Source organism: Mauremys reevesii, linkage group 15 (assembly GCF_016161935.1).
Source record: "Mauremys reevesii isolate NIE-2019 linkage group 15, ASM1616193v1, whole genome shotgun sequence".
Taxonomy (NCBI): Eukaryota; Metazoa; Chordata; order Testudines; family Geoemydidae; genus Mauremys; species Mauremys reevesii.
In genome coordinates, this window is record NC_052637.1 from 2,977,116 (window position 1) to 3,046,874 (window position 69,759).

A 69,759-nucleotide genomic window follows, 5' to 3' on the forward strand; every position below is an offset into this window, starting at 1 on the left:
GATTAATCCTGTGATTATTTGCACTGTTAAACAATGACATAATAGCATTTCTATGAATATTTTTGGATGTCTGAATTTTCAAATATATTGATTTCAATTACAACGCAGAATACAAAGTGTACAGTGCTCACTTTTAATTACAAATATTTGCACTGTAAAACAACCCCAAAAGAAATAGTATTTTTAACTCACCTATTACAAGTACTGTAGTGCACCCCCTTGTCATGAAAGTTGAACTTTCAAATGTAGAATTACATAAAATATACCTTCATTCAAAAATAAAACAATGTAATATTTCAGAGCCCACAAGTCCACTCAGTCCTACTTCTTGTTCAGCCAATCACTTAGACAAACAAGTTTGTTTACATTTGTGTGAGATAATGCTGAAAGTGCGAAGAGGCATTCTTACAGTACTTTTCTAGCCCAAGTCGCAAGATATTTACATGCCAGATGCGCTAAAGATTTCTATGACCCTTCATGATTCAACCACCATTGCTTAACCTGCCTTTCTCTGGCCTGCTATACCTGCTGCCCATGCTCAGACCAGAGCTGATCATTCTTCAGCTTTTCAGCCACTTCTAGGGTTTGTGCGGGAATTTTTTCATCTGCTCGAAGGGTTGCCAACCATCCTGCACTGGACGTCATTTGCAGCAATGGAATCTGGTCTGGGAGAGTTGGAATTCTTATCTGCCAGGGAAATCCCCTATGGCTGGCATTTTCCATTTGCCTGCTGTGACGTTGCACTCTGTATGATTTTATGAAAGGATGGTGATGAGTGTGAATATGATGTAACTAAAATATGCTTCATGCAAAAAGTCTCTTGTATCATTACAAAGCTTATAATCTATTGAGTGTGGTTGTTCTATTTGTATAAATGTATCACTCTTGTATCTGAAATGAGAAATACGAAATATAACTCTGAGGGCCTATTCTAATTATCCAAAGTGTGGGCCATTAATGCTGGTTTGGAATCTTGATGGCTCCCATCAACCAGGACAATTGACTGTGGATGGCTCTGTTTGCAGGCAGGCCTTCCTGTGAGTCAGGCTGGGAGGAATGAAGGCTTGGGGTCTTACAGTGACATGTGATCATGTCACCTGAACTGGAATCCATCTTTAACCTGGTGTTTTTCCATTGGGAAGGAGGGGTGGGAACCCAGAGGGACGAAGGATTCCCACCTTATGCAAAAGATCTATACCAGTGAGTGGGTGGAACAGAACAAAGGGGGCTGCAGTCATAAGAAATCCCTAGTTACCACCTGATCTGGAACAAGGGCTGTACCAGGGGAAAGGATTGTGCCCAGACTAGGAAGTCATCCAGTCTGTGTTAGAAGCTTACTGAAACATCTGAGGGTGAGATTTTATCTGTAATCACATTCTTACTGTATTAGGTTAGACATGTGTGTTTTGTTTTGGTTTGCTTGGTAAGTCACTTTGTTCTGTCTGTTACTACTTGGAACCACTTAAATCCTACTTTCTGTATTGAATAAAAACATAAGAACATAAGAACGGCCGTACCGGGTCAGACCAAAGCTCTATCTAGCCCAGTATCTGTCTACCGACAGTGGCCAATGCCTGGTGCCCCAGAGGGGGTGAACCTAACAGGCAATGATCAAGTGATCTCTCTCCTGCCATCCATCTCCATCCTCTGACGAACAAAGGCTAGGGACACCATTCTTACCCATCCTGGCTAATAGCCATTTATGGACTTAGCCACCATGAATTTATCCAGTCCCCTTTTAAACATTGTTATAGTCCTAGCCTTCACAACCTCCTCAGGTAAGGAGTTCCACAAGTTGACTGTGCGCTGCGTGAAGAAGAACTTCCTTTTATTTGTTTTAAACCTGCTGCCTATTAATTTCATTTGGTGACCCCTAGTTCTTGTATTATGGGAATAAGTAAATAACTTTTCCTTATCCACTTTCTCGACATCACTCATGATTTTATATACCTCTATCATATCCCCCCTTAGTCTTCTCTTTGGCCTTGTCTACTCTACAGGACTATTTCCAATCTACTTAAGTCGAATTTGTGTATCCATACTAAATACACAAATTCGAACTTCTGAGTCCACATTCATGGGGCCAGCGTCGACTTTGGAAGCGGTGCACTGTGGGAAGCTATCCCACAGTTCCATGATCCCCGCTGCCCATTGGAATGCTGGGTAGAGCTCGCAATGCCTGCTGGGGGAAAAAATGTGTCGAGGGTGGTTTTGGGTTAGTGTCGTCATTGAACCGTCAATCACGCCCTCCCTCTCTTCCTTGAAAGCGCCGGCGGGAAATCTGTTCGCGCCCTTGTCTGTTCGGTTACAGCGCGGACGCCACAGCACTGCAAGCATGGAGCCCGCTGCGATCATCGCTGCACTTATGGCCGTTGTCAACTCCTCGCACCTTATCGTCCACCTCTTCCACAGTCAGCTGCTGAGAAACCGGGCGAGGAGGCTCCGGCAGCGCGGTGAGGAGAGTGGCACAGACCTCTCAGAAACCAGGGTACGCCGGGCAGTGGAGATCATGGTGGCAATGGGTCATGTTCATGGTGTGGAACGGCGATTCTGGGCCCGGGAAACAAGCACAGACTGGTGGGACCGCATAGTGCTGCAGGTCTGGGATGACACAGAGTGGCTGCGAAACTTCAGGATGCGTAAGGGCACTTTCCTTGAACTGTGTGATTTGCTGTCCCCTGCCCTGAAGCGCCAGGACACAAGGATGCGAGCAGCCCTGAGTGTGCAGAAGCGAGTGGCCATAGCCCTCTGGAAACTTGCCACGCCAGACAGCTACCAGTCAATAGCAAACCACTTTGGCGTGGGCAAATCTACCGTGGGGATTGCTGTCATTCAAGTAGCCCACGCAATCGTTGAGCAACTGCTCTCAAAGGTAGTGACTCTCGGAAATGTCCAGGTCATCATAGATGGCTTCGCCGCGATGGGATTCCCAAACTGCGGTGGGGCTATAGATGGGACTCACATCCCTATCCTGGCACCAGCCCACCAGGCCAACGAGTACATTAACCGAAAGGGCTACTTTTCAATGGTGCTGCAAGCTGTGGTGGACCATAGGGGACGTTTTACCAACATCAACGTCGGGTGGGCGGGCCAGGTTCATGACGCGTGTTCAGGAACTCTGGTCTGTTTAGACGCCCCAGGCAGGTACTTTCTTCCCGGACCACAAAATAACGGTTGGGGATGTGCAGATGCCTACAGTGATCCTCGGGGACCCGGCCTACCCGCTAATGCCCTGGCTCATGAAGCCCTATACAGGCGCCTTGGACAGTGAGAAGGAACTCTTCAACTACCGGCTGAGCAAGTGCAGAATGGTGGTGGAGTGTGCTTTCGGACGTCTCAAGGGGAGATGGCGGAGCTTACTGACTCGCCGGACATCAGCGAAAAGAATATCCCCGTAGTTATTGCTGCTTGCTGTGTGCTCCACAATCTCTGTGAGAGCAAGGGCGAGACCTTTTTGGCCGCTTGGGAGGTTGAGGCAAATCGCCTGGCTGCTGTTTACGATCAGCCAGACACCCGTGCCGAGAGAATATCCCAGCGGGAAGCGATGTGCATCAGGGAGGCTTTGAAAGCGAGTTTCGCAGAGCAGGGTAACCTGTGACTGTCCATTTGATTTTAAGAGAGCCTGATCACAAACCAAGTTTCCCCCACTTCCAAAGGACGTTTTAAAACTAAGGACATGTTTCAGTAATTAATAATAAATCTTTCGTTGACTTTGCATTTCTGTTTCTTGGTTGAAACATGGAAGCATTCTGTGCTGGGTAAGATGTGCACTGATGTACAGACCGCTTGTCCAAAAGAGGACGGACAGCCTCCTGCTCCTACATAGGTCTGTGGGGTGGGGGACGGTTTACGGTGGTTGTGCATGTAGGGGGAGGGTTGCAGGAATGGGTGGGTTTGCAGGAAGGGGCGAGGGGTGCCGTCTTTGGATAGGGGTTAACATGACGGCTGTGGGTTTGGGCGTTGGAAGGGGTGAGGGGTGTGGGGGAAGGGTGAGTATCTGCCCCTGGATGAGGGCTCTTTTTGGGGCTCAGGGCACCGGGGAGGATCGTGGCTACGGTCGAAGTGCATGTGAAGGGAAGCCTGCCTTTACATTCGGGGATGGCAGGCACCAGGACCCTGGACAAGCATACACATCAAGGAAAGACCCGGGGCAGCATACACCACACAGACTGTCCCTGGTGCCTAGTGACTGCAGTCTGTGTGTGCCCTGCAGTTGACCCTGCACCCAAGTCTGTACCATGGCACTGTGGGCTATGCACTGCAATTACAATTCCCCCCCCCACACACACCCACAGAAAGTCTTCTGACACGAGAAACGTGACGGAAACAGTGAGTAACACCAAACCGCTTTTAATAATGTAGTACACAGTGGGGGGTTTAAACTTGGAGTTGGGACTGGTTGATGCTGTAAGGAAAGAGCTTGTACAAATTTACAGCGCGAGAGTTGTCTCGAACATTATCGGTCTGCTGCGGTGCAGGGACAGTTCTCACGGCCCCTACCACCCCTCCTTCTTGTAACTTTGGGTGAGGGGGGGACAGGACTTCTTGGCGTTGGAGGGCGGTTGCAGATGCACTGCAGGGGGGCTCTCTCCTCCTGCCTGCGGTCTTGCAGAACATCTACAAGGCGCCGGAGCGTGTCCGTTTGCTCCTCATTAGACCAAGCAGCGTTTGAGTCGCCTGCTGGTCTTCCTGCCGCCACCTATCCTCCCGCTCCATGTGAGTGCGATGCTGCTGACACAGGGTCTCCTCCACTGTCTCTGCTCTGCCGCCTCCGCTCTGGAGCAGGCCATCAGTTCCTGGAACATGTCGTCCCTAGTCTTTTCTTTCGGCGTCTAATCTGAGCCAGCCTCTGCGAGGGGATGCCGGGCAGTCCGGGAAGGAGCCAAGCTGTGTGATGCGAAAAAGTAGGTGATTTCCTTGAACACATACATGTTTGCCAACAGTAAACACAGTCTAGTCAGTTTCAGTTAACAAGACCAAAGAGGGAACCAAGTCTCAGGAGATCTCAGAACTAGTCCGAGATTTCGAATACGCTCATTGGTGGCGCCATTGCACTGGATAGCGCACAAGCGAGGAAAGACAGCTGCATCCTCTTGCACAAAGTCCTGGTAAGCCTTACAGTACATACTGCTTATCAGTTAGTGGTTAGCTGTGCTCTCCTGCTAAAGGCAATGTGCAAAGCAGAAAGGATGAGTTTTGCAGCCCCTCCCGCCAGTGCACGGGAAAGATCACTGTATGCTTTTCCTCTGTGGCCTCCAACACGTGGCTGTTAAGCGAGGGTCATTCTTATGCAAAGTAAAAGTCTACCATTCACAATAGTAACAGTACACTAATTCCCCTAATTAGATGCAGCACTTCCAGAACGACATTACCCTGAGGCGTGTCACTCGGACTCAGAGAGAGCGGATGCTAAGAGAAGCCCTGCACAGACCAGGACCATACGCTGCCATGCTTGTCGAGGCGATGCTTCCCCTTTACCTTAGGATGGCCTGGCGCGGAAGAGTGTGCTTCCACGGAGCACCCAATAAGGCACCTCTCCCAAGGAACCTCCTGCTGAGGCTTTTCCAGCTGCTCTCTGAGAGCTTTTTTTTGAACTGTCCCCAGAGGATTATTGCTCGATTCCTATATGTGTAGACCTACTTTTTGTATAGTTTGATATTTAAAAATTTTAATATAGTATTTCTATTTTTTATATATATACCTGTTTCTTAAAAATAAATGTTTCCTGTTTGTAGCACTTACCGCCTGATCCTTCCCTGATTCCGAGTCCGGTTAATGGGCGGGACGGTTGGTAGGGGATCTCTGTGAGGGTGATGAAGAGATCCTGGCTGTCAGGGAAAGCGGAGTGGGTTCGATGTCGCCTGCGCCGTCCTCAAAAGACCCTTCCTCATCTTCCCCATCGGCGAACATCGAGGAGGAACTGTCCCGGTACACTATTCCGTCCTCGGAGTCCACCGTCACTGGTGGGGCAGTTGTGGCAGACCCACCTAGAATGGCATGCAGTGCCTCGTAGAAGCGGCATGTCTGGGGCTGGGCTCCGGAGCGTCCGTTTGCCGCTCTGACTTTTTGATACCCTTGTCTTAGGTCCTTCACTTTCACGCGGCACTGCATCGCATCCCAGCTGTATCCTTTCTCTTTCATGGCTTTCGAGACCTTCTCGAAGGTCTGCCCGCTTGCTGGAGCGCAGCTCCGAGAGCACAGACTCCTCGCCCCACACAGCGATCAGATCCATGACTTCCCTGTCAGTCCATGCTGGGGACCTCTTTCTATTCTGGGATTGCCCGGACTCCTCTGCTGGAGAGCTCTGCATCGTTGCAGGTGCTGCGGAACTCGCCCCGATGTGCAACCAGACCGTCAGATTCAAACCGCCCAGACAGGAAAATGAATTCAAATTTTCGCAGGTCATTTCCTGTGTGGCTGGCCAGAGAATCCAAGCTCGGACTGCTGTCCAGAGCGTCAACAGAGTGGTGCAGTGTGGGATAGCTCTCGGAGCTACTAAGTTCGATTAGCATCCACACCAAGCCTAATTCAAGCTAGCCATGTCGAATTTAGCGTTACTCCACCTGCCGGGGTGGAGTACCAAATTCGAACTAAAGAGCCCTCTAGTTCGAATTAAATGGCTTCCTGGTGTGGACGGTTGAGCGGTTAGTTCGAATTAACGCTGATAAATTCGAATTAAAGTCCTAGTGTAGACCAGGCCTTTTCCAAGCTGAAGACTCCTAGCCTCTTTAATCTTTCCTCGTATGGGACCCTCTCCAAACCCCTAATCATTTTAGTTGCCCTTTTCTGAACCTTTTCTAGTTCTAGAATAACTTTTTTGAGGTGAGGAGACCACATCTGTACACAGTATTCGAGATGTGGGCGTACCATGGATTTATATAAGGGCAATAATATATTCTCAGTCTCATTTTCTATCCCCTTTTTAATGATTCCTAACATCCTGTTTGCTTTTTTGACCGCCTCTGCACACTGCGTGGACATCGTCAGAGAACTATCCATGATGACTCCAAGATCTTTTTCCTGACTCGTTGTAGCTAAATTAGCCCCCATCATGTTGTATGTATAGTTGGGGTTATTTTTTCCAATGTGCATTACTTTACATTTATCCACATTAAATTTCATTTGCCATTTTGTTGCCCAATCACTTAGTTTTGTGAGATCTTTTTGAAGTTCTTCACAATCTGCTTTGGTCTTAACTATCTTGAGCAGTTTAGTATCGTCTGCAAACTTTGCCACCTTACTGTTTACCCCTTTCTCCAGATCATTTATGAATAAATTGAATAGGATTGGTCCTAGGACTGACCCCTGGGGAACACCACTAGTTACCCCTCTCCATTCTGAGAATTTACCATTAATTCCTACCCTTTGTTCCCTGTCCTTTAACCAGTTCTCAATCCATGAAAGGACCTTCCCTTTTATCCCATGACAGCTTAATTTATGTAAGAGCCTTTGGTGAGGGACCTTGTCAAAGGCTTTCTGGAAATCTAAGTACACTATGTCCACCGGATCCCCCTTGTCCACGTTTGTTGACCCCTTCAAAGAACTCTAATAGATTAGTAAGACACAATTTCCCTTTACAGAAACCATGTTGACTATTGCTCAACAGTTTGTTTTTCTATGTGTCTGACAATTTTATTCTTAACTATTGTTTCAACTAATTTGCCCGGTACCAATGTTAGACTTACCGGTCTGTAATTGCCGGGATCACCCCTAGAGCCCTTTTTAAATATTGGCGTTACATTAGCTAACTTCCAGTCGTTGGGTACCGAAGCCGATTTAAAGGACAGGTTACAAACCTTAGTTAATAGTTTCGCAACTTCACATTTGAGTTCTTTCAGAACTCTTGGGTGAATGCCATCTGGTCCTGGTGACTTGTTAATGTTGAGTATTTCGATCGTCAAGGGGCCCCACTGGTTGTTTAGCAGGCTTCTTGCTTCTGATGTACTTAAAAAACATTTTGTTATTACCTTTAGAGTTTTTGGCTAGTTGTTCTTCAAACTCCTCTTTGGCTTTTCTTATTACACTCTTGCACTTAAGTTGGCAGTGTTTGTGTTCCTTCCTATTTGCCTCATTAGGATTTGACTTCCATCTTTTAAAGGAAGTCTTTTTATCTCTCACTGCTTCTTTTACATGGTTGTTAAGCCACGGTGGCTCTTTTTTAGTTCTTTTACTGTTTTTCTTAATTTGGGGTATACATTGAAGTTGGGCCTCTATTATGGTGTCTTTAAAAAGGGCCCATGCAACTTGCAGGGATTTCACTTTAGTCTCTGTACCTTTTAACTTTTGCCTAACTAACCCCCTCATTTTTGTATAGTTCCCCCTTTTGAAATTAAATGCCACAGTGTTGGGCAGTTGAGGTGTTCTTCCCATCACAGGGATGTTGAATGTTATTGTATTATGGTCACTATTTCCAAGTGGTCCTGCTATAGTTACCTCTTGACCAGCTCCTGCGCTCCACTCAGGATTAAATCTAGAGTTGTCTCTCCCCTTGTGGGTTCCCGTACCAGCTGCTCCATGAAGCAGTCATTTAAAGTATCGAGAAATTTTATCTCTGCATTTCGTCCTGAAGTGAAATGTTCCCAGTCAATATGGGGATAATTGAAATCCCCCACTATTATTGGGTTCTTAATTTTGATAGCCTCTCTAATTTCCCTTAGCATTTCATCATCACTATTACTGTCCTGGTCAGGTGGTCGATAATAGATCCCTAATGTTATATTTTTACTAGAGCATGAAATTTCTATCTATAGAGATTCTATGGAACATGTGGATTTGCTTAAGATTTTTACTTCATTTGAATCTACACTTTCTTTCACATATAGTGCCACTCCTCCCCCTGTACGACCTGTTCTGTCCTTCCGATATATTTTGTACCCCGGAATGATTGTGTCCCATTGATTGCTCTCAGTCCACCAGGTTTCTGTGATGCCTATTATATCTATATCCTCCTTTATCACAAGGCACTCTAGTTCACCCATCTTATTATTTAGACTTCTGGCATTTGTATACAAGCACTTTAAAAACTTGTCCCTGTTTATTAGCCTGCCTTTTTCTGATGTGCCAGATTCTTTTTTATGTGACTGTTTATCATCTGATCCGGCCCTTACATTATCCTCTTTCATTCTCTGCTCCTGACTATAACCTGGAGATTCTCTATCATCAGACTCTCCCCTAAGAAAAGTCTGTGTCCGATCCACACGCTCCTCTGCAGCAGTCGGCTTTCCCCCATCTCCTAGTTTAAAAACTGCTCTACAACCTTCTTAATGTTTAGTGCCAGCAGTCTGGTTCCACTTTGGTTTAGGTGGAGCCCATCTCTCCTGTATAGGCTCCTCCCATCCCAGAAGTTTCCCCGTTCCTAATGAACGTGAACCCCTCCTCCCTACACCATCGTCTCATCCACGCATTGAGACTCTGAAGCTCTGCCTGCCTACCTGGCCCTGCGCGTGGAACTGGGAGCATTTCTGAGAATGCCACCATAGAGGTCCTGGATTTCAGTCTCTTCCCTAGAAGCCTAAATTTGGCTTCCAGGACATCTCTCCTACCCTTCCCTATGTCATTGGTACCTACATGTACCACGACCACCGGCTCCTCCCCAGCACTACACATAAGTCTGTCTAGATGCCTCGAGAGATCTGCAACCTTCGCACCAGGCAGGCAAGTCACCATATGGTTCTCCCGGTCATCACAAACCCAGCTATCTACGTTTCTAATAATCGAATCTCCCATTACAAACACCTGCCTTTTCCTAGAAACTGGAGTTCCCTCCCCCGGAGAGGCAACCTCAGTGCGAGAGGCAACCCCAGCACCATCTGGAAGGAAGGTCCCAAATACGGGATGGTTTCCCTCTGCTCCCATTGACTGCTGTGCCCTGGGCCTTTCATCCTCCTCAACAGCGCAGGGGCTGTCTGACTGGAGGTGGGACAATTCTACAGTGTCCTGGAAAGCCTCATCAACATACCTCTCTGCCTTTTTTAGCTCCTCCAGTTCTGCCACCCTGGCCTCCAAAGTCCGTACATGGTCTCTGAGGGCCAGGAGCTCCTTGCACCGACTGCACACATATGCCACCGCCCACAGGGCAGGTAATCATACATGCAACACTCAGCGCAATAAACTGGATAGCCCCCACCCTGCTGCTGGGCTTCTGCCTGCATTGTCTCCTAGTTAATGGAAGGGTGGTTTACAGAAAGGGGTTTTGAAATGTGGTTCGGTTTATAGGTTTTAGGGGGACCACAGGGAAGGGGTTTAGGGCTGGCGAGGGACTCCCACTCCCTTCCCACTCCCCTTCCAAACTCCCTTGCGAAACTCCCTGTTAGCAAAGCTCTCTGGTCGCTTGTGCGCGGCTTTATAAAGCCCTGGCCTGGCCTGAGTGAATGCCCCGCCCACTGATTAAGGCTCAGCCAATTACCAGAGGCTTCGAGCTTTCAAACCTGCCTCCAACTGCCAGCCAGAGCACACGGTCCCTGAAACAACCAAACAAACAAACAGACTGACAAACACAAGCTCAGCACACAGCAAGTAACCCCCAAACACAAACAAACACACACTACAGACAGTCACTTACCCCACAGATGCTGTATTAGCTCCTCCTTCACCTGGAGAACTCCCTTGCGAAACTCCCTGTTAGCAGCCCCTGTTCGCAAAAAAACCCAACGCTTTTTACTTATTAATCAACCCAGAGTATGTATTGATATCTCGGGGGTGGGGGGTGGGGGTACAGCTGGGCATATCTCTCTATCAGTGTTATAGAGGGTGAACAATGTATGCGTTTACCCTTCATAAGCTTTATATAGGTTAAAATGGATTTATTTGGGGTTTGGACCCCACTGGGAATTGGGCATCTGAGTGTTGAAGACAGGAACACTTCTTAAGTTGCTTTCAGTTAAGTCTGCAGCTTTGGGGCACGTGGTTCAGACCCTGGGTCTGTGGTGGAGGAGACTGGTGTGTCTGGCGGTCCATTGGGGTGGATTAATTAACTCTCCCGCTGGTGCAGTACAGAAAACTGCTCCCTGTAGGAATGTGCGACTTATGGTGAACTGAGCGTGCTCAGGAACATCTGCTGAAGCTACTGCCCTTCACCCTGCCCTAAGTATACGATTGCGCTGAGTGCTTTTTACAGGGGTTAAAAAGAGGCAAAGGGGGCAAATCGGAGGAGGGGGCCGGCCAGGGTCTGGGCAGGGGAGGAAAACTGACTGGTCGGGGGGCAGAGTGGTGGGGGCCCGCCCACAAGGGGAAGGGGACGCTGGCAGCACAGGGCTGGGCTGGACTGTAAACAGCGCCCTCTGCTGGGCTGCGCGGAGCGGGGCTGCTCCCAGCGCACTGTGCCTCATTGCGCCCCACACGCCCTTCCCTCTGGAGACGGACCATCCCGCCCCCTGCACCTTGCCCCATGGGGGCCCATAAATACGTTTGGCACCCGGCCCATGAAAAGTTAATCCGGCCCTGCAGAGTGGGGCTAAGAGTTTTCCTTTTTCCTTTCTGACTGTGTCCTGAATTTTTTAATTAATTGCTGTTTTGTAAATTGTATTTGTTCTGAGCTATAGACACTGGCTAGGGAAGAGACCAGGGAGGCATCCAGAGCGGAGAAATTCCATCACTGTGTCCGTGTCCTGAGCGGTCACAACCAGGTTGGGGGACGAGCCCCTCAGGAAGCCTGGGTCACTTGTGCTCTGGGAGGGGGGCAGTCGGGACACAGACGGGGATAAGGGGCCCAAAGCTGGACATGGAAGCTGATGAAGTCATCCCTGTCGTACTGGAATTCCCCCCTACCACCACCCAGGGGTGCCCCAGTCCATGGCCTGCACCCCGTGGAACCCTGGGGGGGGGGGCAGGGACAGAACTAGGTCAGCAGCCAGAAGTGCTCAAAGATCACGAGTCTGCCCCCCCCCCAGTCAGTTACAGAGATTACCAATTTCGGGGGCTTTTTATTTGCCCTCTGGATTTGCACCTTTCCAGGGACACTGGGAAGAAAGGTCCTGCCACCTAGAGCCTGAGGGCGTGTGGCCACCGCCAGAGCATGTGTCTGACCCGCAGCATCCCTGCAGCAGAGCCAGGGCCTGGGCAGGAGGTCTGGGATGGGAGAGGGACAGACTGTGAACTGCCCGGGCATCCCACAGACGCTGTTTGTGCTTCCCCCAGGCCCGCAGAGTGGGGCGAAGTGTTTTCCTTTCACCTTTCCCCTTGTTTCCTGATTTCTTTTATTAGCTGCTGTTTAGTAAATTGCATTTGTTCTGGGGTATAGACAACAGGGCCGCCCAGAGGGGGGGGCAAGAGGGGCAATTTGCTCCAGGCCCCGGGACCCACAGGGGCCCCCACGAGAGTTTTTCAGGGCCCCTGGATTGGGGTCCTTCACTCGCTCCGGGGGGTCCGGAAAACTCTCGCGGGGCAGGGCGCAGGAGCTTCTTCTGCTCCTGGTCTTCGCCGGCGGGGGGTCCTTGTGCTCTGGGGCGGAAGGACCCCCCGCTGGCGAATTACCACCGAAGACGGAGCAGGACCCGCCGCCGAAGCGCAGCTCGGTCTTCGGCGGTAATTCGGCAGCGGGGGGGCCCTTCCGTTCCGGGACCCGCCGCCGAAGTGCCCTGAAGACCCGCGGCTGGGGGCCCCCTCCGCCGAATTACCGCCGAAGACCGGGCTGCGCTTCAGTGGCGGGTCCCGCTTCGGCGGTAATTCGGCGGCGGGAGGGTCCCCGCCGCGGGTCTTCGGGGCACTTCGGCGGCGGGTCCCGGAACGGAAGGGCCCCCCGCCGCCGAAGACCCCGGGCCCCCGGAATCCTCTGGGCGGCCCTAATAGACAATGGTCAGGGAAGTGCCCTGGAGTGGGGACGCTCTAGCCCGTGTCCTGAGTGGTCTCAACCAGGGAGGGGGACGAGCCCCACAGGAAGCCTGGGCCCAGCCTTGTCGGGGATACAAGGACTTTGCCACACAGCAGACTGGAAGGGGAGCCCTCTTGAGGCAGGCTCTGGGTGAAGGGAGAGGGAGCGAGGACTCAGATCCTTCTGTTATTCGATTCCACCTGGGGGGTGTTTAAGTCAGGAAAGTTCCCCCCAATAGCGGGGCCATTTCCCCGCTTACCTCTGCGCATCTTTACTGGTTTCTCCTAAAGTTAATTAAGTATTTTAGGAAAAATGTGACACCCATTCCCCCCGCTAGATGGAAGAGGGTCCCTCCCTTCTGTCCTGAGAGCCTGGGAGCGGAACAGGAGCCGGACCCAGAGGGAGAAGCGCAGATGGCTGGGTTTCTCGCTAGGACCCAGGAGCGGCCGGGAGGCGGCTCTGGGGGGAGCGATCGCTCGGGTCCGTCCCGGCAGCAGGAAGTGACTCGCAGCCGCTTGGAGGAAGGTAGGAGAGACCCTCCCCCCCGCCTTTCCGATTCGCTGCCCGGGGCCCGGGAAAGCTGCCGGCAGCCCCGGTGGGTGCGGGGCGGGGGCGGGATCACGTTACGCTCCATCCCCCCCCGTCCTCCTCCCCCATCCGCTGCTTTGTTTCCCTGCGCCTGGTGGCGGGGGGGAGCAGAGGCGCTGGCTCTAGGCTGGTGGGGCCCTACCGCCCCACCCCCCGGCTTGAAGCGGTTTCCAGCCTATCCAGGTTTACAGTCTGGTTCAGTGGCTCTCAGCGCCCCCCACTGTACAGATTGTTTCACCCCCCTGCCTGGGACTAGGAGCCGGGGATAAGAACGGGGAACAGCTGGTGGGGGGTGAACCTAGGGCTGGGGGAGGCAAGCCCCTCCCCCCCAGTGTAGGGGCAGGACCCCAGCCCCTGAGTACCCCCAATATCCCCTCCCCCACCTGCTGAGCACGGAGCCCAGGGAGGTTGCACGGCCCCAGCCAGAACCTCTGGGGCAGCCTAAGGAGAAGCCTGACCCGCTCCCCACAGGGGCCCTGCACCCACCTCCGCACTCAGCTGTGACTCTCAGCCGGCCTGGAAAACAGAAGGTTTATTGGTCGCTGGGAACACAGGGTAGAACAGAGCTTGTTAGCACAGAAATCAGGAGCTCTCAGCAAAGTCCGTCTGGGGGGGAATCCAGAGTCTGGAGCCCTGGACTCTTCTCTTGTGAGTCCCAAACCATGAGGAAACTGAGGCGCACACACTATTCGGAGAAAATATTAAGAACATTCCTGCTTCATCCTACCCCTCTGAGACCAGCCCAGGGGCACTTTCTCCAGTGGCTGGAACCCCTCTAACCACACCAGCCCCTGAGCCTGCAGGTGATGGAGAGACCTGGGGAAAGGGCTGGAGCCGGGCAGGGAAATGACTCTGCACAAAGGGCCCCTTGGAGGGACCTACTGGTGTCACAGGGGGTTCAATGCTGGGGGAGGGGCTGGGTCTGTGTTGTGATAAAGTGACTGAGGGTTTTCCCAGCGCGGCAGAGCCCAGAGCGTCTGTCTGCAGGGAGAGGGGGTGTGACATGGTCTGAAGCCCCTTCTGTAACCTCCCCCATCACCCCTCTCGACCCGACAGGCTGAGGAATCGCGTCCACGTTTCGCTCCAGATCGTCCCGTCTTCCAGAGGACAGAGAAGGGAAATGGCTGTGATGGAGACAGCTCAGGTAGGGGATTTGCAGGGAGCTGTGGGGGGATGGGGAGGATTTGTTGTAGAGGGGAAGGGGCGGGAAACACACAGTGTGAGGCAGGGAGGGGACAGGGTGTGATAAACCGGCTGGAACATGATCAACCTGGGCCTGCTTTTATGAACAGGCTCATTGAAGGGGACAGGGGCACTTTCTCACCCAGGAAACACCCCCACTGGCCAGAGACTTCTGTGAAATACGATGGGGGGCGGGGGAGTTGTTGGGATTCCTGTCCCCAGCTCAGAGCTCTGCTTCCCGTATCAGCCTGTGGCTGGCAGGCATGTGGGAAATGAGAAGACCCTGCCCTGCTCCGTGTGCTGGGGGGACAAGGAGCTCTCACCTTCTCCCACCCCCTAAAGTCTCCTGGCTGCTCTGAGCAGGGTAGGGGTGGGATTCTGCTTTTCTGGCCCTCCTCCCCCACGACTAGTGGGTTTGTGGCTGGGGCAGCAGGTGCTGAGTGGGGGATTCTTGTTGTTTCAGATGCCGGTGACCTTCGAGGAGGTGGCTGTGTATTTCACCCAGGGGCAGGGGGCTCTGCTGGACCCCGCTCAGAGAGCCCTCTACAGGGACGTCATGCAGGAGAACTACGAGACGGTGACCTCGCTGGGTAAGGGATTCCCGGCCCCTCGGTTATTAGAAACCGTGGAGTCTGCGTGTCTGTCACTAGTCAGGTTCTTCCCTGCTCAGTTAGATTGGAGACGACTGGGCTCCGTAATGCACAGCTGCCGTGTGAGAGAGACTTGCAACTCCATATACTCTCGAAATGAGACCAGGATATACAAAGCCATCCCCACCCGACCCCCTAGCTTTCCAATCGGGGAAGCCGTGTATTGTCCTGTCTGTGGTGTTTCTCATTCACACACAGAATCCCTGTTCACCTCCCTCCTTGGGAACAGCTCCAGCCATTCGGCGGGCTCTGGGCTCCGCTGGTTTAGAAATAGCCAGGGGTTTAACTCCAGAGCTGGGGGTGTGTCAGCAAGGCCCCCAGAGAGCACAGATCCTACATACTCCTAGTGAGGGTGTCACAATTCCCCCCACCTCCCCCAGACATCTGCCTCCCCCAAAGGGGCTCAGTGACCATGTTCCCGTCCTCTGGGATTCCCTGTTCCCCCAGCACAGCACAGGGACAGGTTCCACCCACGGAATGTCCATTCTGACAGATGCTCTTTCAATCCTCCACACACCCTGATCTGGTCTGATTTCACCACCTGCACAGGATTCCCTCTTCCCAAACCTGATCTAATCAGCCGTCTGGAACGAGGGGAAGAGCCGTGGGTGCCCGATCTACAGCCCTGCGAGGAAAGAGAGATCTCAAGAGGTGCCCACACAGGTGAGGACTGACACAGAAACCATCTGGGGAATGAAGGAAAAAGTTGAGAATCCCAAAAATATGGTATCTGTAAGTGCCCTGCGTTCTTCCTCATCTCACCCAGGGCAGGGCTGCAGTCAGCAGATATCACTGACGTTGCTTTCCACGTGTCCTGTTACCTACTGGTGTTTCCTTCCCAATGTTCCTTCTTTTTGAATTTTTGGGTGGGATGTGGAGGTAGAATCCAGTTGCTCCATCTGTGCAGCTTTAGAATGTTGGGTTTTCCCTCGGTGCTCTTCCTCTTCCTTTCTCCTGGGCACAATGACTCCTGTCTGGATTGTCTCTCTCCCAGCAGGTAACGAGCCAGTGAGTGAGAAAAAGGAGAGGAATCAACAGCAGGAAGTTCCTGGGCACGGAGAACCACAGGAGACCTTTGTGGGAAGAGCTGCAGGGAATTTTTCCCAGTGGTTGGAACAGGGAGAAGCCTGGGGAAATTGGCAGAGGTCAGAGAGGCTGCTGAGAAACTACTCAAGGGAGCAAATGGATGAATTTATTATCTGTGGGGAAGGATACAGGGATCCCACAGCCCAGCAGACAACCCCTAGGGAAGACAAACACCATGAATGCCTTGGTTATGGAAACGAATTCGTTCTGGGACCACAGTTTGTTTCACCTCAGACAATTCATACTGGAGAGAAATCACTTCAGTGCTTGGACCATGGGAGAAGCCACACGGGACAGAAACCCTATCAGTGCCTTAAGGGCAGGAACTCTTTGAATTGGAAGTCAGCACTGACTACACATCAGATAAGTCACACAGGAGAGAAACCCCATAAGTGCTTGGACTGTGGGAAAAGTTTCATACATAGGTCAGACCTTGCTAATCATCAGGCAATCCACACAGAAGAGAGATCCCATAAGTGCTTAGACTGTGGGAAAAGTTTCATACAGAGGTCAGACCTTTTAAAACATCAGGCAATCCACACAGGAGAGAGACCCCATAAGTGCTTAGACTGTGGAAAAAATTTTATATGGAAGTCAGCTCTTGTTAAACATCAAGCAGTCCACACAGGAGAGAGATCCCATAAGTGTTTAGACTGTGGGAAAAGTTTCAAACACAGGTCAAATCTTATAACACATCAGAAGATCCACACAGGAGAGAGACCCCACAAGTGCTTGGACTGTGGGACAAGTTTCATACAGAGGTCAGACCTTGTTAAACATCAGGTAATCCACACAGGAAAGAGACCCCACAAGTGTTTAGACTGTGGGAAGAGTTTCATAAGGAGATCAACCCTTCTTAATCATCAGGCAATCCACACAGGAGAGAGACCCCATAAGTGCTTAGACTGTGGGAAAAGTTTCATACGGCAGTCAGCCCTTGTTAGACATAAAATAGTCCACACAGGAGAGAGACCCCATCAGTGCTCAGACTGTGGGAAAAGATTCATGCAGAGTTCAACCCTTGTTAAACATCAGGCAATCCATACAAGGGGAAGACCATAAGTGCTTGGACTCTGGGAAAGTTTCAGAATCAGATCGGCCCTTCTAAACATCAGGCAAAACACATGTAGTGTTTAGACTATGGAAAAACATTTCAAATAGATGTCAGCCCTTCTTTTACATCAGAGAATCCACGCAGGGAGACACCCTGTAACTGCTTAGCCTTTGGAAAGAGTTTTATACACAATCAAACATTGTTAAACATCCAGCAATCCACATTGGAGAGAGACCCCATAAGTGCTTAGACTGTGGGAAACATTTCAGAAACTGATCAGTCCTTGTTTTACATCAAAGAATCCACACAAGAGCAAGACTCCATAAATACTGGACTGTGACAAAAGTTTCAGACAGTGATCAGACGTCATTAAACGTTGGAGAATTCACACACTATCTAAACTTCTGAGACACCTGGCCAGAAAGAGTTAAGAACCTTGCAGGCTATTTGGCCTAGATTCAACATTTAAAGACATGTTAGAAAAATTTGTAAATGATGTTTGGGGCCATTGCAAGTTATATAGACTAGAACTTTGAATGTGAACTTGTATTGTTAAAATCTTGGAAGAAGATTGTAGTGTGGTTGATTAATTGCAATTAACTCAAAAAAATAATGATGTGTATTTAAACTCAGAAATAAAGCAATTAAAAACTTTAGAGCCTAGAAGTCCACTCAGTGCTATTTCTTTTTCTGCTAATCACGAAGACAAGTAAGTTTGTTTACATTTACGGGAGATAATGCTGCCTGTTTCTAATTTATGATGTCACCTGAAAGTCTGGCACGTTTAGCTGGCAGTGCAGATATTTATGTGGAAGATATACTAAACATGCCTATGTACCTTCATGCTTCGGCATTCCAGTGGACATGCTGACAATGTTCTTTAAAAAAAATAATTCATTAGATAAATTTGTGATTGAACTTCTTGGAGGACAATTGTATGTCCCCTGTTCTGTTTTACACATATTCTGCCAAATATTTCCTATTATAAAAGTTGCGGATAATGACCTAGCACCTGTTAATTTTAAGGACACTTTCACTGCTGATTTGAGAAAACGCAAAGAATGTAACAATCTGAGATTTCTAAAGATAGTTACAGCTTTCGGCCAAAGGTTTAAGAATCTGAAGTACCTTCCAAAATCTGAGAGGGACGAGGTGTGGAGCATGTTTTCAAAGTCTTAAAAGAGCAACACTGCAATGCGGATGCTACAGAACTCGAACCACAAAAAAAGAAAATCAACCTTCTGCTGGTGGCATCTGACTCAGTTGGTGGAAATGAACACGCGTCGGTCCACTCTGCTTCGGATCATTATCTATTAGAACCCATCATTGTCCTCTGGAATGGTGGTTCCAGCAGGAAGGGACACATGACTCTTTAGTGCATCTGGCACATAATTATTTTGCGACCCCGGCTGCAATAGTGCCCCGAGAATGCCTGTTCTCACTTTCAGGTGACATTGTAAACAAGAAGCGGGCAATTTTGTAACCGCACTTGTTTTTCTGAGTGATTGGCTGTACAAGAAGTAGGACTGAGTGGAGTTGTAGGATCTAAAGTTTTACATTGTTTTATATTTGAATGCGGGTATTTTTGTACATAATTTGTAAGTTCAACTTTCATGATAAAAAGATTGCAGTACAGTACTTGCAGTAGGTGAATTGAAAAATACTATTCTTCTTCGAGTGATTGCTCCTATGCATTCCAGTTAGGTGTGCGCGCCGTGCGTGCACGGCTCTTCGGAACATTTTTACCCTAGCAACTCCGGCGGGCTGGTTGGGCGTCCCCTGGAGTGGCGCCGCTATGGCGCCGAATATATACCCCAGCCGGCCCGTCCGCTTCTCAGTTCCTTCTTACCGCCCGTGACGGCCAGTTGGAACTGTGGAGTGCTCTCTGTCCTCCACAACCCTAGCGTTCACCTCTTTTGTATGTATATAGTTGTTTGATTACTTAGTGTAGATAGTTGAATAAGTTAGTTAGTATAGTGTAGGATAAGGGAATAAGGGGGGTTTACCCCTCTTTTTCCGCAACCGGTGCGGGCTCATGCCCAAGGCACCGGGCTTTAAGCCCTGCGCGTCCTGCCAGCGGCACATGCCGGTCGGAGATCCGCACGACTCCGGCACCGGGGCTTCTCGACCTCCGCAAGCGGCACCGGCGACCCGGCACCATTCCCTCTCACCATCGAGGAAGCGTAAGCTGGCGAAGGCAGCTGCACAGACCCATCCTCAGGGTCGCATAGCCCAGCCACCACCACCACCTCCGGTACCGGCTGTGGCCGTGCACAGGCCGTGCACCGTGCCGTTGACTCCGGCGCCGCAAGGGCCGTCGAGTCCGGTACCAACCTGCTCCCCGGTGCCGACCGCGGTCGAGCTGCAGCTGCCATCTGCGCCCGAGACATTCTCGACGGCGAGGGAGCTCATAGAGCTCACAGAGGCACCGAGCCTCCGGCCCCCGGCACCGCCAGTGCGGGCCGTCGTGTCAGCGGGTAAGCCGGCTATGATGTGGCCCCCTGCCCCGGACGGACGGAATAGGCGGCGCTCCAGGTCCCGGTCTCGCTCCCGGTCCCGAAGATGATCACCGTTGCGCCGCTCGAGGTCCCGGCACCGCTCCCCATCGCGGTACTGGTCGCCTTCTCGTCGCCGGTCGCAGTCCTGGTACCGCTCAACATCGCGGTACCGGTCGCACTCCCGGAGACGCTCCCGGTCCCGAGCGCCTTCCCGTCGGCACCGACGAAGGTCCGATTCCCGGCACCGTTCCTGGCACCGTGACTCCCGGAGCCGCTCCCGGCACCGGTCGAGCTCCCGGCACCGCAGCGGTCGATGGTCTCATTCGCCATCTCGGTACCACGACGACCAGCACCGATCCTCGGCACCGTCCGGGGACAGATTGCCACCCTCGACGATGCAGTCCATCAGCACCTCCGCACCGCCGTGGCCATCTCGGCACTCGTCGGTCGCTTCGGGGGCAGGCAGCAACGGTCATCTTCCGGCTGCCCCGCAAGGTCAAGCCCAGGGTGCGCAGCAGTGGGGCTTCTGGGTCCCCTGGGGCCAGTACGAGACTCAAGGGATGTCTTTCCCTCTGAGGGCCCCTGCCTCTGAACGTAGGGTACCGGAGGCCACAATAAGCAGACCGCCCCCTTCACCACCAGGTTCGGCTCAGTTACCACCTGATCCCCAGAGGCATCCTCGGCCCGACTCAGCCGCCCACCCCTTAGAAGAACCACCCGCGGAGGCTGTGGTTCAAGGACTATCCTCGTCGTCGTCACCAGACGAGGCGGTGGCCGGGGCATCTGCGACTGACCCTCCACCGATTGCCTTGCGGGCCCACCAGGACCTTCTTCGCCGGGTGGTGAAGGCTATCGACCTCCCCGTGGCGGAGGTCACGGAAGACGAAGACCCGGTGACGAATGTGATTGGAGCGGAGGCTCCAGTGCGGGAGGCCTTGCCGTTCATCCGCACCATTCAGAAAAACGCCACTACCATCTGGCAGTCACCGGCGTCCGTCCCTCCCACCGCCCGCGGGGTCGAAAGGAAGTACTCTGTCCCCCCCACAGGGTATGAATACTTGTACACTCATCCTGCCCCAGACTCGTTGGTCGTCCAGTCGGTCAACGACAGGGAGAGGCATGGCCAGCCCGCCCCGGCGCCGAAGTCCAGGGAGGCGAGGCGTATGGATCTGTTGGGCCGCAAGGTCTACTCTGCAGGCGGTCTCCAGCTTCGGATCGCCAACCAGATGGCCCTCCTCGCCAGGTACACCTTTGACATCATGGTGTCCCTGGCGAAATTCGCAGAGCTGATCCCAACAGCCTCCCGCCAAGAGTTCTCGGCGTTGTTGGAAGAAGGGAAAAAGTCGTCCAGGTCCTCCATCCAGGCCGCTCTCAACTCCGCAGACTCGGGTGCAAGAACCCTGGCCTCAGGAGTGACGATGAGGCGCTTCTCCTGGTTACAGTCTTCCACACTGCCGCCCGAGGTGCAGTACACCCTGCAGGACCTGCCCTTCGATACTCAGGGTCTGTTTTCTTAAAAAACTGATTCCAGAATCCAGACCCTCAAGGACGGTCGCATAGCCATCCGAACCCTGGGGCAACCAAACCCATCTGCCTTCCAAGGCCCCCTAGGGCCCCAAACAGGCGTTTTGATGGGACGCCCGAGGACGGCCCATCAGTCTCTGTACCGGATCCTACCCATTTATTTTACAACCGCCTTTCCCATTTCTTTTTGGCGTGGTCCCAAATAACAACGGACAACTGGGTGCTTCAAACGATCCAGTCTGGTTACCGCCTTCAATTTGTTTTGCCCCCCCTTCGCACCCACCTACCCCATCCCTCTTCAGGGACCCCTCTCACGAGCAATTCCTCCTACAAGAGGTCGGGACTCTGTTGAGCTTGGGGGCCATAGAGGAGGTGCCTCACGACATGCGGGGCAGGGGGTTCTATTCCCAATACTTTCTCATCCCCAAGGCGAAAGGAGGTCTACGTCCAATACTGGACCTCCGGGAGCTCAACAGGTACCTGCTCAAGCTCAAGTTTCGCATGGTCACCCTGGGGACCATCATTCCCTCCCTGGATCCGGGAGACTGGTTTGCCACCCTCGACATGAAGGACGCGTACTTCCATGTTGCGATTTACCCTCCCCATCGACGCTACCTGCGTTTTGTAGTCAACAACGCGCACTACCAGTTCGCAGTCCTGCCATTCGGCCTATCCACCGCACCGAGGGTTTTTACCAAGTGCATGGCAGTGGTTGCTGCAGCCCTCCGCCGTCGTCATATACACGTTTACCCGTATCGCGACGATTGGCTGGTTCGCGGAACGTCCCAGCGGCTGGTAACGGACCAGATAACAGAAATCCTGTCTCTATTTTGACATCTCGGTCTTCTTATCAATACCGAGAAGTCCACCTTAACTCCGTCGCAGCGGGTGGAGTTCATTGGAGCGACTCTCGACTCCAATTTGGCCAGGGCCTGCCTCCCGCGGTCTCGGCACCAGACGATGGTCTCCATCATCCGAGACCTCCTCACCTTTCCCACGACCATGGTTCGGTCCTGCCTCCGCCTCCGTCACTCTGACCACGGATGCCTCAGCGCTGGGGTGGGGGGCTCACCTGGGCGACCTTCACACCCAAGGTCTTTGGTCGCCCCAAGAGCTTGCTCTTCACATCAACATCCGGGAGCTGCGAGCGATCCGTTTGGCGTGTCACACCTTCCGCACCCGCCTGCAAGGCCGCTGCGTCGCAGTGCTCATGGACAACACGACGACGATGTTCTACGTGAACAAGCAGGGCGGAGCCCGCTCCTCTCTCCTCTGCAAGGAAGCGATGCTCCTGTGGGACTTCTGTGTGACCCACTCGATTCACCTAGAAGCGTCCTTTCTCCCAGGAGTGCAGAACACGCTAGCGGACCACCTCAGCAGGTCTTTCCTCACCCACGAGTGGTCCCTTCGACCGGACGTGGTACACATGATTTTCCAACAGTGGGGCTTTCCCCAGGTAGACCTGTTTGCCTCCAAGGAGAACAGGAAGTGCCACCAGTTCTGTTCCTACCAGGGTCGCTCTCCGGGCTCCCTGTCGGATGCCTTCCTGTACTCCTGGATGGATCACCTCCTTTATGCCTTCCCTCCGTTCCCGCTCGTCCATCGGGTGCTGCTCAAACTTCGGAGGGACCGAGCCTGCCTAATACTCATCGCTCCGGCCTGGCCGAGGCTGCATTGGTACACCCTGCTGCTTGAGCTCTCCGTTCGGGAGCCCATTCCCCTCCCATAATGGCCGGACCTCATCACGCAGGTCTTCGGCAGACTCCACCACCCGGACCTGCAGTCCCTCCATCTCACAGCTTGGTACCTGCGTGGCTGACCCACGCGGAGAGAGACTGTTCCGCGGCAGTACAGCAAGTCCTGCTTGAAAGCAGAAAGCCTTCCACCCGCTCCACTTACCTCGCGAAGTGGAAGCGCTTTGCCCTCTGGTGTGATCAACGAGGCCTCAATCCCTTTGTAGTCCCTCTCTCTACAATCCTGGACTACCTCTGGTACCTTAAGGAGCAAGGTCTCGCGGTCTCCTCCTTGAAGGTACACCTGGCAGCTGTGTCTGCCTTTCGCCCACCCATAGAAGGCCGATCCATCTTCTCGTGCCGTATGGTTTCCCGCTTCCTGAAGGGCCTGGACCGGTTGTATCCGCCCACAAGGTGTCCTACCCTGACCTGGGATTTAAACCTGGTTCTGGCCAAGCTTATGGGAGCCCCCTTCGAGCCTTTGGCCACGTGCTCCCTCCTCTACCTTTCATGGAAGACGGCCTTCCTCGTCGCTGTAACTTCAGCGAGACGAGTGTCCGAGCTTCGTGCCCTAACGGTTGGTCCACCTTATACCGTCTTCCATGCAGACAAGGTACAGCTTCGCCCGCACCCGGCCTTCCTCCCGAAAGTCGTCTTGGCCTTCCATGTCAATCAGGAGATCTTCCTCCCGGTCTTCTTCCCGAAGCCGCACGACTCAGCTCGGGAGCAACAGCTTCACACCCTGGACGTCCGCAGGGCCCTCGCTTTTTATATCGAGTGGACGAAGCCCTTCCGGCGTTCGACCCAGCTGTTTGTAGCGGTTGCCGATCGCATGAAAGGCGAGCCGGTCTCCTCACAGCGGATTTCCTCCTGGGTAACGGCGTGTATCCGGACGTGCTACGAGCTTGCTCGCGTGCCACCATGCTGCCTCACCGCCCACTCGATGAGGGTGCAAGCCTCGTCGGCCGCCTTCCTGGCCCATGTCCCCATCCAGGACATCTGTAGAGCGGCCACCTGGTCTTCTGTCCACACCTTCGCTTCCCACTACGCGTTGGTGCAGCAATCCAGAGACGATGCAGCCTTCGGCTCAGCAGTCTTACACTCTGCCACGTCTCACTCCAACCCCACCGCCTAGGTAAGGCTTGGGAATCACCTAACTGTAATGCATAGGAGCAATCACTCGAAGAAGAAAAGACGGTTACTCACCGTAGTAACTGTTGTTCTTCGAGATGTGTTGCTCCTATCCATTCCAGACCCGCCTTCCTTCCCCACTGTCGGAGTAGCCGGCAAGAAGGAACTGAGGAGCGGACGGGCCGGCTGGGGTATATATTCGGCGCCATAGCGACGCCACTCCAGGGGGCGCCCAGCCGGCCCGCCGGAGTTGCTAGGGTAAAAATTTTCCGAAGAGCCGTGCACGCGCGGTGCGCACACCTAACTGGAATGGATAGGAGCAACACATCTCGAAGAACAACAGTTACTACGGTGAGTAACCGTCTTTTTCTTTCATTTTTTATGGTGCAAGTATTTGTAATAAAAAAATAGAAAGTGCTCACTGTATACTTTGTATTCTGTGTTGCAGTTGAAATCAGTATATTTGTAAATGTATACAACATCCAAAATATTGAAATAAATGGTATTCTATTATTCTTTAACAGCAAGATTAATCACAATTAATTTTTCTGATCACTCGACAGCCCTAGAAGATAGTAATTGTAGTAGTCTCGGATGGGAATTTACAGGTATAAATATGGGGTGTTTTTCATGGAACTCTGGGTTGAGTCCTGCAAGGACTCGGCACATCGGATCGCGACCGACAGAGCCCAGCTCCTCACTCGTGCTCAATCTAACTGCCAATTAGATTGACTCTAGCTACGAGAGAGTGGGGACTATAAGACCATCTGTGGGACCCGTGTGTGTGTATATGTGAATGAATGTGCCAGTTTTTATGCTGTATTTTCAATAAATGTGGCCTGTTGCCTTTTCCCCTGAAAAAGGGAGCGAGGACTCAGATCCTTCTGCTATTCGATTCCACCGGGGGGTGTTTAAGCAGGGGCGGCCCTAGGCACCAGCAAAACAAGCTGGTGCCTAGGGCGGCAACATCTAGGGGGCGTCCCCTGCGGCTGCGGGGGGCAGCGGGCTGGGCCGGCGGACCTGCCGCAGTCATGCCTGCGGGAGGTCCACCGGAGCCCCGGGACGACTGGACCTGCTGCAGGCATGACTGCGGAGGGGGCGCTCGTCCCGCGGCTCGGCTGGACCTCCCGCAGGCATGACTGCGGCAGCTAAAGCGGAGCCGCCGGACCCGCGAGCCGCCGAGGTCCAGCCGAGCCACGCGGGACCAGCAGTCATGCCCGCGGGAGGTCCGCTGCTCCCACGGCTCCGGGGCGCCTCCCGCGCATGACTGCTTGGGGCGGCCAAAAAGCTAGAGCCGCCCCTGGGTTTAAGTCAGGAAAGTTCCCCCCAATAGCGGGGCCATTTCCCCGCTTACCTCTGCGCATCTTTACTGGTTCCCCCTAAAGTTCATTAAGTATTTTAGAAAAATGTGTCACCCATTCCCCCCGCTAGATGGAAGAGGGTCCCTCCCTTCTGTCCTGAGAGCCTGGGAGCGGAACAGGAGCCGGACCCAGAGGGAGAAGCGCAGATCGGTGGATTTCTCGCTAGGACCCAGGAGCGGCCGGGAGGCGGCTCTGGGGGGAGCGATCGCTCGGGTCCGTCCCGGCAGCAGGAAGTGACTCGCAGCCGCTTGGAGGAAGGTAGGAGAGACCCCGCCTCGATTCGCTGCCCTGGGCCCGGGAAAGCTGCCGCCAGCCCCGGTGGGTGCGGGGCGGGGGCGGGATCACGTTACCCTCCATCCCCCCCCGTCCTCCTCCCCCATCTGCTGCTTTGTTTCCCTGCCCCTGGCTGCGCTGGTGCGGACGGAGGCTGCAGCTCAGGGAGATCCGGGGAGGGGCGGCAGAAGGTGGGCAGGGGCCAAACTGGGAGCCGGGGAAGGAGCGGAGCCCAGGGCAGGGGCACAATCAGGGCGGGGGTGGGGGCAGCAGAGGCGCTGGCTCTAGACTGGTGGGGCCCTGCTGCGCCCCCCCCCCTCCCCCCGCCTTACAGGGGTTTCCATCCTAGGACCTAGGGATAAGAACGGGGAATAGCTGGTGGGGGGTGAAGCTAGGGCTGGGGGAGGCAAGCCCCTCCCCCACGCCCCCAATATCCCCCCACCTGCTGAGCACGTGGCCCCAGCTTCCCCATCCCCGGAGCCCAGGAGGGGCACACGGCCCCAACCAGAACCGCGGGGGCAGCCTAAGGAGAAGCCTGACCTGCTCCCCACAGGGGCCCTGCACCCACCTCCGAACTCAGCTGTGACTCTCAGCCGGCCTGGAAAACAGAAGGTTTATTGGTCGCTGGGAACACAGCGTAGAACAGAGCTTGTTAGCACAGAAATCAGGAGCTCTCAGCAAAGTCCATCTGGGGAAAATCCCCTCTAACCACACCAGCCCCTGAGCCTGCAGGTGATGGAGAGACCTGGGGAAAGGGCTGCTGCTGGGCAGGGAAATGACTCTGCACAAAGGGCCCCTTGGAGGGACCTACTGGTGTCGCAGGGGGTTCAGTGATGGGGGGAGGGGCCGGGTCTGTGTTGGGATAAAGTGACTGAGGGTTTTCCCAGCGCGGCAGAGCCCAGAGCGACTGTCTGCAGGGAGAAGGGGTGTGACATGGACTGAAACCCCTTCTGTAACCTCCCCCATCACCTCTCTCGCCCCCACAGGCTGAGGAATCGCGTCCACGTTTTGCTTCAGATCACCAGTCTTCCAGAGGACAGAGAAGGGAAATGGCTGCGATGGAGCCAGCTCAGGTCTGGGATTTGTAGGGAGCTGTAGGGGGATGGGGAGGATTTGTTGTACAGGGGGAGGGATGGGAAACACACAGTGTGAGGCAGGGAGGGGACAGGGTGTGATAAACCTGCTGGAACATGATCAACCTGGGCCTGATTTTATGAACAGGCTCATTGAGGGGTGTGGGGGGACTTTCTGACCCCCACTGGCCAGAGGCTGCTGTGAAATAGGCAGGGAAGCTCTTGGGATTCCTGTCCCTGGCTCAGAGCTCTGCTTCCCGTATCAGCCTGTGGCTGGCAGGCGTGTGGGAAATGAGAAGACCCTGCCCTGCTCTGTGTGCTGGGGGGGACAAGGAGCTCTCACCTTCTCCCACCCCCTGGAGCCTCCTGGCTGCGCTGAGCAGGGTGCGGGGGGAATTTTACTTCTCTGGCCCTCCCAGAGCTTCAATGTTTTGTTTATTTTTCCCTGTAACTGGTGGGTTTGCGGCTGGGGCAGCAGGTGCTGAGTGGGGGACTCTTGTTGTTTCAGATGCCGGTGACCTTCGAGGAGGTGGCTGTGTATTTCACCCAGGCGCAGGGGGCTCTGCTGGACCCCGCTCAGAGAGCCCTCTACAGGGACGTCATGCAGGAGAACTACGAGATGGTGACCTCGCTGGGTAAGGGATTCCCGGCCCCTCGGTTATTAGAAGCCGTGGGGTCTGCGTGTCTGACCCTGGTCAGGTTCTTCCCTGGTCAGTTAGTTTGGAGGGGACTGGGCTCTGTAATGCACAGCTGCCGTGTGAGAGAGACTTGCATCTCCGTATACTCTCAAAATGAGACCAGGGTGTCAAAACCTAAGGGATATACAAAACCATCCCCACCTCACCCCGTAGCTTTCTAATCGGGGAAGCCGTGTATTGTCCTGTCTGTGTTGTTTCTCATTCACACACAGAATCCCTGTTCACCTCCCTCCTTGGACACAGCTCCAGCCATGCAGCGGGCTCTGGGCTCCGCTGGTTTAGAAAGAGGCAGGGGTTTAACTCCAGAGCTGGAGGTGCGTCAGCAGGGCCCCCAGAGAGCACAGATCCTACGTACTCCTAGTGAGGGTGTCACAATTCCCCCCACCTCCCCCAGACATCTGCCTCCCCCAAAGGGGCTCAGTGACCATGTTCCCGTCCTCTTGGATTCCCTGTTCCCCCAGCACAGCACAGGGACAGGTTCCGCCCACGGAATGTCCATTCTGACAGACGCTCTTTCAATCCTCCACACACCCTGATCTGGTCTGATTTCACCACCTGCACAGGATTCCCTCTTCCCAAACCTGATCTAATCAGCCGGCTGGAACGAGGAGAAGAGCCGTGGGTGCCCGATCTCCAGGCCTGCGAGGAAAGAGAGATCCCAAGAGTCGCCCACACAGGTGAGGACTGACACAGAAATCATCTGGTGAATGAAGGAAAATGTTGAGAATCCCAAATATATGGTATCAGTAAGTGCCGTCGGTTCTTCCTCATCTCACTCAGGGTTTGGCTACACTTGCAGGTGTGCAGCGCTGGGAGTTAAAGCTGTCTTCGTACAGCTGTGTAGGGAAAGCGCTGGAGTGTGGCCACACTGACAACTACCAGTGCTGCAGTGTGGCCACATTTGCAGCGCTGTTGGGAGTGGTGCATTATGGGCAGCTGTCCCACAGAGCACCTCGTCCCATTTTGGCGTTGTGGGAAGGGGACGGAAGGGTGCGGGTCATTCTGCTTCCTGTCCCAACACCTCGTGATGCATTGCTACACATCACAGCAGTCGCTGTTTTTCCCTCCATGTTTGGCGCCATTGTGACTCTCCCAACGGTTTCTGTGCAGCGCGATTTCTGTGGGAAATGGAGCCCGACCTGCTGAGGACTTTGCTGATGTGTGTCACCAGCACATCACGTTTGGCAGTTGAGCTATTCCTTCAACTCCAAAGTGACAGTGAGGAATCCGACGATGATGATATCGAGTCGCCTGACGCGTATGACACTAAATTGCTTGTGGCATTAACGGAAATGCTCAGCACTGTGGAACGCCGCTTTTGGGCTCGGGAAACAAGCACTGAGTGGTGGGATCACATCGTCATGGAAGTCTGGGATGACAAGCAGTGGCTGCAGAACTTTCGGATGAGAAAAGCCACTTTCATGGGACTGTGTGCTGAGCTCGCCCCCACCCTGCGACGCAAGGACACGAGATTGAGAGCTGCCCTGCCGGTGGAGAAGCGGGTGGCTATTGCGATTTGGAAGCTGGCAACTCCAGAGAGCTACCGATCGGTCGCGAACCAGTTTGGAGTGGGAAAGTCGACCGTTGGAATCGTGTTGATGCAAGTTTGCAGGGCCATTAATCGCATCCTGCTAAGAAGAACCGTGACTCTGGGGAACATGGAGGACATTGTGGATGGCTTTTCACAAATGGGTTTCCCTAACTGTGGAGGGGCGATAGATGGGACGCATATTCCTATTGTGGCACCACCCCACCTAGCATCCGAGTACGTTAATCGGAAGGGGTATTCCTCTATGGTTCTCCAGGCGCTTGTGGATCACCGTGGGCATTTCATTGACATTAACACAGGCTGGCCTGGAAAGGTGCATGATGCACGCATCTTTCGGAACACTGGCCTGTTCAGGAAGATGCAGGCCGGGACTTTTTTCCCAGACCGGAAGATCACAGTAGGGGACGTCGAAATGCCCGTTGTGATCCTTGGAGACCCCGCTTACCCATTAATGCCTTGGCTCATGAAACCGTATACAGGGAAGCTTGACAGGAGCAAGGACCGTTTCAACTACAGGCTGAGCCGGTGCCGAATGACTGTGGAGTGTGCTTTTGGCCGTTTAAAAGGGCGCTGGCGATCTCTGTATGGGAAGCTAGACTTGGGGGAAAGCAGCATCCCCGCGGTTATATCCGCCTGCTGTACCCTGCATAATATTTGTGAAGGGAAGGGTGAAACATTCAGTGAGGCATGGACCTCCGAGGTTCAACACCTGGAGGCTGAATTTGCACAGCCAGAGAGCAGGGCTACTAGAGAGGCCCAGCACAGGGCTACAAGGATTAGGGATGCCTTGAGGGAGGAATTTGAGGCTGAAAGCCAACAGTAATGTTTGTTGCACGGGAGTGAAGTGCAGTGGTTACAATGTTAGTAGGAATCTGTTTTTCCTAACATGATTTGCTGTGCCTGTTTCTTTCCTGGGCTACGGTATCTTTCACTTTCTGCAATAATAAAGACTGTTTTCAAAGCCAATAATTCATTTATTGAAAAGTAAATAACTTTCTTGACAGATACACAACATTTTGGGAACCTAAAAGGGCAGGGGGGTGGGGTGGTGAACTGTACGGTCACAGGTTTGAATTTGTCCTGTCTGGAGTGCTGTGCAATGACTGCTGCACTTCAGGGTGCATATACAGCATGGTGATGGGGGTTGAGTGCAGAGGGTAAGGGTCGTAGTTCTCAGGGCCGGTTGGTGAACGTACAGGTGTTGGAGGCAGCTGGTGGAGGTAAGAACCTGGATGCTGGGGAAGGGGGTTTTGAGCTGACATTGGGGCACAAGGGAAAGAGCTTTGGGACGGGGCGGGGGGGTGGCACGGTAGTGCTCTGCCTGCATGGCTACGAGTGACTGCAGAGAGTCCGCTTGGCGCGCCAGGATGCTTATCAGCTGCTTTGTGCTTTTCTTCTTAGCCGCTGCGTTTCTCTGGCGGATCCTGCTTTCCCTTTCCCTCCAGTCCTGCAGTTTTTTCCTCCAGTCCTGCTCTTTCTTACTCTCTCCGGCAGACTGATCCATAACTGCTTTCAGCATGTCTTCCTTGCTTTTTTGCGGCTTCTTCCTGACTTTTTGTAGCCTCTGAGCAGTCGATGATACGGGCAGTCCAGCAGTCAAGGACACTTTTCGAAAGGCAAAAATGGCAACAGTTAACAGAGGCAGCATTGTTCATAATCTCATCCAGACAGTTATTCCCACACAGTGAGGGAATGTACAGTGTTCACTTTAGCATAATTTTCCCATACCAAACAGAGCGCACACAACCCACAGGAGCCACGAAATGGTGAGTAAGGGGGACTGATTGCTTCAGGGTTGTGCAGGGGTTTCTGTGCATTGGGAACAGCAAACAGCTACAGGGGGCATCTGCACTGAACACTCTCCCAACATTTTCACCAGGAGTTGATCCTGGAAGATATCTCGCTGCTGCGGGTCACCTGGGAAGAGCGGGAGGGTCTTCTACAGCAATGCGGATTCCGCCCTGGTCCCTATGCAGCTTGCCTGTGTGCAGCAATGGTGCCCCCACCCCTCGCGGCACAGTGGCACAGACGCGTTAGCCTGACTGGGACAAGGACCACAATGGCTCTCCCTATAAACTTGCGCCAGCGCATTGCCCACGCTCTGGCTGAAACTTTTGAAGAGATTATTGAGGCCGATTACTGCGACGTGATAGACCACATTGGTGGGCTATTCCACATCTAGGCATGCATGCATGCAGCCCTAACCCCACTCCACTCCCGAAACATTTCCAGCCTGATAATAGAAGCCGCTTACCGGTAACCCGCTCCTCTGCTTGTCCTTCACCAAGTACCGGCTTTGCAGTAGGCACTCCGCAGCTCCTTCACTTTAACCCTGCACTGCAGCGCGTCCCAATCATGGCCCCTTTCCAGCATGGCCCTTGATACCTGCCCATAGGTATCGTAATTCCTACGGCTGGAGCGCAGCTGGGACTGCACAGCTTCCTCCCCCCAAACATTGATGAGGTCCAGCAACTCGCCATTGCTCCATGCTGGGGCTCATTTGGCGCGTGGAGGCATGGTCACTTGGAAAGATTCACTGATTGCACTCCACACCTGGTGAGCAAACAGGAAGGGGATTTTTTAAATTCCCAGGGCATTTAAAGGGCAGGTCACCTGAGGCCAGTGCAGTAGAGTTCGAACTGATGAGCAGAGTGGCTGACCAGGCATTCTGGGATACCTCCGAATGCCTCTGGAGGCCAATAACAGCGCTTTTGGTGGCCACTGGCGGAGCAGCGCTGCATCACCAGCGCTGCAGTCATTATTCCCCAGGCCGAGGTGGAGTACAGCCAGCGCTGTAGCCAGGGAGATACAGCGCTGTATGTGCCTTGCAAGTGTGGACGGTGAGTGAGTTGCAGCGCTGTAAAGCCACCACCAGCGCTGCAACTCTCCAATGTAGCCAAGGCCCCAGGGCAGGGCTGCAGTCAGCAGGTATCACTGACATCGTTTTCCACGTGTCCTGTTACCTGCTGGTGTTTCCTTCCCAACGTTCCTTCTCTGTGAATTTTTGGGTGGGATGTGGAGGTAGAATCCAGTTGCTCCATCTGTGCAGCTTTAGAATGTTGGGTTTTCCCTCGGTGCTCTTCCTCTTCCTTTCTCCTGGGCACAATGACTCCTGTCTGGATTGTCTCTCTCCCAGCAGGTAACGAGACAGTGAGTGAGAAAAAGGAGAGGAATCAACAACAGGAAGTTCCTGGGCACGGAGAACCACAGGAGACCTTTGTGGGAAGAGGTGCAGGGAATTTTTCCCAGTGGTTGGAACAGGGAGAAGCCTGGGGAAATTGGCAGAGGTCAGAGAGGCTGCTGAGAAACTACTCAAGGGAGCAAATGGATGAATTTATTATCTGTGGGGAAGGATACAGGGATCCCACAGCCCAGCAGACAACCCCTAGGGAAGACAAACACCATGAATGCGTTGGTTATGGAAAAGGATTCGTTCTGGGACCACAGTTTGCTTCACCTCAGGCAATTCATACTGGAGAGAAATCACTTCAGTGCTTGGACCATGGGAGAAGCCACACGGGACAGAAACCCTATCAATGCCTTAAGGGCAGCAACTCTTTTAATTGGAAGTCAGGACTGACTACACATCAGATAAGCCACACAGGAAAGAAAACCCATAAGTGCTTGGACTGTGGGAAAAGTTTTATGCGGAGGTCAAACCTTGTGAAACATCAGGCAATCCACACTGGAGAGAGACCCCATATGTGCTTAGACTGTGGGAAAAGTTTTACACGGAGGACAAACCTTGTGAAACATCAGGCAATCCACACTGGAGAGAGACCCCATAAGTGCTTGAACTGTGGGAAAAGTTTCATACGTAGGTCAGCCCTTGTTAATCATCAGGCAGTCCACATGGGAGAGAGACCCCATAAGTGTTTAGACTGTGGAAAAAGTTTCATATGGAAGTCAGGCCTTGCTAATCATCAGGCAGTCCACACTGGAGAGAGACCCCACAAGTGCTTAGACTGTGGGGAAAGTTTCATACAGAAGTCAGACCTTTTAAAACATCAGGCAATCCACACAGGAGAGAGACCCCATATGTGCTTAGACTGCGGAAAAAGTTTCATACAGAGGTCATACCTTTTAAAACATCAGGTAATCCACACAGGAGAGAGACCCCATAAGTGCTTAGACTGTGGAAAAAATTTTGTATGGGAGTCAGCCCTTGTTAATCATCAGGCAATCCACACAGGAGAGAGACCCCATATGTGCTTAGACTGTGGGAAAAGTTTCATACAGAGGTCAGCCCTTGTAAGACATCAGGCAGTCCACACAGGAGAGAGATCCCATAAGTGCTTAGACTGTGGGAAAAGTTTCATACACAAGTCAAATCTTAAAACACATCAGAAGATCCACACAGGTGAGAGATCCCATAAGTGCTTAGACTGTGGAAAATTTTTTATATGGAAGTCAGCCCTTGTTAAACATCAAGCAGTCCACACAGGAGAGAGATCCCATAAGTGCTTAGACTGTGGGAAAAGTTTCATACACAGGTCAAATCTTATAACACATCAGAAGATCCACACAGGTGAGAGCTCCCATAAGTGCTTAGACTGTGGAAAAAATTTTGTATGGAAGTCAGCCCTTGTTAAACATCAAGCAGTCCACACAGGAGAGAGATCCCATAAGTGCTTAGACTGTGGGAAAAGTTTCAAACGCAGGTCAAATCTTATAGCACATCAGAAGATCCACACAGGAGAGAGACCCCACAAGTGCTTGGACTGTGGGACAAGTTTCATACAGAGGTCAGACCTTGTTAAACATCAGGTAATCCACACAGGAGAGAGACCCCACAAGTGTTTAGATTGTGGGAAGAGTTTCATAAGGAGATCAACCCTTCTTAATCATCAGGCAATCCACACAGGAGAGAGACCCCATAAGTGCTTAGACTGTGGGAAGAGTTTCATAAGGAGATCAACCCTTGTTAGACATAAAGTAGTCCACACAGGAGAGTGACCTCATCAGTGCTCAAACTATGGGAAAAGATTCATGCAGAGTTCAACCCTTGTTAAACATCAGGCAATCCATACAAGGGGAAGACCATAAGTGCTTGTACTCTGGGAAAGTTTCAGAATCAGATCGGCCGTTCTAAACATCAGGCAAAACACACATAGTGTTTAGACTATGGAAAAACATTTCAAATAGATGTCAGCCCTTCTTTTACATCAGAGAATCCACGCAGGGAGACACCCTGTAACTGCTTAGCCTTTGGAAAGAGTTTTATACACAATCAAACATTGTTAAACATCCAGCAATCCACATTGGGGAGAGACCCCATAAGTGCTTTGACTGTGGGAAACATTTCAGAAACTGATCAGTCCTTGTTTTACATCAAAGAATCCACACAAGAGCAAGACTCCATAAGTACTGGACTGTGACAAAAGTTTCAGACAGTGATCAGACGTCATTAAACATTGGAGAATTCACACACAAACTAAACTTCTGAGATACCTGGCCAGAAAGACTTAAGAACCTTGCAGGCTATTTGGCCTAGATTCAACATTTAAAGACATGTTAGAAAAGTTTGTAAATGATGATTGGGGCCATTCCAAGTTATATAGACTAGAACTTTGAATGTGAACTTGTATTGTTAAAATCTTGGAAGAAGATAGTAGTGTGGTTGATTAATTACAATTAACTCAAAAAATAATGATGTGTATTTAAACTCAGAAATAAAGCAATTAAAAACTTTAGATCCTAGAAGTCCACTCAGTGCTACTTCTTTTTCTGCTAATCGCTAAGACAAGTAAGTTTGTTTACATTTACGGGAGATAATGCTGCCTGTTTCTAATTTATGATGTCACCCGAAAGTCTGGCACGTTTAGCTGGCAGTGTATATATTTATGTGGAAGATATACTAAACATGCCTATGTACCTTCATGCTTCGGCATTCCAGCGGACATGCTTCCATGCTGACAATGCTCTTTAAAAAAAAAAATTAATTAGATACATTTGTGATTGAACTTCTTGGAGGACAATTGTATGTCTCCTGTTCTGTTTTACACACATTCTGCCAAATATTTCCTATTATAAAAGTCACGGATAATGACCTAGCACCTGTTAATTTTAATGACACTTTCACTGCTGATTTGAGAAAATGCAAAGAAAGTAATAATCTGAGATTTCTAAAGATAGCTACAGCTTTCGGCCAAAGGTTTAAGAATCTGAAGTACCTTCCAAAATCTGAGAGGGACGAGGTGTGGAGCATGCTTTCAGAAGTCTTAAAAGAGCAGCACTGCGATGCGGATGCTACAGAACTCGAACCACAAAAAAAGAAAATCAACCTTCTGCTGGTGGCATCTGACTCAGTTGATGGAAATGAACATGCGTCGGTCCACTCTGCTTTGGATCATTATCTATTAGAACCCGTCATTAGCATGGAGGCATGTCCTCTGGAATGGTGGTTCCAGCAGGAAGGGACACATGACTCTTTAGCGCATCTGGCACATAAATATCTTGCGACACCGGCTGCAATAGTGCCCCGAGAACGCCTGTTCTCACTTTCAGGTGATATTGTAAACAAGAAGCGGGCAGCATTATCTCCTGCAAATTGTAACCGCACTTGTTTTTCTGAGTGATTGGCTGTACAAGAAGTAGGACTGAGTGGAGTTGTAGGATCTAAAGTTTTACATTGTTTTATTTTTGAATGCAGGCATTTTTGTACATAACTCTACATTTGTAAGTTCAACTTTCATGATAAAAAGATTGCAGTACAGTACTTGCAGTAGGTGAATTGAAAAATACTATTTCTTTCATTTTTTATGGTGCAAGTATTTGTAATAAAAAATAGAAATTGCTCACTGTATACTTTGTATTCTGTGTTGCAGTTGAAATCAGTATATTTGTAAATGTATACAACATCCAAAATATTGAAATAAATGGTATTCTATTATTCTTTAACAGCAAGATTAATCACAATTAATTTTTCTGATCACTCGACAGCCCTAGAAGATAGTAATTGTAGTAGTTTCGGATGGGAATTTACAGGTATAAATATGGGGTGTTTTTCATGGAACTCTGGGTTGAGGCCTGCAAGGACTCAGCGCATCGGATCGCGACCGACAGAGCCCAGCTCCTCACTTGTGCTCAATCTAACTGCCATAAGACCATCTGTGGGACACGTGTGTGTGTATGTGTGAATGAATGTGCCAATTTTTATGCTGTATTTTCAATAAATGTGGCCTGTTGCCTTTTCCCCTGAAAAAGAGCCTGTGTGAGTTTTATAAGCATAACATTGTCACCTGGTCCTGTAATCCACCTTGAACCTGGGACATTTCCAGAGTCGGGTGGGATTGCAAACAAAGGTTTCCTGCCGAGTCGGATCGACGCTCCCATGTTGACAAGATGAGGCCCAGGATCCTCTGCAAGACACCTCACATTTATAGCAGCTTCCATCTCATGCAAATCTGTACCAGATTCAAAATCTCTATCTCTGTCCATTGGTCCTTTTTGCTGCTTCCTTCTGGGTGTTGTCTCAATGCTGTTCAAAGAGGGTGTTCCCAAAAGAAGGAGCTTGCTTCTAACCCTCAAGGCCGTCAATATGTCTGACCTTTAGTGAGCCCACTTGACAAGTTTTATTGTTCTTGGGTCTGGCTTCCATCCCCTCTCCAAGGGTAGCAGCTGTCTGGAGGTGCTGCCTTCCACCCTTTACTCATTCACACCTCGTTCATTCAACAGGGCAATTGATTAAAAGGGGTGTGTGTGTGTGCGGGGGGGGGGGGGAGAGATTTTATTCTACTCCTAGCAAAAAGACTTTTTTTTAACATTATGCCAAGGCTCAATACAAAGTTTTCTAGATAAGGATCTGATACAAGGCTGTATGAAAATAGAGGCATAATACAAAGTCATATGAAAGTTATGCGAAGATGCTTAATGCAGAGCTTTATCTACAAACGTTTATAAATTGCTGTGCTTCTTATTAATGAATGTGGTGAATGTGGTACAGCTTGAGATGTCTGAATTTGCTACAGGATTCTGGGAGCAGGACCTTCCTGGCATCAAAGGGGTGTCATGAATATAGGGGGAAAGGTAGCAACCTTTATGTATGCCAGCCCAGTCAGTTAACTACAAAGACCTTCTTAGCTGTTGTTCTGAATTGTTTTACCTGTAAAGGGTTACCTGTTTCCCTGAAGATGCTTAGAAAAAAAACAAAATCAAGAAAGGAGTTAGCAGAGAACCCAGATCCAATGAAAATGAAAGATACATTCAAATGGGGGGAAACAGTTGGGGGGGAAACAGTTTCCTTTTCTGAGCCATCTTTGTTTTGGTCTGGAAAAATACAAAAGTGTCACAGCTACTGTTACTGAAAAATCGCTGCCTTTCTCTTTCTTACCATATCATTTTAACAAAGAAATCAGTTGGAACTAGGGATTTCAAGTGATTAAAAGAAATTCATCCTGATTAATCATGTGATTATTTGCACTGTTAAACAGTGATATAACAGCATTTCTCTGAATGTTTTGGGATGTTGTCTACAGTTTCAAATATATTGATTTCAATTACAACGCAGAATACAAAGTGTACAGTGCTTACTTTTTAATTACAAATATTTGCACTGTAAAAAGCCCCAAAAGAAATAGTATTTTTCAATTCACCTATTATAAGTACTGTAGTGCAAGCCCCTTATCAGGAAAGTTGAACTTTCAAATGTAGAATTATGTAAAAAATACCTGCATTCAAAAATAAAACAATGTACTATTTCAGAGCCCGCAAGTCCACTCAGTCCTACTTCTTGTTCAGCCAATCGCTTAGACAAACAAGTTTGTTTACATTTGTGTGAGATAATGCTGAAAGTGAGAAGAGGCATTCTTAAAGCGCTGTTCTAGCCCAAGGCACAAGATATGCACGTGCCAGATGTGCTAAAGATTCCTATGTCCCTTCATGATTCAACCACCACCTCTGGCTTGCTATACCTGCTGCCCATGCTCAGACCAGAGCTGATCATTCTTCAGCTTTTCAGCCAATTCTAGGGTCTGTGGGGGAATTTTTTCATCTGCTCGAAGGGTTGCCAACCATCCTGGACTGGACGTCATTTGTAGCAATGCTGTCTCGTCTGGGAGAGTTGGAAATCTTATCTGCCAGGGAAATCCCCTATGGTTGGCATTTTCCATTTGCCTGCTGTGACGTTGCACTCTATATGATTTTATGAAAGTATGGTGATGAGTGCCAATATGATGTAAGTAAAATATGCTTCATGCAAAAAGTCTCTTGTATCATTACAAAGCTTATAATCTACTGAGTGTGGTCGTCCTATTTGTATAAATGTATCACTCTTGTATCTGAAATGAGAAATACGAAATATAACTCTGAGGGCCTATTGTAATTATCCAAAGTGTGGGCCTTTAATGGTGCTTTGGAATCTTGATGGCTCCCATCCAGGGGCGGCTCCAGGCCCCAGCACGCCGAGCGTGTGCTTGGGGCGGCATGCCGCGGGGGGTGCTCTGCCGGTCGCCGGGAGGGTGGCAGGCAGACTGCCTTCGGTGGCATGCCTGCGGAGGGTCCGCTGGTCCCGCGACTTCGGTGGAGCCGCGGGACCAGTGGACCCTCCACAGGCACGCCTGTGGGAGGTCCACCAGAGCTGCGGGACCGGCGACCGGCAGAGCGTCTCCCGCGGCATGCCGCTGTGCTTGGGGCAGCGAAATGTCTAGAGCCACCCCTGCTCCCATCAACCAGGACAATTGACTGTGGATGGCTCTGTTTGCAGGCAGGCCTTCCTGTGAGTCAGGCTTGGAGGAATGAAGGCTTGGGGTCTTACAGTGACGTGATCATGTCACCTGAACTGGAATCCATCTTTAACCTGGTGTTTTTCCATTGGGAAGGAGGGGTGGGAACCCAGTGGGACAAAGGATTCCCACCTTATGCAAAAGATATCTACCGGTGAGTGGGTGGAACAGAACAAAGGGGGCCGCAGTCATAAGAAATCCCTAGTTACCACCTGATCTGGAACAAGGGCTGTACCAGGGGAAAGGATTGTGCCCAGACTAGGAAGGCTCCAGTCTGTGACTGAAGCTTATTGAAACATCTGAAGGTGAGATTTTATCTGCAATCACTTTCTTACTGTATTAGGTTAGACGTGTGTGTTTTGTTTTGTTTTGCTTGGTAAGTCACTTTGTTCTGTCTGTTACTACTTGGAACCACTTAAATCCTACTTTCTGTATTGAATAAAATCACTTTTTACTTATTAATTAACCCAGAGTATGTATTGATACCTGGGGGGTGGGGGGAACAGCTGGGCATATCTCTCTATCAGTGTTATAGAGGGTGAACAATTTATGAGTTTACCCTTCATAAGCTTTATACAGGGCCGGCTCTAGACCCCAGCGTGGCAAGCACGCGCGTGGGGTGGCCCTTTCCCAGGGGTCGGCAGGCTGGGCCGGCGGACCTGCCGCAGTCATGCCTGCGGGAGGTCCACCGGAGCCCCGGGACGACCGGACCTCCCGCAGGCATGACTGCGGACGGTTCGCTGGTCCCGCGGCTCGGCTGGACCTCCCGCAGGCATGACTGCGGACGGTTCGCTGGTCCCGCGGCTCGGCTGGACCTCCCGCAGGCATGCCTGCGGCAGCTCAACCAGAGCCGCCAGACCAGCGAACTGCCCGCAGCTGCGGGAGGTCCAGCCGAGCTGCGCGACCAGCGGACCCTCCGCAGTCATGCCTGCGGGAGGTCCGCTGCTCCCGCGGCTCGGGGGCGCCTCCTGGGCATGATTGCTTGGGGCGGCCAAAAACGTAGAGCCGACCCTGGCTTTATATAGGTTAAAATGGATTGATTTGGGGTTTGGACTCCATTGGGAGATGGGCATCTGAGTGTTGAAGACAGGAACACTTCTAAAGTTGCTTTCAGTTAAGTCTGCAGCTTTGGGGCACGTGGTTCAGACCCTGGGTCTGTGCTGGAGCAGACTGGTGTGTCTGGCGGTGCTGGAGTTCCAGGCTGGCAGGGAAAGCAGGGGCAGAAGTGGTCTTGGCACATCAGTTTCTGTGATCCAACCTGTCACACCTGCCTCCTGCCAAAGGAGAGTCAATTGGCATTTATTTATTTTTTTAGCTTCACCCACAGACATAGCTGCTATCGCCCATTGGGGTGGATTAATTATCTCTCCCGCAGGTGCAGTACAGAAAACTGCTCCCTGTAGTAATGTGAGACTTATGGTGGACTGATCATGCTCAGTAACTTCTGCTGAAGCTACTGCCCTTCCCCCTGCCCTAAGTATACGATTGCGCTGAGTGCTTTTTACGGGGGTTAAAAAGAGGCAAAGGGGGCAAATTGGAGGAGGGGGCAGACAAGGTCTGAGCAGGGGAGGAAAACTGACTGGTCAGGGGATTATGCACCTGACAAACACCTGCCAGGAATGGTCTAGATCAGTGCTTCTCAAACTATCTGATGTGGCGGACAGGCAGTTTTTTTTCCCCCAATGTGCCAGGGACCGGTACCATATTTCCCAGGGACCGGTATCATATTTGTGCCATATTATTATCGTTTTTGCGTAGGCACATAGCACATCAGATCAGAAAAACTAACATTCTTCACTGTATTAATTGGAACGGGAGTGTGGCGTACATGCGGCAATGTTCCCATTTAAATACATTGAAAACTGACTGAAAGGCTGGGCATCTGGGTGGATAGTAGAAAATGACTAGATCCAAGAAAATATTATTTGAATATTCATAGTAATATTAATTTATATCAGAAACAATATAATGAATAAAATAAAAATTGTCAGACATTTTTTATTTTATTTATCAATATTATAATGTGTGCTTCTGAAAACATATTATTGTTTAATATTGTTAAAGCAGCAAAGAGCCCTGTGGCACCTTATAGACTAAGAGATGTATTGGAGCATGAGCTTTTGTAGGTGAATAGCCACTTCGTCGGATGCATATTGTTAACTTTTATCGACTGATACTTATTCTTGGTGGAATTCCGGTGTGATTTTTAAATTATACTATTATTTCTCTCTTTCTTTCCTGGAAACTTGCCACGGACCAACAGCCAATGGCTCGCAGACCGGCACCGGTTCATAGACCACCACTTTGAGTAGCACTGGTCTAGATAATACTTAGTCCTGCCATGACGGCAGGGGACCAGAAAAGAGTGCCGGGGACAAACTGCTCTCTGTAGTCATTTGCTACATCAGAGAGCAGGGGTTTTTTTCCCAATAGCAGTTTCTTACAAACCAGTTACAGATCAGCAACGGGTACAGGTAGCACATTCGTACAGGGAACAGTTTCCTATACGACACCTGCCAGTTCCCACTGTGTGCCTAGCAGAGGGAAGCCAACCCACGCTGCGCTGGGTGCTGGGACAGCCATACCTGGGGGAGCTGAAAGGGGGCTGAAGTGGGGAAGGGGGGTGTAGCTAAGGGGGGATGAGGGATGGGTCAGAGGCAGGAGGAGGATGCAGTGGGCAGGGCAGGGTGCTGAAGGGGATGGGGTGCTGCGGGGGAATCAGGGAAGACTTAGGGGCCAGATGGGAACAGGGCTGCAATAGAGGGAAACTGTGAGTGGGAGGGTCACTGTGAAGGAAAGAGGGGATGTGGGGAGGGGAGCCTGGGGGGAGGCTGTGAGAGCAAGAGCAGACTGGCTGGGGGAGGAGGGAAAGAGGGTGGGGGTCGGGGAGAGGAAGAGATACAATAGCAGCTCCCCCAACCCATGTGGTAAGAGGGGGGCGGGGGCTGCCCCACCCAGCAGCCAGAGGGGAATTCTTTTACCGCAAATATCACTGAAGCTTTGGGGGTAGGTGGAGGTTTCTGCCTAAGGGCTCAGAAGCTACAAGGCAGGAGTCCAGCCTAGGGATGCAAACAGCATTTTAAAGCAGTAACCGTTTCAACTATTAACATTGTCCTGGTGAAATGTTAAAGGAATTCACAACACAGGATCCCGGCTCTCGCCCTTGCCCAGCATCCCAGCTGCCGCTATGACTGGCTGAGCCCGGCAAAGCAGAGGGGGAGAGGCTGGAATTGCTCTGGGCCCAGTGCAACGCTTTTTAGAGTGGGGGTGCAGTGCCCCCCCTTATCCCTCTCTGTGCCCCCTGTACCCCCTTGAGAGGGCTGGGGGCAGGGTCGTGGCTCTGGGAGGGGGGAAGTCAGGATGCAGACAGGGATGAGGGGACTGAGGCTGGACGTGGAAGCTGATGAAGTCATTCCTGTCGTACTGGCATTTCCCCCGCCTGGGGGTGTCCCAGTCCATGGCCTGCACCCTGTGGAACCCTGGGGGGGGAAGAGGGGGTCAGGGACAGAACTAGCTCGGCAGCCAGAAGTGCTCAAAGATCATGAATCTGCCACTCCCTGCCCCCCCAATCATCTTACAGAGGTGACAAGGGGGAGGGGGGCTTTTTATTTGCCCTCTGGATTTGCACCTTCCCAGGGACACTGTCACCTAGAGCCTGAGGGCATGTGGCCACCACCAGAGAACGTGTCTGACCCCCACAATCCCTGCAGCACAGCCAGGGCCTGGGCAGGAGGACTTGGGATGGGGGAGGGACAGATTGTGAACTGCTGTTTGTGCTGCCCCTGTGCCCACAGAGTGGCAGTACCGGCCCGCTCTTTTTTCCGCCCCCCCACGGATACCAGCACGGGCTGGCGGGGGCCCTTCGGGGGCGGGAGCCATCAGTGTTCATGCACAGCTGAGTTCGCAGCCATTGGACTCAGCGAAATCCCTTTCCAGTGTCCCCCCGCAGCACTGCAATCACCCCTTCACTATGGATGTGAAACTTGATAGACATATGGGATCGCTCTGATCAGCAGCTGTATGTGGAGAGGCTGGGGTCCTCCGACGGTTCCCCCACCCCTCTCCCCTTAGTGTTGAAAGGGGACCTGGAGTTCAGCGCCTCTTGCATTGCACAGGTGCCGGGGAAGGCAGAGCGAGCTGCGATGTGAATCCACGTGATGGCTTTTAACCCACAGCCCCAGCTCTGCCTCCACGCTGGGCCTCAGTGTAATTCCTGCTTCCCCCAAGCAGATCAGACCCACTCCATGTGTCCCATCCCCCAGCAAGCGGAGACATCAGACTATTGCCTAGAGTCCAAGGCCAGAAGGGATCATAGAGATATAATCTCATCTGCTCTCCTCTAGACCAGCCCAGAGACCTGCCCCCAAATAATTCCTACTGCAGAGCTTTTAGAAAAACATCCCGTCTTGATTTAACAATGGGCAACAAGGGAGAACCCACCAGAATCCTGGGTACATTGGTTCAGTGGCTAATTACTTTAAAATACAAAGGCACTTGAGTTTGTTTTCTGTGTAATAATGTTTCTGCCCCCGTATCCAGGCAGACCACTGGTGGGGTGAGACTGGAATCCAGGGGAAGAAGTGTATGAGCCAACACAGCCAATGGCTTATCCGAACATTAATATCAACATTTGGGTTGCACTAGTTACTGGACAGGAGCTGTTTAACCAGCATTTCAGCCGGGAGCATTTCTAGTTTGTGCATTTCAAAGTCTGCCTTTGCTCCAGAAGAAACCCTAAGAAAATCCAGCCAGTGATCAGTCTCCGGGCATTATTTGGAACACAGCTTTGGGATTCAGAGGGGAGACCCAAAAGGAGTTTTTAGTCTTTCAAGGAGACTCCGCTGCTATTTTAGGCTGAAAGGGCGTAGCAATAATCAGTGACAGCACAAGCTAATCAACCTATTAAAGGAGCCAGAACCAGCCCGAGACTGGCTGGGCCTGGACTTTGAAAAGTGTAGCTGCAAATGATTTCAAATTGGGAAGTGAAACTAGTGCCTGCAAATCAGCCAGACATGGGCTGAGGATTTCTCTCCTGTGTTTGGAATTATGTTGCCAGGCTCCCCCAGCTCGGACACAGAAACCACCCCCCGGCTGGGTCCAGAGAGGTCGCGCCGGTGCTTCTGAAAGTGGCTCTGCGTCACATGGAGATTTCAGGTGCGGGACTGGAGAGGAAGGGTGGGCTCATGGGTAAAACACTTGATTGGGGCTCTGGTGAGGGGCCGTCAGTTCCTGCCTCCACTGTGAATTCCCTGCTCCTCAGTCAGTGCCTCAGTTTCCTACTGGTGTGTCTCTGGCTCCCCATGCCTTCAGAAGAAGAACACTTCCGAACTAGAGTTGGTTGAATATTGGCAATTTTGAATTGAAAAAAAAAACATTTCAAAAGGGAACAAAAAAGCTGAAATTTCAAAGTGTCCCTTGGAACTAGAATGCTGAAAAAGCTGCAGTTCAGACCCCTCCTATTGTTTCATTTTGATCCCTCCTGGAGGTTTATTTTGGTTTGCTGGTCACCTTTTATGAAATATGACATGGTACCGTGTTGGCAACAGGAACTGAAATGATTAAAAATGTCACCAAAATCTACATGCTGCTGCAAAACGTTTTGATTTTGATAAAACTGGAGTTTTGGGACCTGGCAGGCTGGGGCTAGAGTGGCTCTGGAGAGAGATCTGTATCCAGGTGCTCAGCCAACTCCCCTCCACCCGCAGAGCTGATTGCAGAGTTGGACACCGAGGGCTTGGCTACACTGGAGAGTTGCAGGGCTGGGTGGAGGCTTTACAGTGCTGCAACTTAGTCACCGTCCACACTTGCAAGGCAATCCAGCGCTGCATCTCCCTGGCTGCAGCGCTGGCTGTACTCCTGCTCTGCCTCGGTATAACTATTGCAGCGCTGGTGATGCAGCGCTGGATTGCAAGTGTAAACAGTGATTAATCTTACTACGCTGTAACTGACCTCCGGAATTTTCCCATAATGCTTTTAACTAAATTACTGTCTTTGTTTTGTTATGATGCCTCTCTTTGTTTTGTTGTGAACTCGGGGCTCCGGGAGCTGCTTATCTAAAAAACAAACACAGCTCCTGTTTGCTGTGAATGAGGCAGGCAGGGGGATGAATGTCTACAGCTAGTGTTTGCTTGAGGAGAGAAACAGCACGGCTGGGGGGGGGAAAGGGGGAGAAAGGGAGTCCGTCGGAGCAGCTGCTTATCTGGTCTGCAGGCTGTTTGCATTTAAGAGTGAATGAGGGGTCTAGGAAATGGTCAGATTTTGCAAGGCAGGCTTTGCAAGGCAGGGAGCTGACACACAGTGTCAGCTCCAAAAATCCACTCTCTCTCTCCCCCTCTCTCCTGTCACACTCCACCCCACCCCCCTCTTTTGAAAAGCACGTTGCAGCCACTTGAACACTGAGATAGCTGCCCATAATGCACCACTCCCAACAGCGCTGCAAATGCTGCAAATGTGGCCACACTGCAGCACTGGTAGCTGTCAGTGTGGCCACACACCAGCGCTTTCCCTACACAGCTGTATGAACACAGCTGTAACTTCCAGCACTGCACATCTGCAAGTGTAGCCAAGCCCGGAGGAGTTGCTGATATTCAGAGCAGAGTTTGAGCCACTGTTTCCGTAGCATCCCTCCCAGCTGTCAGCCTGCTCCAGCAGTGGGGCTCTCAGCCATGCAGCGAGAGACGGACACACCTGGGGAGAGCAGGGGAAATGTGCAAGGGGCAGAGGAAGAGCGAGGAGCAGGTGGGGAGGAGAACGGCTCTTCTCGCCAAAAGGGGAAGTGGGGGCAGGAGGGAAGGAAGAGGGTGGGATGGGGAGGAAATGGAGGGGTGGGGAAGGGGCATGGGGTAGGGAAGAGATGGTGATAGGAGAAGTGGGGCAGGGGGAAGCTGGAGCCCAGCATGCAGCATCCCCTTGGCAGAAACTGGGGCTCCTCTGTTAAGCAGGCCCATTGAATCCTCACCCTGACAAGCCCCACCTCCCCTGCATCTGTACCACCCCGATGAGCCCCCCAGTCACCCTCCCCACTGAGCTCCAACCACCTGCACCTGGACCCCCATCCAAATGAACCCCACCTCCCCCCGCTGATCCCCAAACCTTCACCTGGATCCCCTGCAGAGTCCCATTGCCTCTGCACTTGGAACCCCCAATGAGCTTCTGTGTATCCAGATCTCCACTGAGCCACTTGCACCCAGATTGCCCCACAGAGAACTCTCTTACCCCCACCTGGATCCCCCCACACTAAGTCCCTCTGCACTTGGATCCTGCTGCTGGGCTGAGCCTGCTCACCGACACCGGGTGCGCCTGGCACAGGGGGCAGGGCCCCAGGGTGTTTCTGGGGCAGGCCTGGCCCTTGCACTGTGTCAGGGTCGGGTGCAGCATCACTGGTGAGTCCCTGTCCCTGGGTGCAGTGGGGTGGGGGGAGGCTCCCACCTTCCTTGCAACCAGTGGCCTATGCTCCCCACTGCCATGTTGGAGCCTCCACATTGATTTATTGACAAATAAAATGTGCAGAATTTTAAAAAATTGTGTGCAGAATTTTTAATTGCTTGGTGCAGAATCCCCTCAGGACTATGGGTGCAGAGCAGCTGTGATGGTGGGACTGTGAGGAAGGAGGTGGGCAGTGGGGAGGTCCATTGGCGGGGGGCACTGGGCGAGCGGTGTGGTGTGCAGGGTGCTGTGCAATTGTGGTGGGAGGCCAGTGGGGGAGGTCTCTGGGCAAGGGGGCGCTGGGCATAAGGGTGGAGCTCTGGGCAGGGGGGCAGTGTGGTGGGGGCCCGCCCGCAAGGGGAAGGGGGACGCTGGCAGCACGAGGCTGGGCTGGTTTGAAAACAGCGCCCTCTGCTGGGCTGCGCAGAGCGGGGCTGATCCCAGCGCACTGTGCCTCATTGCCCCCAGCCCACCCTTCCCTCTGGAGTCGGACCATCCCGCCCCCAGCACCTTGCCCCATGGGGGCCCATAAATACGTTTGGCACCAGGCCCATGAAAAGTTAATCCGGCCCTGCATAGTGGGGCTAAGAGTTTTCCTTTTTCCTTTCTGACTGTGTCCTGATTTTTTTAATTAATTGCTGTTTTGTAAATTGTATTTGTTCTGAGCTATAGACACTGGCTAGGGAAGAGACCAGGGAGGCATCCAGAGCGGAGAAATTCCATCACTGTGTGCGTGTCCTGAGCGGTCACAACCAGGGTGGGGGACGAGCCCCACAGGAAGCCTGGGCCCAGCCTTGTCGGGGTTATAAGGACTTTGCCACACAGCAGAGAGGAAGTGGAGCCCTCAAGGTGAGGCAGGCTCTGGGTGAAGGGAGAGGGAGCAAGGACTCAGATTCTTCTGCTATTTGATTCCTCCCGGGGGGTGTTTAAATCAGGAAAGTTCCCCCCAATAGCGGGACCATTTTCCACTTACCTCTGCGCATATTTACTGGTTTCCCCTAAAGTTCATTAAGTATTTTAGGAAAAAATGTGAGAGCGGCCACCAGCGAAACTTACTGGCCGCAGTTTGAGGCCACCAAATGTGTTCGTGAGACCCCCTGGGCGAGATGCTCATGACGGGCCCTTCCGTCCTGAGCGCCTGGGAGCGGAACAGGAGCCGGAGCCAGACATGCTGCAGCGCGATCCCTTCAGCGCTAGGACCCAGGAGCAGCCGGGAGGCGGCTCCGGGGCAGCGAGCGCTGGGCTCCGGCCCGGCCGCAGGAAGTGACTCGCAGCCGCTGCGGTGACTCTGGCTCCCAGGCTCCTGGCGAGATCCCCGAGCCCCGGGGGGCGGCTGGTGCTGGGAGCCCGGAGCCCTGGCTGCAGCCGGGAGAGGGGAATCTCCAGCAGGGCCCTTCCCGCTGCTCCCCCCCAGGAGCCTCTCCCAGGGCAGAGCCCCCAGCCCGGCCCGGCCCCTGCCCCGGGGGGCCCCGCTCGGAGGGAAGGTGAGAGAGACCCGCCCCCCCCCGGCACCCCCGGGCTGCAGGGGGAGGTTTGGCCCAGGGCGGGAATCGCAGCCAGCTCCGGTGGGAGCGGCCCCCGTGGATGCGGAGCGGGGGCGGGATCACGTTACCCTCCATCCCCCCCTGTCTTCCTCCCCCATCCGCTGCTTTGTTTCCCTGCCCCTGGCCGCGCTGGTGCGGACGGAGGCTGCTGCTCAGGGGGATCTGAGGGGGGCAGATGAGGGGGCGGACGGGGGGCGGGGGCCAAACTGCATGCAGGGTGGGAGGGGGTTCAGCTGGGGGCGGGGAAGGAGCGAGGCCCAGGGGCACAACCAGGGTTGGGAGTGGAGCAGCACAGGCGCTGGCTCTAGGCTGGTGGGGCCCTGCCGGCCCCCCACCCCTGGTTGAAGGAGTTTCCATCCTATTCGGGGGTCACAGTTTGGTTCAATGGATCTCAGTGCCCCCCCCTCACTGTACAGATTCTTTCACCCCCACTGCCTGGGACTAGGAGCCAGGGACAAGAACGGGGAACAGCTGGAGTGGGGTGAATCTAGGGCTGGGGAGGCAAGCCCCTCCTAGCCCCTGAGCTCCCCCAACATCCCCCCAACCCACTGAGCATGTGGTCCCAGCCTACCTGGCCCTGGAGCCCAGGGAGGGCACACGGCCCCAGCCTCATCCCTGGGGGCAGCCTAAGGAGAAGCCTGACACGCTCACCACAGGAGCCCTGCACCCCACCTCCATTGTCAGCTGTGACTCTCAGCCAGCTTTGAAAACAGAAGGTTTATTGGTTGCTGGGAACACAGCATGGAACAGAGCTTGTTAGCACAGAAATCAGGAGCATTCAGCAAACTCCATCTGTGGGGGGAATCCAGAGTCCAGAGCCCTGGACTCTCCCCACTGAGTCCCAAACCAGGAGACTGACCCAAACCAGCCCCCCTTCCTCAGTGATGTTCGGAAGCCCCTCGGTACTTTCTCTCTTTCCCAGGAAATTGTGTCACCGGCCTTCCCCTCTTTTCTTGTTCTACAACACCTTCAGCTGGCTGGCTCCTTGCAGAGGACCTGCTCCGGCCATCATTTGCCAGGATACAGAATTCTGGCCATTCTTTATGCCCAGGCAGCCACTCTGCAGTCACACCTGCCCTCTAGAGGCCTCTGCAATGATCTCACACCTGTATCCTACCAACTTGATACTTGAGTAACACATGGGGAAACTGAGGCACACACACTATTCAGAGAAAACATTAAGAACATTCCCGCTTCATCCCAACCCCCTGAGACCAGCCCAGGGGCACTTTCTCCACTGGCTGGAACCCCTCTAACCGTACCAGCCCCTGAGCCTGCAGGTGATGGAGAGACCTGGGGAAAGGGCTGGAGCCGGGCAGGGAAATGACTGCACAAAGGGCCCCTTTCAGGGACCAGCTGGGGAGTTTGGCCTACAAGGGGAGGGGCTCCCTGTGTCGGTGAGCCCCAGAGCTGCTGCCCTCAGTGGCACAGCCGGGTTCAACCCCCGTTAGCAGTGTCAGTGGCTGAGCTGCCTGATGAGAGCAAAGGCCCAGGGAAATGGGGCATCGCCCGTTCCCCCAGGGCGAGGGAAGAAGATAAAAGGGGGAGCAGAGAGACTGGAAGGGCAGCAGGAGCAGGAAGTGGGGAGGGAGGTTCCCAGCTCCCAGCCCTGCCCGGCTCCATTCCCTGCCCCCCGGGGGCACTCAGCTCTCCTGGGAAGCAGGGGAGGAGCTGAGGGAGGAAAAGCCAGTTGCTGACTCTGCTGAGCACTGCAGGACTAAGGGAGCCGGGGCAGAGCTAGAGGGGTTACAATACACCGTGGGGCAGTGCCCTAAAGTGACTCCTTTGATTCTGCTCTTTTTCTGGTGTTTGGCTCCGAGATGCTGTTCTGGGGCGGTTTAGAAGGGACTTGGTGGGGTTAGTGCTAATGGGGGAGGGGCTAGGCCGGGGTGGGTAATGAACTAACTGGGGTTTTTCCCAGCATGGCAGAGTCCTAGAATCTGCGTGTCTGTCTGCAGGGAGAGAGCCTGGGGGGAATCGGGGCGTGACATGGACTCCAGCCCCTTATGAAACCTGCCCAATCTCCCTGCTCCTCTGCCAGGCTGAGGAATCGCGTCCACGTTTCGCTCCAGATCCTCCCGTCTTCCAGGAGACAGGGCAGGGAAATGGCCATAATGGAGCCAGCTCAGGTAGGGGATTTTCAGGGAGATTTTGGTGGTATTGAAGGGGGGTTAATCACCCGGCATGGGACAGGGTGTGATAAACCTGCTGGAACAGGATCAACCTGGGCCTGATTTTCTGAAGAGGCCCATTGGTGGTGGTGGGAGGGGAAACATTCCTCCATTTCTGAACCTTTCAAGGTTCCTTTCCCTGTCCCCGGCTCAGAGCTCTGCTTCCTATATCAGCCTGTGTCTGGTAGGCGTGTGGGAAATGAGAAGACCCTGCCCTGCTCCGTGTGCTTGGGGAACAATGAAGTCTCACCTTCTCCCACCCCCTGAAGCCTCCTGGCTGCTCTGAGCAGGGTGGAGGGAGGATTCTGCTTCTCTGGCCCTCCTCTCCCATGACTAGTGGGATTGTGGCTGGGGCAGCAGGTGCTCAGTGGGGGACTCTTGTTCTTTCAGATGCCGGTGACCTTCGAGGAGGTGGCTGTGTATTTCACCCAGGGGCAGGGGGCTCTGCTGGACCCCGCTCAGAGAGCCCTCTACAGGGACGTCATGCAGGAGAACTATGAGACTGTGACCTCGCTGGGTAAGGGATTCCCGTCCCCTTGGTTATTGGAAGCTGGGGGGCGGGGTGTGTGTGGGAGGAAGGGGTCTGTGTGTCTGACATTGGTCAAGTTCTTCTCTCATCACTCTCCAATGAGACCAGGGTGTCAAAACCTAAAGCACATACTAAATCATCCCCACCCAACCCCACTAGCTTTCAAGTGGAGAAGTCATGTATTGTCCTGTCTGTGTTGCTTCTCGGTCGCTCGCAGAATCCCTCTTCTCCCTCCTCCTTGGGAACAGCTCCAGCAATGTGGAGGGCTCTGGGCTCCGCACGGTTAGAAATAGGCAGGGGTTTAACACTGGAGCTGGGTGTGTGTCACAATTCCCCTCACCTCCCCAGATGTCTGCCTCCCCCGAGGGGGCTCAGTGACCACGTTCCCGTCCTCTTAGATTCCCCAGCACAGCACAGGGACACACCCACGGAATGTCCTTTCTGACAGACGCTCTCTCAATCCTCCGCACACCCTGATTTGGTCTGATTTCACCCCCTGCGCAGGATTCCCCCTTCCCAAACCTGACCTGATCAGCCGACTGGAACAAGGGGAAGAGCCTTGGGTGCCCGATCACCCGGCCTGCGAGGAAAGAGAGATCTCAAGAGGTGCCCACACAGGTGAGGACTGACACAGAAACCCTCTGGGGAATGAAGGAAAAAGTTGAGAATCCCAAAAATGTGGTATCAGTAAGTGCCCTTGGTTCTTCCTCATCTCACCCAGGGCAGGGCTGCAGTCAGCAGGTATCACTGACATCGCTTTCCACGTGTCCTGTTCCCTGCAGGAGTTTCCTTCCCAATGTTCCTTCTCTTTGAACGTTTGGGTGGGAAGTGGAGGCAGAATCCAATTGCTCCGTCTGTGCAGCTTTAGTATGTTGGGTTTTCCCTCGGTGCTATTCCTCTGAATTTCTCCCCAGCACAATGACTCCTGTCTGGATTGTCTCTCTGTCCCAGCAGGTGATGGGAAAGTGAGTGAGAACGAGGAGGGGAATCAACAGCAGGAAGTTCCTGGGCACGGGGAATTACAGGGGACCTTTGTGGGAAGACCCCATAAGTGCTTGGACTGTGGAAAAAGTTTCATATGGTGGTCACACATTGTTTTACATCAAGCAGTCCACATTGGAGAGAGACACCATAAGTGCTTAGACTCAGTAGCGTAGCTAGGGTGGGAGCAGGGGGAGCGGCCGCTCCCGCTGAGCACATGCTCCAAAACTGACACTTTAGGCGCTGACTCTGTGGGTGCTCTGGGTCTGGAGCACCTACGGGGAAAAATTGGTGGTTGCTGAGCACCTACCGGCAGCTCCCTGGTTCCCACCCTCCCACCCAGCTCACTTCCACCTGCGCTCTGCCTCCTCCTCTGAGCGGGCTGCCACGTTCTGCTTCTCCCCTTGGCTCCCCAGTGCTTGCGCCGCAAAACAGCTCATTTGTGTGGCTAGCCTGGGAGGGACGGAGGGAGAGAAGGAGGGGGAACGCAGCATGGTGGGGAAGAGGTGTGGTAAGAGGCGGGTATTTGGGGAGGAGTCCAACAGGGGAAGGGGGGGTGGAGTTGGGGCGGGGCCGGGTGGGGGCGCGAGCTCCCACTGGCGCCAAGCAAAGTTGGCACCTGTGGCCTAGTGACAAAATAACGCAGGGGGAAAAAGCACCGACAAAAGAACGCCGACGAAAAAACGCATTCCGTTACAGGTACCTCCAAATAATTTTTGAGCTGTGTCATTTTCTTCTGGACAAGCTTCTATCACATAATCAAATGCAGTAGAAACGTCATCTGTACACTTGTAACACTTACCACTACAGCATTAGTCAGTCTTGTAACATGTGAATCCCTTGCAAGATCCAAGAGGCCCACATTTTTTTAAACTTTTTGTCGTCGCTCTTTTATCGGCGCTTTTCTTATCGGTTGACATGTGCACTCACTCACCCAAGCACCCACACAGGAATTGTTTCCTGCAGTGTAAACAAATGCTGAACCCTTTGGATGATTTCAAATAGTTCAGTCTGTTTGATTACTTCTTAGTGTGCGGATTGTTTTAGCTTCTCCTCTAGTTTTGAATAAAGTGGCGCCTTTTCAACAAATCATTTAACACTTTGCTGACAAAATTCGATGGGTGTCCAATTCATAGAGCTGTGAAATTGACCTGGCTGCCATGTGGAGAGTGTTTAAAATACATCACTTTTTTAAAAAACAATCATATGTTGTTCATGTTTATTTTATATGTTTCTGATAAGGGATGGATAAGTGCCCGAAGAAGAAGAAACTACCCAGGTGGGACAGAAAGAAGATGAAGGAAGATGCAAATCGAGTAAAAGAATTGTCAAAATATGTGAAGTTGGAGGCCTATTTTTCATTCGACACGCCCATGTCTTTTGCACCAGAGGTGGAACATTCTGAAGACTTGCTACCTACCTTCAGCCCAGGAGCTGGAGATGGTGCCCCAGCCGTTGCAGCTTCACCAGAGGTAAAACCCTCTGAAGACTTGCTAGTACCTACCTTCAGCCTAGGAGCTGGTTACAGCATCCAGACTCCTGTGGCTGCACAGGTAGTGGAAGTGGAGTCCTCAGAAGACCTGATTACTTCAGCAGACTATCATGCAGAGGACAAGAATGACACAGTAAGACTCCGTGCTGTCATTGATACACATAGGGAACACCCAACAGATCCACACTTGTTTTGTGACGCACCTGTAATGCCTGATTTAGTACGTACTCTGCTTGAGTTAGGCCCTTGTCAGCCAGGATGTAAAGATAATTTTGACAATTTTCCAAAAGCTGAAGCTGGACGTCATTTCAGTGCAACTTGGTACAAACAAAAACAAGTGAAAAGTGTTCGTACAATCGACCGGCACTGGCTGGTTTACTCACCAAGAGCAAACACTATGATTTGTTTTGCTTGTTGGCTTTTTGCAAATCAGTCAGCTGCTTGGAGTGATCCAAAAACTGGTTGCAAGAAATTTGCTAAAGGTACGCACAAAATTGAAAAACACGAAAAAAGTGAAAGTCACAAAAAAGGAGAGAGAGAACTTTTCCTTACCAAATTCCATTTGTGCAATGATAGAACAGTCTTGGCTAGTCTTCTAACAGTGAAAAGGAAAGAGAGAGGAAAAAAATAGGATGATTTTATAACGTATTACAGATGCAGTTCTCTTTTTGGGAATTCAAGGATTGGCATTCCGCGGTCATCGCGAGTATCGAGGTTTAGGTTCCCCAAGTACAAATGAAGGCAATTTTTTGGTATTTATTAAGCTGTTGGCTAAAAATGATACATTACTGGAACAATATTTATTACTGAGTGATCAAAATGCAACATATCTCAGTCCTGACATACGAAATGATCTGATACAGTCCTTATCAGCCGAGCTTCTATCAAAGATAGTAGCTGAAATCAAAGTAGCTAAGTACTTTGCTGTAATGGTTGACTCTACTATTGATATCAGAACTGATCAATTTTTCTTTATCCTTACGATATGTAACAGTAAACGGTGATGCAGTGGAACGATTTATACAATTCAGCGAATTACCTGGAGCAAGTGCTGAAGATATTTTCAACATTCTTCTTTCAGCAATCAAAAACTTGGGGCTGTCAATAAGTATGTGTTACGGTCAGTCTTACGATGGAGCAAGCACCATGTCGGGTGAAATATCAAGTCTCCAAACTAGGATACGGGAAATTGCTCCAAATGCACTCTTTATGCACTGCTGTGCACATGATTTTAATTTAATTCTGATTGATGCATTAAGCTCCAATATTCAAACTCGGTTGTTTTTTGGAACTCTAGAAAGTCTGTTTACTTTTTTTTCTGGCAGTTTACCTCATCTTTCAATACTAAAGGAAGAACAACGCAATCTTATTGAATCTTTTGCATTAACTCTAAAGGAACTTTGTGATACCAGATGGGCGTCTAGAAAGTCAGCAGTAGAGGCAGTCTTGCAAAATTTACCAGCACTAGTAATTGCCCTGCAAAGAATTGTGGATGGTGAGATAAACTGTACTTCTAAACAGCTCAGTGAGGCAAAGGGTATTCTGGCAACACTCGATACTTACGAATTCTTAGTTTTTCTTATATTCTGGAGTAAAGTGCTAGAGAAGGCTTTCCGTTTATCCACCTATTTACAGAAAAGTAGTCTAGATCTGGTAACAGCTTCTCATTTAATTCAGATTTTTGAAAATGATATGAAAAACATTCGAAGTGAATTTGTATCTGAATTCAAACAGATTGAGAATGAAGCAACCGAGTTGGCTCGAAAATGTGATATTACTACGGACTATAAGCAGCACAGAATAGGTAAGAGAAAAAGATTCCATGAGGAAATTGCAGAGGGTGAAGAAGGAATATTTGATGCTCGGGAGAAATTCATTGTTGAAGCCTACTTAGTGTCCTTAGATTCTGTTATAAATAGCACAAGTAAAAGACTTGAGCATTTTAAAGATGTGGCTGCCAAATTTAGCAGTTTAGATCCAAAGCATTTTGACAACGCAGATAATGTGAACAAATTAGAATTTTTGGCAGACATGTACTCAGATGTGATCGACAGTCAAACTGCAATCGTGGAAGAGTTTCTTTCCTTTAAAGACATGTACAAAGAGATAATGAGCACTAGCGGTAGGGTAAAGTCAAGTGTCGACGAGAACCTCACCATCAACTGTGTCCTGAAATTCATGATCGCCAATGATATGTGTTCCATTTATCCTAACCTTTCGAGATTGTACCACATTTTTCTGACGTTGCCAATAAGTAGCGCAGTTGTGGAAAGACCCTTTAGCCGATTCAAATTTATAAAGTCCTACCTGTGCTCCACAATGAGTGAAGATAGATTGTCTGGGTTAGCTTTGCTCGCCATTGAAAGACAATTAGCTACTGAAGTAGATTATAATAAAGTAATAGACAACTTTGCTAGAATGAAGCTTAGACGAAAGAGGCTGTTGTAGTTGCTTCATATTGTTTTAATCTTATCTTTGAAATCTAAAATAAGTAAATAACGTGTTCTTATTATGTTTTGATTTATATATAAATAGATGTCATACTGTAAAACTTTTTCTATTTTAAATGCAAAATAATACTTGTAAAACAATATAATTCTTGTGTTTTTATTTTAAGTACAAAATAAATATGTATAATGGATTTTAAAGTATGTAATTAGTAATTTGATATGTCGGGTGGCGCCTTTTTTTATGTGTTCACTCCCCCTGATGTTAGAACCTGGCTACGCCACTGCTTAGACTGTGGGAAAAGTTTCATACAGAGGTTCCACCTTGTTAAACATCAAGCAATCCATACAAGAGGGAGACCATAAGACTCTTGGAAAGGTTTCAGAAACAGATCAACCCTTCTGTAGATCAGGCAGTCCACACACGAGAGAGACCCCCGTAAGTGCTTAGACTATGGAAAAATGTTTCAAATTGATGTCATCCCTTGTTTTACATCAGAGAATCCACACACTGGAGTGACCTCATAACTGCTTAGCCTGTGAAAGACCTTTTAAGTGGAGGTCAGAACTTGTTTCAAATCAGGCAATCCAGCCAGGAGAGAGACTCCATATGTGTTTAGACCATTTGAAAAGTTTCACACAAACATCAAATCATATAACACTCAGGATCCACACAGGAGAGAGACCCCATCTGTGCTCAGACTGGAAAAAGTTTCCTACATAGGTCAAACCTTGTTAAACATCAGCTAATCCACACAGGAGAGAGATCCCGTAAGTGTTTAGGCTGTGAGGAAAGTTTTATATGGAGTTCAGGCCATGTTTTACATCAGAGAATCCACATAGGAGACCCCATAAGTGCTTAGACTATGGAGAATGTTTCATACCATAGTCAAGGCTTCTTAATTATCAGATAATCCACAAAAGAGGGAGACTCTGTAAGTGCTTGGAGTGTGGGAAAGGTTTCAGAAACACCTCAACACTACAGAACATCAGCCAATCCACATGGGAGAGCGATCCCATAACTGCTTTGACTGTGGAAAAAGTTTCATACGGAGGTCAGGCCTTGCTAAACATCAGGCAACCCACACAGAAGAAAGCCCCCATAAGGGCTTAGACTGTGGGAAACATTGCAGAAACTGACCAATCTTTGTTTTACATCAGAGAATCCACAAAACTCCATAAGTGCTTGGACTGTGGCAAAAATTGTATACAGAGATCGCATGTCATTAAACACTGGAGAATTCACACATGATCTAAACTTCTGTGACACCTGGCCCGAAGGAGTTAAGAACCTTGCAGGCTATTTGACCCATATTCAACCTTTAGAGACATCATAAAGTATGTAAATGGTATTTGGGGCCATTCCAAGAAATATAGACTAGAACTTTGAAATGTAACCTGGTGTTGTTAAAAAATTGGAAGAAGGGAGTAGTGCTGTTGCTTAATTGCAGTTAACTTGTATGATTAACAAAAAAATTAATTGTGGGTAGAAATATTAAACTCAATGAATCACATTGTAAAATAATAGAACAGCAATTGTGAAATTTGTTAAATGGTTTTGGATGTTTTTCTGCATTTTCATATATAATTTCTCTCACAACAAAGAATGGAAAGTGTACAGTGCTCACTTTATATGATTTTTTATTACAAATATTTGTACTGTAAACATGCAAAACAAAAATAGTATTTTTCAGTTCACCTCATACAAGTACTGTAGTACAATCTCTTTATCAGGAAAGTGTAACTTAGAAATGTAGATTTATGTAAAAAATAGCTGCATTCAAAATAAAACATTGTACAGTTTTAGAGCCTAGAAGTCCACTCAGTGCTACTTCTTGTTCAGTCAATTTCTTAGACCAGAGGTGGGCAAACTACGGCCTCTGGGCCACATCTGCCTGTAGAACCGTCCTGCCCAGTCCTGAGCTCCCGGCTGGGGAGGCTAACCCCCGGCCCCTCCCCCACTGTTCTCCCTCCCCCGCAGCCTCAACACATCACACCGCCAGCGCGCTGGACCTCCGCTCCTGCCGGGCAGCATTGAGCGATGTGGCTGCCTCCGGCGGGGATATGAGCTCCTGCCGCTCTGAGTGCCATGGTAAGGGGGTGGGGAGCCAGGGAGGAGTTGGATAAGGGGCAGGAGGTCCCAGGGGGCAGCCAGGGGACAGGGAGCAGGAGGCAGTTGGATGGGGCAGTCAGGGGAGGTGGAACAGGGCGGCTGGATAGGGGGTGGGGTCTGGGGGGCCATTAGGAGTGGGGGTGTGGATATGGGTCAGGGCAGTCGGGACAGGGAGCAGCTGGATAGGTGTGGGAGTCCCGGGGGGCTGTCAGGGGGCAGGGGTGTGGCTACTGGTCAGTGCAGTCAGGGGACAAGGAGCAGCGGGGGTTGGATGGGTCGGATGTTCTGAGGGGGGCAATCGGGTTGGGAAGTTAGTGGGTGTGGAAACGGGGTGGGGGCCAGGCTGTTTGGGCAGGCACGGCCTTCCCTACCTGGTCCTCCAGACAGTTTCACAACCCTAATGTGGCCCTCTGGCCAAAAAGTTTGCCCACCCTGGCTTAGAAAAACAGCCCGAGGCTGGATGTGGAAGCTGATGAAGTCATCCCTGTCGTATTGGGATTTCCCCCCACTCCCCGGGGGTGTCCCAGTCCATGGCCTGCACCCTGTGGAACCCTGGGAGGAGAAGGGGGGGACAGGGACAGAACTAGGTCAGCAGCCAGAAGTGCTCAAAGATCATGAGTCTGCCCCCCACCACACCCCAATCAGTTACAGAGATTACCAAGTTCGGGGGCTTTTTATTTGCCCTCTGGATTTGCACCATCCCAGGGACACTGGGAAGAAGGGTCCTGTCACCTAGAGCCTGAGGGCGTGTGGCCACCGCCAGAGCATGTGTCTGACCCCCAGCATCCCTGCAGCAGAGCCAGGGCCTGGGCAGGAGGCCTGGGCCGGGGGAGGGACAGACTGTGAACTGCCAGGGCATCCCACAGACGCTGTTTGTGCTTCCCCCAGGCCCGCAGAGTGGGGCGAAGTGTTTTCCTTTCGCCTTCCCCATTGTTTCCTGATTTCTTTTATTAGCTGCTGTTTAGTAAATTGCATTTGTTCTGGGGCATAGACAATGGTCAGGGAAGCATCCGGAGTGGGGGAAGTGCCCCGGAGTGGGGACGCTCTAGCCCGTGCCCTGAGTGGTCACAACCAGGGTGGGGGACGAGCCCCTCAGGAAGCCTGGGCCCAGCCTTGTCGGGGATACAAGGACTTTGCCACACAGCAGAGTGGAGGGGGAGCCCTCAAGGTGAGACAGGCTCTGGGTGAAGGGAGCGAGGACTCAGATCCTTCTGCTATTCGATTCCACCTGCGGGGTGTTTAAGTCAGGAAAGTTCCCCTCAATAGCGGGGCCATTTCCCCGCTTACCTCTGCGCATCTTTACTGGTTTCCCCTAAAGTTCATTAAGTATTTTAGAAAAATGTGTCACCCATTCCCCCCGCTAGATGGAAGAGGGTCCCTCCCTTCTGTCCTGAGCGCCTGGGAGTGGAACAGGAGCCGGACCCAGAGATGCTGCAGCGCGATCCCTTCAGCGCTAGGACCCAGGAGCAGCCGGGAGGCGGTTCCGGGGCAGCGAGCGCCGGGCTCCGGCCCGGCCGCAGGAAGTGACTCGCAGCCGCTGCGGTGACTCTGGCTCCCAGGCTCCTGGCGAGATCCCCGAGCCCCGGGGGGCGGCTGGTGCTGGGAGCCCGGAGCCCTGGCTGCAGCCGGGAGAGGGGAATCTCCAGCAGGGCCCTTCCCGCTGCTCCCCCCCAGGAGCCTCTCCCAGGGCAGAGCCCCCAGCCCGGCCCGGCCCCTGCCCCGGGGGGCCCCGCTCGGAGGAAGGTGAGAGACCTGCCCCGGCACCCCCGGGCTGCAGGGGGAGGTTTGGCCCCAGGCTGCTCCCAGCGGAGCTGGCTGCGATTCCCGCCCGGGGCCCGGGAAAGCTGCCGCCAGCCCCGGTGGGTGCGGGGCGGGATCACGGTACCACCCATCCCCCCCGTCCCATCCGCTGCTTTGTTTCCCTGCCCCTGGCCGCAGCTCAGGGAGATGGGGGGGGGGGAGGGGAGGGGGGATATTACCCCACCTGCTGAGCGCGTGGGCCCAGCCTGAGCCCCGGGGGCAGCCTAAGGAGAAGCCTGACCCGCTCCCCAGGGGGGCCCTGCACCCACCTCCGCACTCAGCTGTGACTCTCAGCCGGCCTGGAAACCAGAAGGTTTGTTGGTCGCTGGGAACACAGCGTAGAACAGAGCTTGTTAGCACAGAAATCAGGAGCTCTCAGCAAAGTCCGTCTGCGGGGGGAATCCAGAGTCTGGAGCCCTGGACTCTTCTCCTGTGAGTCCCAAACCAGGAGGAAACTGAGGCACACACACTATTCAGAGAAAATATTAAGAACATTCCTGCTTCATCCCACCCCTCTGAGACCAGCCCAGAGGCACTTTCTCCAGTGGCTGGAACCCCTCTAACCACACCAGCCCCGAGCCTGCAGGTGATGGAGAGACCTGGGGAAAGGGCTGGAGCCGGGCAGGGAAATGACTCTGCACAAAGGGCCCCTTTTGTGGGACCAGCTGGGAAATTTGGCCTACAACGGGAGGGGCTCCCTGTGTCGGTGAGTCCCAGAGCTGCTGCCCTCAGTGGCACAGCCGGGTTCAACCCCCGTTAGCAGTGTCAGTGGCTGAGCTGCCTGATGAGAGCAAAGGCCCAGGGCAATGGGGCATCGCCCGTTCCCACAGGGCAAGGGAAGAAGATAAAAGGGAGAGCGGAGAGACTGGAAGGGGCTGCTGGACCAGGTCAGTGGCAAGTGGGGGGAAGAGGAAACATTCCCCCATTTCTGAACCAGGACTCTGCTCTGCTCTGTGTGCTGGTGGGGACAAGGAGCTCTCATCTTCTCCCACCCCCTGAAGCCTCCTGGCTGCTCTCAGCAGGGTGGGAGTGGGATTCTGTTTCTCCAGGCCTCTCCCCCTCCCCCCATGACTAGCAGGATTGTGGCTGGAGCAGCAGGTGCTGAGCGGGGGACTCTTGTTGTTTCAGATGCCGGTGACCTTCGAGGAGGTGGCTGTGTATTTCACCCAGGGGCAGGGGGCTCTGCTGGACCCCGCCCAGAGAGCCCTCTACAGGGACGTCATGCAGGAGAACTATGAGACGGTGACCTCGCTGGGTAAGGGATTCTTGGCCCCTTGCATATTGGAAGCTGCAGAGGGTCTTTGTGTCTGACACCGCAATGAGACCAGGGTGTCAAAACCTAAGGCACAGGGGTTTAACACCGGAGCTGGGTGTGCACCACAATTCCCCTCACCTCCCCAGACGTCTGCCTCCCCCAAGAGGGCTCAGTGACCACATTCCCATCCTCTTAGATTCCACATTCCCCAGCAGAGCACAGGGACAGGTGCCACTCACAGAACGTCCTTTCTGACAAATACTCTCACTTTCAGAGAGACGCTCTCAGTCCTCCACACACCCTGATCTAATCTGATTTCACTCCCTGCACAGGATTCCCCCTTCCCAAACCTGACCTGATCAGCCAGCTGGAACGAGGGGAAGAGCCGTGGGTGCCCGATCTCCAGTCCTGTGAGAGAAGAGAGATTCCAAGAGGTGCCCACACAGGTGAGGACTGACACAGAAACCATCTGGTGAATGAAGGAAAAAGTTGAGAATCCCCAAAATGAAGTATCAGTAAATGCCCTTAGTTCCTTCCTCTTCTCACCCAGGGCAGGGCAGCAGGCAGCAGATGTCACTGACATCGCTTCCCACATGTCCTGTTACCTGCAGGAGTTTCCTTCCCTATTTTCCTTCTTTTTAAAAGTTTGGGTGGGAAGTGGAGGCAGAATCCAGTTGCTCCGTCTGTGCAGCTTTAGTATGTTGGGTTTTCCCTTGGTGCTATTCCTCTGAAATTCTCCCCAGCACAATGACTCTTCTTTGGATTGTGTCTCCCAGCAGGTGACGAGACAGTGAGTGAGACCGAGGAGGGGAATCAAGAGAAGGAAGTTCCTGGGCACAGAGAATCACAGGGGACCTTTTTGGGAAGAGCTGAAGGGAATTTTTCCCAGTGCTGGGAACAGGGAGATGATGGGGAAAATTGGCGGAGGTCAGATAGGCTTCCGGGAAATCACTCAAGGAAGCAAATGGATAAATCTAGTATATGTGGGAAAGGACACAGCGATCCCACAGCCCGACAGACAACCTCCAAGAAAGACAAAAGTTATGAATGCCCTGGTTTTGGGAAAGGAATCGTTCTGAAACCACAGCTTGTTACACCTCAGGAAATCCAAACTGGAAAGAAATCACTTCAATGCTTGGACCGTGGGGAAAGCTTCAATAACTGCTCAGATCTTAATAACCATGGGAGAAGCCACACAGGAGAGAGACCCTCTCAGTGCCTTGAGGGCAGGAATTGTTTAAATTTGAAGTCAACACTGATTACACACCAGACAGTCCACACTAGAGAGAGACCCCATAAGTGCTTAGACTGTGGAAAAAGTTTCATACAGAAGTCACACCTTGTTGCACATCAGGTAATCCACACTGGAGAGAGACCCCATCAGTGCTTAATCTGTGGGAAAAATTTCGTATGGAGGTCAGCCCTACTTAGTCATCAGGCAATCCACACTGGAGAGAGATCCCATAAGTGCTTAGACTGTGGAAAAAGTTTCATACAGAAGTCACACCTTGTTGCACATCAGGCAGTCCACACTGGAGAGAGACCCCATCAGTGCTTAATCTGTGGGAAAAATTTGAAACGGAGGTCAACCCTTCTTATACATCAAGCAGTCCACACTGGAGAGAGATCCCATAAGTGCTTAATCTGTGGAAAAAGTTTCATATGGAGGTCAGGCCTTGTTTTTCATCAGAGAAAACACACGGGAGAGAGACCTCATCAGTGCTTAGAGTGTGGAAAAAGTTTCATAGAGAGGTCAGGCCTTGCTAAACATCAGATAATCCACACAGGAGAGAGATCCCATAAGTGTTTGGACTGTGAGAAAAGTTTCACACAAAGATCATATCTTATGGAACATCAGAAAATCCACACTGGAGAGAGACCCCATAAGTGCTTAGACTGTGGAAAAAGTTTCATACAGAGGTCAGCCCTTGTCAAACATAAGGCAATCCACACTGGAGAGAGACCCCATAAGTGCTTAGACTGTGGAAAAAGTTTCATGCAGAAATCAACCCTTCTTATTCATCAGGCAATCCACACTGGAGAGAGACCCCACAAATGCTTAGACTGTGGGAAAAGTTTTATACAGAGATCAGCCCTTCTTCTTCATCAGGCAGTCCACACTGGAGAGAGACCCCATGAATGCTTAATCTGTGGGACAAGTTTCATACGGAGGTCAGACCTTGTTAAACATCAGGAAATCCACACTGGAGAGAGACCCCATGAATGTTTAGACTGTGAAAAAAGTTTTGTACGGCGGTCAAGCCTTCTTGCACATCAAAAAATCCACACCGGAGAAAGACCCCATAAGTGCTTAGAGTGTGGGAAAAGTTTCATACGGAGACCTGGCCTTGTTAAACATCAAGCAATCCATACAAGAGAGAGACCATAAGAGTTCTGAAAGTGTGTAAATGCTATTTGGGACCATTCCAAGAAATAGAGACTAGAGCTTTGAAATGTAACCTGGTGTTGTTAAGAAATTGAAAGGAGATAGTCGTGCTGTTGATTAATTGCAATTAACTCACGTGATTAACTCAAAAAAAATTCATCGTGGTTAGAAATATTAATCTTGATGAATCACATTGTTAAACAATAGAAGAGCAATTGGAATTTTTTGGGATGTTTTTCTACGTTTTCTTATATATTGATTTCTATCACAACAAAGAAGAGAAAGTGTACAGTGCTCACTTTATATTATTTTTATTACAAATATTTGTACTGTAAACATGCAAAATAAAAATAGTATTTTCCAATTCACCTCATACAAGTACTGTAGTGCAATCGCTTTATCAGGAAAGTGTAGCTTAAAAACACAGATTATTTTACTTACATAAGTGCACTCAAAAATAAAGCAATTAAAAACTTTAGAACCTAGATGTCTACTGTTTGTTTTCTGCCGCTCACTAAGGCAAACAAGTTTGTTTACATTTACGGGGGAGAATGCTGCCTGCTTCTAATTTATGATGTCACCAGAAAGTGTGAGAAGGTGTTCACATGGCGTGTTTGTAGCTGGCCGTGCAGGTATTTATGTGCAAGATATGCTAAACCTGCCTATGTCCCTTCATGCTTCAGCCACCATTCCAGTGGACATGCTTCCATGCTGACGATGCTCATTTAAAAAAAATGTATTAATTAAATTTGTGACTGAACTCCTTGGAGGAGAATTGTATGTCCCCTGTTCTGTTTTACACACATTCTGCCAAATATTTCATAATATGGAAGTCACGGATAATGACCTAGCACATGTTCATTTTAAGGACACTTTCACTGCAGATTTGACAAAACGCAAAGGAAGTAACCATCTGAGATTTCTAAAGGTAGCTACAGCATTCGGCCCACGGTTTAAGAATCTGAAGTACCTTCCAAAATCTGAGAGGGATGAGGTGTGAAGCATGCTTTCAGAAATCTTAAAAGAGCAACACACTGGTTGGGAAACTACAGAACCTGAAGCACCAAAATAGAAAATCAGCCTTCTGCTGGTGGCATCTGACTCAGGTGATGGAAATGAACTCATGTTGGTCTGGTCTGCTTTGGATCGTTATCAATTAGAACCCGTCATTAGCATGGAGGCATGTCCTCTGGAACGGTGGTTGAAGCAGGAAAGGACACATGACTCTTTAGCGCATCTGGCACATAAATATCTTGCGACACCAGCTGCAATAGTGCCACGAGAACGCCTGTTCTCACTTTCAGGTGACATTAATGTAAACAACAAGCGGGCAGCATTATCTCCTGCAAATTGTAACCACACTTGTTTTTCTGAGAGATTGACTGTATAAGAAGGAGGACTGAGTGGAATTGTAGGCTCTAGTTTTATATTGTTTTATTTTTCAACGCAGGTATTTTTTGTACGTAATACTACATTTGTAAGTTCAACTTTCATGATAAAGAGATTGCACTACAGTACTTGCACTTGGTGAGTTGAAAAATACTATTCTTTTGTTTTTTACAGTGCAAAAAGGCATGGAGAATGGCGTGGATTGCACCTCAGCAAGTTGCAGATGACGCTAAACTGTGAGGAGTGGTAGATATGCTGGAGGGTAGGGATAGGATACAGAGGGACCTGATGAGGTTCAACAAGGACAAGTGCAGAGTCCTGCACTTACGAAGGAAGAATCCCGTCACTGCTACAGACTAGGGACCCAGTGGCTAGGCAACAGTTCTGCAGAAAAGGACTTAGGGGTTACAGTGTACGAGAAGCTGGATATGAGTCAACAGTGTGCCCTTATTGCTAAGAAGACTAACAGCATTTTGGGCTGTATAAGTAGGGGCATTGCCAACAGATCGAGGACGTGATCATTCCCCTCTATTTGGCATTGGTGAGGCCTCATCTGGAGTACTGTGTCCAGTTTGGGGCCCCACACTACAAGAAGGGTGTGGAAAAATTGGAAAGAGTCCAGCGGAGGGCAACAAAAATGATGGAACACATGATTTATGAGGAGAGACTGAGGAACTGGGATTATTTAGTCTGCAGAAGGGAAGAACGAGGGGGGATTTGATAGATGCTTTCAACTAACTGAAAGGGGGTTCCAAAGAGAATGGATCTAGACTGTTCTCAGTGGTAGCAGAGGACAGAACAAGGAGTAATGGTCTCAAGTTACAGTGGGGGAAGTTTAGGTTGGATATTAGGAAAAAGTTTTTCACTAGGAGAGTGGGAAGCACTGGAATGGGTTACGAGGGAGGTGGTAGAATCTCCTTCCGGAGAGGTTTTTAAGGTCAGGCTTGACAAAGCCCTGTCTGGGTTGATTTAGTTGGGGATTGGTCCTGCTTTGAGCAGGGGGTAGGACTAGATGACCGCCTGAAGTCCCTTCCTGATATTCTGTGATTCTATAGGATAATTACTTTGTTAATCCATGTAGTTTAATTACCTGTGATGTTTGGGAAATAGGAGGTTACTTCTACAACTTGTTGATCATCCAAGGACTGCCTGCTGTGAAGAGGCTGCAAAAATGTCTATATAAATTCTTGAGACCTGATCCTTTTATCTCCAATCTTCTTAAGCTTTATTCAGGGGGCGTTTGAGTCTTAAGACTGAGATCTCCAGTCCCCTCTGCACTGCCCTGATGTTGAACATTTGGACATTGGACTAGAACGTGATGAAATGATTCTGAAAAGGACTCTTCAATTCTAACCCGCCATCTCAGGTGAAACTGACTTAAGGACTCTATTTGCATTTGTATGTCTAATGATCTTTTTGCCAATATTGTCTTTTCTTCTTTTAATAAATCGTAGTTTAGTTCACAAGAATTGGCCGTAAGCGTGTACAGTAACTCCTCACTTAACGTTGTAGTTCTGTTCCTGAAAAATGCGACTTTAAGTGAAACGATGTTAAGCGAATCCAAGTTCCCAATAAGAATGAATGTAAATGGGGGTTAGGTTCCAGGATTTTTTTTTTTGCCATACAGTGCAGTACAGTAGTTGGGAGCTGCCCCCGCCCTACCCCCCACAGGCACAGCCCACCGGCACTGGAGCTGCACTCATGAAACCGCTCTCTGTGCCCCCCACTACTCCCCACCGCCCATGTCCCCCTTGCCTCGCTCAGCCCCCCTCCACACACCACCACCAGTCCAATATGCCTACCATCCTAAACCAAGAGAACGACAGATCAACACAAAGGACAGAACTTTTAATTTTTTTAAGTGGGGGAGAGGCGACCGAGGTACCGCCAGTACACACCCAGAGCAGACCCCCAGTAGACCCTACCCCCAGCTGGTGCACCCCAGATGACCAAAGACTGACCAAGAATTAGCACAGGACAGTGGGTGCCACTCCCCTCCCTCAACGAACCCCATAGAGCCACCCCTCCCCCCAGCCCCCGCCCCGCCCATGCCCAGCAACTCCCTCAAACCCAGCAGCAGCCTTTGCCAGCCCCTCCCCACACAGCCTGGGAGTTCCTCCCGCAGCGGCTCCCCTACGGGTGCACAGCACCTGCCAGGTGAGCAGGGCAAGGGCAAGTACATCGATGCTGCCCCACTACAGCTACCGCTATTCCCCCCTGCAAACCACAAGCCCCAACCAACAACCTCCCTGCAGTGAGCCAGGTACAGCCACGTAGGGGTGGGGAAGTGCAGGCGTGGGGCAGCCAGCAGCCCTCCCCGGCCCCGCATCTAAGAACAAGTCAAGGTCCCTGCACCCGAGCCAGGCGCCCGCAGCAGCCACGTGTCGCTGCAGGAGGAACGGGGCCAGCAGCAGCCTAGGGATTGCGAAACCGAAACCAAAAATCGCGCAGGCGCAGTAACGAGCCTTTAAAGCTTTTTTAAAGCCGATTGGGTAACCGGGAGCCAATCACGTTCTCAGGAGGGAAATTAAAAACCAACCAACAGAAGCGGCAGAAGCCCCGCCCTCAGGGGCGGCCCCAGAACAGGCAACATTCGCTGCAGGAGAGAAGCCGAGTGAGGCCGGCCGGGCTCTGCCTTGGCAGCTCCTGCAGCAGCCGCCGGGTGTTTCCCTTCCTGGGACTGACTCGGCTGCTGCTGAGCGGGGAGGAGCCCCCGGGAACATTGCAGCCTGCAGGCGTTTGTGTGACATGTGCCCCAGGGCCCTGTGGCTGGGGGGCATCCCCCTATGGTGATGCGAGGGTGACCAGATGTCCCATTTTATAGGGACAGTCCAGTTTTTGGGGTGTTTTTCTTATATAGGATCCTATTACACCCCACCCCCATCCTGATTTTTCAACACTCACTGTCTGGTCACCCTAGGTGATGCCCTTGAAGGAGCAGAGTCTGTGTGTCTGGGGAGAGAGAACCAGTATTCATTGATATATTAATTATATGTCACTGCCACTTTTACACATTTTTTCCTGATTTTATTGAGTTAAATGTTCACAATTGCACAAAACTCTGGGTTTAGCATTTCCTTCCAATTGTTCTCAATTTCAGTTTTCACAGTTGTGGGAAATTATGGGGGGATACGTCAATAGCGAGTCAGACCCCCATGATTTAATGTCAGTAGATTCAAAAAGCTGAAGCTTTATAACTATGAAAACACAGATGGTCGCATTACCTGTCAAAAGATACAGAGTCACTATCCTTCAATCAAACACAAATAAGTTCTCAAGCAGCCTTGTTCTTACTTTGCGTATCTCCATTTATCATTTATTATCAATTGAAATATTTTATTCATTGGTCTGTGTGTAGACAGCAAAAGCAACGTTTGCCAACATTTATGAATAAAAGCTCATTCTACTAAGCCTGGTGATAACAGAGCTTTTAGCCTGCGAGTTTATTAAGTTGGAATCAGTGTTTTCAAGACACAATTCTCGTTTACACTAACGCTGCTTTGGCTGAGTGGAAAGGAGCTGCAGCATCACCAACTTCATGATTTTATCATGAGTTTTACAATATTTGGTGTGTTTGATGAAGCCCCAGCTCCTGGAAGCATGTGAGGAGGTGAGACTCTCAGCTTTTGTTTTCTAAGTAAAGGAAGTATCTAGCTCTCTTTGTTGCAGAAAAAAACATAACAATTTCACCCCAGTGCAGTCAGGGCTCAAGAATAATTTTTTCAGGCCCAGTACAAACTTGTAACTCAGGCCCCCTCCCACACGTGGTAATGGGGGTTGCAGCCTGGGCTGGGCCCCCAGGGTCTCCGGCCTTGGTAAAGTGTACCCTTCTCCCTCCCCCCCCCCCAATTTGGGGCCCCTGAGTGCAGTCTAAAGCTCTGAGAAACCAAAAGGCAAATAAAATAATACTAATAGTTACTATTTATTATGATTAAATCTCATGATTTTGGGGGGCTGGCCTGATTTAAGGTTTTTAAATGCCTGGGGTTGGCAGTGCTGTGCCAGTGAGAATTCAAACCATAAATCTCTCTCAGTTACCCAAGGGAATCCCCTAAATGAGCGTCATCGTTGATCTAACACAGCACAGTGAACAGAAAGGGGAACAGACACCGAGGACAAGCTATGGGAACGGACACAGAGATGGTCTGTGGGCCCCAAGCAGGACATGAGCAGAGTCCCCCCAGGCCCAACAACAGCAATTCCGGGCCCCAGGGCAGAACAGTCAATGGGCCCCCACTGGTGCCCACATGCACAAGCTGCGCCCACGTGGACCCGTCCGCCTGACATTTGGGCGGTGCTGCGCCTGCGCTGGCTGGCGCCCAGTGAGCTGTCAACTGCGCTGCTGGGGGCTCTTCCGGCACGGCCAGGGCTTCCACATGCCCACCCGCCTGCCTTCGCTCCTGCCACTAGTACCACTCCACGCGCCAGAGGTGCTGACTTTTGGTTGTGCCGGTGGGTGCCCCATCCTGGCTCCTCCCCCTTCCCCAAGGCCAAGCCCCCACTTCACCCCACTCCACCGCTTTCTGCCCCTGCTCTGCCCCCTCCCCCAGGTCCCCTGCCCTGACAGCCTCCTTCTACCCACTGCTCACTCCTGTCTGCCCCCTCCTGCCTTAAGGGTGAGGTGTGTGTGTCTGGGGGGGCTCAGTCTGTCCCCAAAGCTCACAATTTTCAGCATATTTATACACTTCTTTCATACTCTAGTTATTGAATGTGTGTCTATCACTGGTATCACGCAATGTCATTATTAAAATAGCAGTGAACTACAGCATTACATTACCATGAATTACAGTGTATTAAAATCATTACACTCAGCTACAAGCTGCCTCCACTGACACCCCTGTGTAAAGACACTGTGTTCACTCTGTGCCTCACCCCAGCTTAGCGCCTGGTTGGGAGCTGAGGGCCACTGATGGATGTGGGAAGAAGGTGGATGGGAGACACAAGCAGTGGGGAGTTTTCCTCTCTCCTTTCCTATCGCTCTCCCTGCCCCTTTCCTCGCTCTTGTTTCTTTTCTAAGTCCTTGCTCCCCTTCTTGATGTTTCCCCTTCTTGCTTCCCACCCATGCAGGGGCGGCATCTTATATGGGAGCGACGTGCTGAATCACCAGGAATATTCAAGGCTGAGGGCTCTGCTCCACCAATATTTGGAGCTGGGTTTCTCCCCTGCCCCCACCTCTGAGCTTCCCTGCCTGAAAGAAAACAACCAGTGCCTCTCTCCCTTGTTTGTGCTGCTTCTGCCTAAGGCTATAGAGATCAGTGGCCAGCAGCCTCTTGGAGCGGGGAGAGGAGAGAGAAGGA

The 69,759-nt window shown here is 51.3% G+C and overlaps 3 protein-coding genes and 2 long non-coding RNA genes across 11 annotated transcripts in view; all 5 read left to right on the forward strand.

Annotated features, from left to right (window-relative positions):
• The first annotated feature begins 13,583 nt into the window (after positions 1 to 13,583).
• On the forward strand, positions 13,584 to 15,098 carry LOC120384011. The gene is made up of 3 exons (XR_005588599.1): positions 13,584 to 14,199; positions 14,453 to 14,540; positions 15,042 to 15,098. It is a non-coding gene; the product is annotated as an uncharacterized LOC120384011 (long non-coding RNA).
• Positions 15,099 to 15,120: 22 nt separating this feature from the next.
• On the forward strand, positions 15,121 to 18,232 carry LOC120383958 (zinc finger protein 383-like). The gene is made up of 3 exons (XM_039502281.1): positions 15,121 to 15,168; positions 15,778 to 15,891; positions 16,226 to 18,232. The coding sequence occupies exons 1-3, from the start codon at positions 15,135 to 15,137 to the stop codon at positions 17,374 to 17,376; spliced, it is 1,299 nt and encodes a 432-aa protein (XP_039358215.1). The 5' UTR covers positions 15,121 to 15,134; the 3' UTR covers positions 17,377 to 18,232.
• Positions 18,233 to 25,848: 7,616 nt separating this feature from the next.
• Positions 25,849 to 27,508, forward strand: LOC120384008. Of its 2 annotated transcripts, none has more exons than XR_005588595.1 (3): positions 25,849 to 25,933; positions 26,875 to 26,961; positions 27,470 to 27,508. It is a non-coding gene; the product is annotated as an uncharacterized LOC120384008 (long non-coding RNA). The 2 variants fall into 2 exon arrangements; XR_005588596.1 differs by lacking the exon at positions 25,849 to 25,933 and adding an exon at positions 26,396 to 26,620.
• A 35-nt stretch (positions 27,509 to 27,543) lies between these two features.
• LOC120383886 (zinc finger protein 585A-like) lies at positions 27,544 to 35,749 on the forward strand. 3 transcript variants are annotated; one of them, XM_039502197.1, is made up of 4 exons: positions 27,544 to 27,596; positions 28,223 to 28,336; positions 32,345 to 33,736; positions 33,905 to 35,749. In XM_039502197.1, exons 1-4 carry the CDS (start codon positions 27,563 to 27,565, stop codon positions 34,162 to 34,164), a joined length of 1,800 nt encoding a protein of 599 aa, XP_039358131.1. In that variant the 5' UTR covers positions 27,544 to 27,562; the 3' UTR covers positions 34,165 to 35,749. The 3 variants fall into 3 exon arrangements, with proteins under 3 accessions (XP_039358131.1, XP_039358129.1, XP_039358130.1); XM_039502195.1 differs by having other exon boundaries at positions 32,345 to 35,749; XM_039502196.1 differs by having other exon boundaries at positions 32,348 to 35,749.
• A 24,885-nt stretch (positions 35,750 to 60,634) lies between these two features.
• Positions 60,635 to 69,759, forward strand: part of LOC120383893 (zinc finger protein 84-like) — a 162,974-nt gene continuing 153,849 nt past the window's right edge. Inside the window, exons 1-3 of one of the 4 annotated variants that reach the window (XM_039502211.1) lie at positions 60,635 to 60,687; positions 61,020 to 61,133; positions 61,464 to 61,477. In XM_039502211.1, coding sequence (XP_039358145.1) covers positions 60,654 to 60,687; positions 61,020 to 61,133; positions 61,464 to 61,477 — 162 coding nt within the window. In that variant the 5' untranslated portion in view covers positions 60,635 to 60,653. Of the gene's footprint in view, positions 60,688 to 61,019; positions 61,134 to 61,463; positions 63,296 to 69,759 lie in introns of those variants that run through there. The other 3 variants (XM_039502212.1, XM_039502209.1, XM_039502210.1) reach the window with 3 other exon arrangements.

Coding starts and splice junctions, on each gene's coding strand:
- LOC120383958 (XM_039502281.1), top strand. CDS start 15,135: ATGCAGGAGAACTACGAGACGGTGACCTCGCTGG. Junction 15,169..15,777: donor CGAGACGGTGACCTCGCTGG/GTAAGGGATTCC, acceptor CCACCTGCACAG/GATTCCCTCTTCCCAAACCT. Junction 15,892..16,225: donor CTCAAGAGGTGCCCACACAG/GTGAGGACTGAC, acceptor CTCTCCCAGCAG/GTAACGAGCCAGTGAGTGAG.
- LOC120383886 (XM_039502195.1), top strand. CDS start 27,563: ATGCAGGAGAACTACGAGATGGTGACCTCGCTGG. Junction 27,597..28,222: donor CGAGATGGTGACCTCGCTGG/GTAAGGGATTCC, acceptor CCACCTGCACAG/GATTCCCTCTTCCCAAACCT. Junction 28,337..32,344: donor CCCAAGAGTCGCCCACACAG/GTGAGGACTGAC, acceptor TCTCTCTCCCAG/CAGGTAACGAGACAGTGAGT.